Below are 72,089 nucleotides of genomic sequence, written 5' to 3'. Positions count from 1 at the left end.
TTTACATGATCCATCTTATTTACCAGCATTCTAATATTTTATTTCTCTAATCATTAAGGATTTCTCTTATGGCTAAACTCACTCTTTTTAAGGCAGACTTAGAGATCAATCAACCAAACACCAGGTTTAAGCAAGAAGAGAAAAAAGGAAGAAGAGACTTTATAAATCATCTATCTCGATAGGAAGTTAGGTAACTTGATCAATGCCCACACAGGTAATACATGAAAAAAGTGGGATATGAACTCCAGTTCTTTGACTCCAGATACATCAATTTGTCCATTGTATCATGCTGCCTTACACAATGGGATTGTATAAATGAAGAAGATGACCATTTCAAGCAAGGGGAATACTATGAGATAAAAAAGAAGGGACTGACTAGAATATATCTATGGAGAAATGAATCAATATTTCAATGAATCAATCAACTAGAAGTATAAACTAGGTGTGAACATATCTTTAATCAATTTAGAAGCAGTGTCTTACTTTGATCATGGGTATAGACAGATGATACCACAGAGTAGATGTATTGAGATTGGCCGAAAGAATCAGACAAAACTCTGGATAACACAGCAAGCTAGGATGGAATTGGGCATCCCAACAGTGGGCCAGTCAAGGGGTGTTAAAGTTTCAGCCAAGTGTCTGAAATCAGAGGCTCCTTTCAAGAGGGAAAGGTCAGAGAAAGGAGGACATTTCTCTCCTCTCCCTGTCCCTCTTCCCTCTTCCCTCTTCCCTCATCCCTCTTCCCCTCCCCTCTCCCTCTTCCCCTCCCCTCTCCTCCCCTCCCCTCCCCTCCCCAGGCAATCAGAAGTCCTAATGACAAGCAGGAATCAGTAACAGTTTCTATTGTAAAGAAATTCACTAGGTTAATCAAATCCTGGCTGGCTCGCCAAAAAACTGTGGGGACCAATTTTTAATTAGGGAGTGTTAGCTAAGCGGCTCACTGCAATATTGGGGCAAGAAAGGAGACCAGCAGCCTCCCTCAAAACAGAACAGGATTTATTTTAACAAGAATGAACCTTAAACACACACACACACACACACACACAAACAGGATTAGTAGGATCAAGGGAAAGGAAATAAAATAGGGAAAGGGAAATTATACAACCTGAAAAAAATACCACTGCCCAGGAATCATCTGAGAATACACCACAGCACTCCTGTTGCCTTCCAGCTTCCAGCTAGCATGGCGAATTCTCCCCGTTCCCAGAAACCCCACATAGCCCCCAACCAATGACTGCCCTCACTAGGCTTCTAGCCATTATAATTTTGCCAGGCCCATGTAGGCATCGGCGAGTGGTGATGATGTGAGATGCCAGTACCATGGCAACAGCTACAACCAGTGGGTGGTACACCTTGCGGTTTGCAGAGCCCCAGGCCAGTGCATGCCAAGTCATAAAAACCCCAAATAACAATTAATTCTTTACACTATCAGATCTAACAGTAGGGTCTCTGTAGCAACAGTGATTGGCAGCAGCATAAGGAAATAAAAGACACAGTGAGTAAAGGCAACTTAAGGGCCCTACAAACTTAAGAACCCTCAGAACCTAGCAGAGAGGTATACCTAAGGAGAATTTCATGAAGACTCCACAAAGGGAGAAAAGAACTTTCAGTAAGTAGGAACTGTGGAGTTTAGACTTTAGTCACATGAACATTCTATTCTAACATTGAGCCCAGGAACCTTGTGTGTATAATGGGAGAATATGCCCCCAGTTCAAGGTGGTGTGGCAGTGTTTTCCTAATAACTGTCCTTGTTAGTTATGATTAGTAAATACTATTTTTAAAAGCTACTTAACTGTGACTGATAATCAATGGGGAAACACACTGGATGGGGGCTCATGAGTGATACTATTAGAAACTTCCATCCCCTCTGAGTGTAAGACCAGTCAGATACAGTCACCCTTACCCAGCAATTCTAGAAGGAGTTAACGACATAGTTCTAGTTCAGGATGTTACATAGCAATCATAGAATCACAGAAATTTAGTTATACCATGCTTTAGCTGCCATGTTCATGAAAGGAATCTCTGATACAATGTCCCTGACAAAGAGTCATCCATCTACTGCTTGAAACTTTCACTGATGTTTTTAAAATTTCTGATTTTAAATGAATAAATTTTATCAAATTTTGGGTCAGGATTAGGTTTAAATTTAAACTAAAGTGAACCAACATATATTCTTTCTAAATAGAGTTGCAATCTAGGACACATACGCAGTTCTAATTGCATGATTTTTTTTTTCTTCTGTGTAAACCAAGAGTTAATTGACTATTTGGTGACTATCACACATTGCTCCCATTTCTGCTTCCTGAGGCCAAATAGAGCAAGTCTAAGCATCTTTTCACCTGAAAACCCTTCAAATACTTGAAGACAATTGTCACTCCTCCCCCCCCCAGCCCCCGCCAGTCTTCTCTTTTCTAGGCTAAACATCTCCAATTCCTTCAACCAATCTTTATCTGACAAAATGAATATTTATATTTTCTGTATGTTATATGAACCGACCAATCCACAAGTATTTATTAAGCACCTACTGTGTGATAAGCAAGGCCTCACATGAGAAGCAGTGTTGAGTAGTGGAAAAAGTGTAATGTAAAACCAAGAGGACCAGGGTCTCCATTTTGGCCCTGAAACTTACTAATTATGGCACCATGGGCAAATGACCTCGCCAGGGAAGTTAGCATTGTTAAGAAAAAAATAAACTGACTTTAGAACCAAAATATATGACTTCCAATGATAACTGCTATTTCTGTCACCTTGGGAAAGTCATTCAACCTCCATGGGCCTCAGTTTCTCAATCTGTGAAATGAGTGGGTTGGACTGGGTAGCCTCTAAGATAGCCTACTCCAAATCTAGGACTCTACAGTTCAAGGGACCTCTCTCTGTCTCAGTTTTCCAATTAAAAAAAAATGTAGATAACAATGCTCACCTCAGAAGGGCAATGGGAAGAAAGGGCTTCATAAAACATTAAGCTCTATAATAATGTGGGCTGTCATTAATCAGTCAATTAACACGTGCGTAGCAGGTGCTGCTCATTGTGCTTAATGATGGGGAATTCAAAGACAAAAGTGGAACTCTCCCCGCTTTCTAAGATCTTACATTCCATGGGGGAGATAATGCCTACCCATAGAAGTAGATACAATTTCCACTGGGAAAAGCCACTAACAATGCCACTCTCTACAGGAAACCTTTCCCAATCTCTCTCGGTCTCTCTGTCTCTGTCTTTCTTTTGTGGGGCAGTGAGGGTTAAGTGACTTGCCCAGGGTCACACAGCCAGTAAGTGTCAAGTTTCTGAGGTCGGATTTGAACTCAGGTCCTCCTGAACCCAGGGCCGGTGCTTTATGCACTGTGCCACCGAGCTGCACCATGCTCCACCCCCCCACCCCCCCCACCCCCGCCAATGTCTCTTAACTGTAAAGCCTTCCCTCTGTTGATCATTATTTTATTTATCTTGTATACAGCTTGCTTTGTATATATGTATTTGTATTTTGTTTCTCCTGTTAGATTGTGAATTCCTTGAGAGCAAGGACTGTCTTTTGCCTCGTTTTGGATCCCTAAGAATTTAGCATAGTGCCTGGCACATACAAGTACCCGGTGCTTCATAAATGTTTATCAATTGATTGATAATAACTGGAACAAATGAGCAACTCAGAGAAGAATCAGGAAGACAGTAGGGATTCATTTTTTAAAAAAGGGGTTTTCTGTAATTGATAAAAGCCTCTCTTGCACTTCTCTCCTGCAGTCCTATAGGGTATGATTCCATATTTTCCACTGGGTGCTTGGAGCAGGGCAGCCAGCACCGGCTAGCTAGGTTAGGTGCCTTGGGAGAGGAAGGTCAGGCAGAGGTGAGGGGCCTCCAGAAAAGACAGTGAGCTTTTGAGAGCACTTTACAATCCATTGTCAGACAGCAGTCAGCCCGATGAGTGTTGCCAGCCATTATCTTCCCATCAATAACCCTTATGTGGCCTTGGACAGTGGCTATTTCCTACAGAATCCAACTTTTCACTCTGACTTCCATTTGTTAGCTGCAATCAACTGCATGGCTTGAACTCATTATCTTGGCCCGCGTGCAGGATTCCAAGCGAGCTATAGTTCTCTCTATACCTTGACTGAAGCAAACACCCTCCCAGGAGGGAGCCAGCCCATTCTAATGCTCTATTTGAACCTTCTGCTATATGTATCTGACTCATCAAAAAGGATGGCTTCCCAAGTCCTATTTCTGGAGGGACAGAAGACCGGATATTATTGTTTTTCAAAGATCTATTTAAAAAACAATGTATTTGCTGATGGTGTAAGAAAACAATGAGAATAAACACAGATGAGGATAGTCACATTTCCTCTTCCGTTGGGCTCTTTATTTACGTCCACATCTGAAATTACAGTTCTCTGGGATATCCTATTACACAGACATGCATTCAAGAATAATAATATAAGTATGTTAGAGGCATAGCAGGATTTAGAAGAGAGAATGTCAGATCTGGAATGAGTCTTAGAACTGAAAATGTCAAATCTGGAATGTGTCTTAGAACAGAGAATGTCAGATCTGGAATGTGTCTTAGAGAATGTCAAGCTGGAAAGAGTCTTAGAACAGAGAATGTCAGAACTGGTCAGGAGCTTAGAAGACAGAATGTGAGAATTGACAGGAACTATAGAACATAGAACATCAAAGCAGTTAAAAGTATCTTAAAACAAAGAGTTGGGAGGAATCTTATAACAGAATGTTATGGAAAGGAATCTTAGAACACAGAAAGTCTAAGTGATAAGAGACCTTAGAACGCCCAGTATCAGAGCTGAGTGGGATCTTAGAACACGGAAAGAGTTGGAAGGGACAACAGAACATGAGATATTGTGCCCCACAGGGGCCTTGGTCCTACTCTCTTATTTTTTTTTCTTCAAATAATTTGTCTTTTATTGTTGAGTATTTTATAATTATAGTTATTTGTCTTTAGTGTTTCTTGGTAGATTGATTCCCAGATATTTTAGATATTTTGTAGTTATCTTAAATGGCATTTTTCTATTATTTCTTATGGGATTTTGGTGTTGCTGTTGTTGTTTGTCCTTCATTCTCAAAGAGGACCATGATAGGAAGTGATGTCATAACTTGCAGTGAATTGGGTAAGTGAGGGAGGGCGGTGCAAGGTCACTAACCTCACTTTGTTCCCCAGAGTCACCCCCTGGGTGCCATGGCAAAATATATATCAGGAAGACTGGAAATGGCCCTGACACTGTGTGTGTGTGTGTGTGTGTGTGTGTGTGTGCGCGCGCGCGCACATGTGCACACGTGTGTGTGTTTAAGGCAGTTGGGGTTAAATGACTTACTCAGGATCACACAGCTAGTAAGTATCTGAGGTGAGATTTGAACTCAGGACCTTCTGACTCCAGGGCCAGTGCTTTATCCACTGTACCACCTAGCTGCCCCATGGGATTTTTTGATTGCTACACAGAAATGCTGATAATTTTTCTGGATTTATGTAATAATTAGCTAGTTTGTTGAAGCTATTAGTCATCTCAATTAGTTTCTTTCCTAATTCTCTGAGGGTTTTGAAGCAGACAGTCATGTTATCTGCAAATAGGGATGGTTTTCTCTGCTTTGCCATTGCTTATGACTTTCATTTCTTTCTCTTAGCATTATTGCAGTAATTTCTAGAATTTTGTCAAATAGTAATGGGGAGAAGAAATACTTGCTTTACCCTTATATTTACTGGGAATGCTTCCTTGGCAAATGATGCTAGCTTTGGGTCCTACTGTCTCATTTTAAAGAGAAGTCCAGAAAAGAGAAGCAACTTTCCCAAGGTCATAGAGTTGATAAGCATCAGAGAGGAACCCGCTACGCACCTTTGAAAGGGTTGGTTAAATATCTTCATAGATTCCAAAAGTGTTGTTACTAGAAGGGTTGGGGAATCACAAGATTCAGAATGAGAATCTAATCCAAACCCTTCATTTTGTACATGAGGAAACTGAGAGTCAGAGAAATTTAAGGAATTTGCACAAGGCTACATAAGCCTTAAGAGTCAGAACAAATACTGGAATCTGTATTTTCTGACTCCAAATACAGATCATTTAGTCTAAGACCCTAAGTTTACAGATAAAGAAACTGAGGCACCGGGAGAGGGAAATGACTTCCCTAAAGTCACCTAGTTAAGTGACATAACTGAGTCTCCACTAGTAACTAGGCAAGGGTGCTTTTATATAGATATAGATATAATATATAAGCCACATATATATTATATATTTTATAGATATATAGATATATAAAAGCACCCTTGCCTAGTTACTAGTGGAGACTCAGTTATGTCACTTAACTAGGTGACTTTAGGGAAGTCATATATATATATATCATGTAGCCTTTCTTCCTTCCTTTATGTCCCTAAAATAAATGGAAATTTTGGCCAACTCCACCATGCTAACTACTAATTACTAAACAGTAATGGGAAATGTCTGAGTAATTATTGAACTCTCATTAGTGAGTTCAGGGCAGTTAGAAGGCATTATAGTGTATAGAGCACCATCTCCCTGAGTTCAAATCTGTCCTCAGATACTAGCTGTGTGACCCTGGGTAAGTCACTTAATCCTGTTTGCCTCAGTTTTCTCATCCATAAAATGAGCTAAAGTAAGAAATGGCAAACTACCCCAAAATCTTTGCAAAGAAAATCCCAAATGAGCTGAAGGAAATGGCAAAACATTCCAGTATCTCTGTCAAGAAAATCCCAAATGGGGTAACGAAAAGTTGGATATGATGAAAATGACAACATTAATGAATTCATCCCAGGCAACCAGGCTTCATTCTCCAAACTTCCACCATGACCATACTTGGATATCTCCCCATTCCTTTCTTGCTCCCTTCTACTTTGTCTTCCCTAATTAGAATGTAACCTCTTAGAGGGCAGAGCCCAACTCGCTTTTGGTTTGCATTTATATTTCTGGTGCAAAGTACAGTGCTTTGAAACACAGTAAGTGCTTAATAAATACTTGTTGACTTGTCAACTTGATATTTCAAGAGGTAGTAGTAGTAAGATCCTTTGAACTAGAGGTATTTGGGCCAAGGATAGAAGACTACTTGTTGGAGTTTTTATAGAGGGAATTCCTTTTCAGCTATAGATTAGACCAAATGATACCTAAGGTCCCTTGCAATTCTGGGAGTCTGATTACAGAGGATAATCAAACACCTCCTAATTGTAGTATGTTGCAATCAAAGGAGAAACTTCATAATAACAAGAGCCATCCAAAAGTGGGTTTTCCCTCACAGAAGATCTGCAAAGGTTGGGGGACCATTTATCAATGATGATAGAGATGTTATTGTTGGTCAGGTATGAAGGCTGGACTAGTCTGAACTTCCTTCTAACTCTGAGACTCTGGGGTTACAAAACAAATCTCATTCCCTTGGGGATTCCTCTTATCATCCTGGGCACTAGATGACAGCCTCCCAGCTCATAAGACTGATTAGGTGGGTGGGACATGGTGTCTCCACACACCCCAGAGATTCCTGGCTGAGATGAAGACAACTCTGATTCAATGTCTTCTTTGTTAAAAGTGTGTAAGGGAGGGCCTAGGAAAAGGGTGGAGTAAAGGATGGCAAAATGAGTCATTGACACTAGACAAGGAGATGAAGATCAATCAATGCATTAGTCATTGAAACAGATTGTGGATCCATAGTTTCCTCTGTGTGTGTGTGTGTGTGTGTGTGTGTGTGTGTGTGTGTGTGTGTTTGTGTAGGGGAAGGAGTAGGGGTTGTAGATACTATCAGTGTCACAAATAAATCAGTGGCCATATTTTGCATCTAAAGGATGACTTCAAAGACACACAACTTGTAAGGTTCTGAGACTGGATTCCAATTCAGTTCTTCCTAACTCCAGACCCAGTGTTCCATCCAGTGTGTGACCTAGTTGAGGCAGGGAGTTCTCCAAACCCATGCAACCAGAGATCTGTGTCCCACCCCCAATGTAGATAATTGATGTTATTCATTGGTGTATTTGTAACCCTCTAGTGAAATATCATCTCTTTTGAAGGCAAGGAAGACTTCGTTGTGTATACCTGGTGAGGTTCACTGTGTGACCCTATGAAAGACACTTAACCTCAGTCTGTCTCAGGATCTTTATCTGTAAAATGGGGATAATAATGACATTTTCCATAGTTGTTGTGAGGGTCAAGTGAGTTAATATTTGTAAAGAACTAAGCACAGTGCCTAGTATGTGGGAGGAGCTTAATAAATGCTTGTTTCTTCCCTTTCTCCCTTTGTTCCTCCTTCCCTCCCTCCTTTCTTTCCTTCTTTCCTTCCCTCCCTCCTTCCCTTCCTTTTCCTTTCCTTCCCTTTCTCTTTTCCTTCCTTCCTTCCTTCCTTCCTTCCTTCCTTCCTTCCTTCCTTCCTTCCTTCCTTCCTTCTTTCCTTCTTTCCTTCTCTCTCTTCCTTATTTCTTTATTTTCTTCCATTCCTCCCTTGCTTCCTTCTCAGATTGTTTTTCCTTCAAGCCTGTCAGCTCAGGCATCAGCTCCTCCATGAGGCACTCTCGGAATCCCCAGTTCTCAGTGTTCTCATCCTAGAACAATTAGCCTGATCTCTCCATTGTCCCTGTACCTTCTTCTAGCATTCTATTGATATGTAGACCTGTTCAGAAGTATCATGGTCTAGTGGAGTCTGGAGTCAAAAGAATCCTGCCTCTGTCACTTCCTCTCTTTGTGACATCAGGGAAGTGATTTCTGCTCTGGCCCCAGATTCTTCATTTATAAAACGAGGGGATTGTACTAGATGTCTTCTGATATCCCTTCTGACTCTAAACCTAGAAACCTATGAATGATCCCCAGAAGAGTGGAAGTTAAGTTAAAAACATTCATTTTTCATCTTTGAAGTCCTAGCAAACTACACATAGTTGTTTAATAAATCATAGTTTCACACAATAAACAAACAGGGAAACTGGGATTGGAGCCCACTTTTCCTGAGCTCACCCATTTCTTTGCATCATTCCTTAGAATCCCTTCCTTTCCTCCCCCTTATCCTTATGACAGCCAAAGGCATGGAGCAGAGTATCAGACATTCAATTAGTGATGCTGAATTCCTTTGAAACTGAATTGAATTTTGAAAAGTACATGCATTGGAAAAGAGCCAAGGAGAGAGAAGGGAAAGAAAGTCAAGCAAGAGAAAGAATAAATGAATGAATGAATTAAAAGGCACTTATTAGGCACATATTTTGGCCAAGTACTAGAAATAGAGATGCAAAAGTGGACATACACACTGTCTTCATGGAGCTAAATTTATTTTTTAAATTATTATTAATTTATTTTTAACATTCTTTTCTTTTTGAGCTCCAAATTCTCTCCCTCCCTCCCACTCCCTCCTCCACCCACTGAGAAGGCAAGCAATATATCAATTATACATGTGAAACCATGTAAAACATTTACATATTAGCCATATTTCCAAAAAAGCAAGAAAAATAAAGAAAGTAAGAAAGTTCATTTTACAGTCAGAGTTCATCATGAGTCCTTTGGAATTGTCTTGGATCATTGTATTGATCAAGAGTAGCCAATTCTTTCACAGTTGAAATTACATCCTGATGGGGAAAATAATACATATTGGGGAATGGTGGCCAGAAAGGTATATTTTGATTTGGAAAGCTATAGGGATTGGGAGAGTAGATGGAAGGGAAGTGAGATGGGAAATGAGAAAGAATACCACTGCCCTTGACAATGGTTAGGTCCCATTTGGAACATTAGGTTCAGTTTATGGGAACCACATGTAAGGACAAGCATGGATAATCTGGAGATCATTGAGGAGAGGACAACCAGGATGGGGAAGAGTCTCGAGACCATACCATATGAGGATTGGTCAAATGAATTGAGACTGTTTATATAACAAGAGTAATCAGGGAGGGAGCCCCACCCCAATCTGCTTAGTCTTTTTCTTTACTGTCTTCTTTTTTTTTTTTAAGTAAGGCAATTGGGGTTAAGTGACTTGCCCAGGGTCACACAGCTAGTAAGTGTTAAGTGTCTGAGGCCGGATTTGAACTCAGGTAGTCCTGAATCCAGGGCCAGTGCTCTATCCACTGCACCACCTAGCTGCCCCTCTTTACCGTCTTCTGAGTTGGAAACTCTTCTTGACTCAGAGATCAATTCCTGTTAACTCAACCCCTCTCTCTCTCTCTCTCTCTGCTGCCCTCAATGGGACCAAGATATAGCTGGGTCATCCCAAAGTCTTTCAGTGCCAGTTGTACATCTATATCTCTGGAAGCAGTCAGAGGCATTCAGGTCAATTTTACACAGGCTCCATGGGTTATATTCTAGCCAAAGAAGATGAGGGCCAGGTGAACACATCTGATTATCCTCATTACTCTTACCTCAGCAGAGAGAATATGAAGGATGACATTGGAGCTGACTTCAAGTATTACAAGGCTTTCATTTGGAAGAGGGATCAGGTTTGGTTTTATTGTTCCCAAGCCTTAAAATTGATGGCTGGTGGGGCAGCTAGGTGGCACAGTGGATAAAGCACTGGCCCTGGATTCAGGAGAACCTGAGTTCAGGTGTGACCTCAGACACTTAACAATTAATAGCTGTGTGACTCTGGGCAAGTCGCTTGGCCCCAGTTGCCTCACCAAAAAACAAAAACAAAACGAAACAAAAAACAAACAAACAAAAATTGATGGCTGGAAACAGCAAAGAGGCAAATTGGGGCTTGATGTAAGGAAAAGATTCCTAACAACTGGAGCTATCTGAAAGAAGACTAGATTTCCCTGTGAATTAGTGAGATCTTTGTCTTAAAAGCCTTCAAGCCAAGACTAGATGGTTACTTGTTAAGAATGTTCTAGAAAGACTTATTGTCCAGGAATTATTCATGTTTGATGGTCTCTGAGGTCCTCTCTAACCCTGATTCTATTAATTTAATCATCCAGTTAGCATTTATTAAGCACTTGGATTGGGCCAGTCTCTGTTCTATGCATTGGGGGGTACAAAGACAAATATAAAACAGTCTTTGCCTTTCAGGAGTTTACATTTTGAAGGGAAGACAACATGTCTGTAGATAAGTATATATATATATATATGCACACACACACTTATATATATATATATGTGTGTGTGTGTGTATATATATATATATGAGATATATACAAGATGATTAGATAATTTGGGAGGGGAGAAATACTATAGCTGGGGGGATCAGGAAAGGCTTTATGGAAAAGGTGGCTTTTGAACTCAGCTTTGAATGAAGCAAGGGATTCTTCAACTTGGAGAAAACATGGAGACAACATTCTGCAAATATTTGAGGAGGTATCTTGTGAAAGAAGGCTTAAACTTATCCATTTTGATCCCAGAAGGCAGAAAGGAAATCAATGGGTGGGAGTAGTAGGAGGTAGATTTCAACTCAACATGAGGAAATAGTGTCTGAAATAATGTGTACCACAGTGGAATGGCTATCTTGGGGAGTAGCAGGGTCTTAATCACTTGAAATCTTTAAGGAGAGGCTCAATGACCACTTGTCAGGGATATCTCAAATTGGATTTATGACTTAGGCATGGGCTGAATTCCCTGAACTCTGAGGTCTTTTCCAACTCTGAAATTCCGTGGCTCTAGCAAAAACCATTATTGAAATAACTTGGTTCCATAAACAAACAGACAGGCACATAAATGAATGAATGAATGAATGAACAAATGCTTCCCTGTTCAGGTTGCTGAGTCCAAGCCTATAAGATATGATCAGGGACCTCCTTAAAATCAATAGATTGCCAGTTTCTGGGTGACAGGGAATATGTCATAATTGGTTTTGGTAATCCCTATGCCTAGTCAATCACATGCCAGAGTATGTGCTTCATAAAAAAATTAAATTTAATTGAAGCCATGATAGACTTCTTGATGTTCCTCCTGAATAATACTCCATCTCCTACCTCCATGCCTTTGCATTGGCTGTACTTCAATTGTGGAATGCACTCCCTCTGTGTCTCTATCTCACAGAATTCCTACTCTTCTTAGATTGATTAAAACACATAGAAATTTGATTTATATGAATAAAGAAAGTTCATCAGCACATGACCCTACCAGGAGAGCTTTTCATGAGTATCTTTCAGGGAGATGATGCCAACGAGGACAGTAAGCCAGAGGCAAAATACATGGCCCCTAAATTTAACACAGTCTCTCAAGAAATTTTCCAAGCTCAGAGAACACAAGTCCCTCTGGTATTAGCTCTGGAGTAGTCTTGCTGGGATTCCAAGGATTCTTTCCCTTAGAAGCATCAGATATTGAAATATTTTTGAAAGATGGATCAGATATCAAAAAGAGAAAATAAAAGATTAAGCAGAAGAAAACAATATAAGAGGGATGCTAAGGGGAAAGCAGTCAAAAGATGATAGGAAGGAACTCACTGAGTACGTAATCCCTGCTAACGCAGAGACTAAAACTGGTGGATTGATTGATCTCAGGGGTTCTGAGTTTTGGTGAAATAGGCTGATTGGGCATCTGCACTAAGGCTGGCACCAAAATGGTGAACCATCCTGGAGTAGGGATCCACCAAGTTGCCTAGGCAAAGGGAAAACCAGCCCAGGTCAGAAATAGAACAGTTCAAACTTCCATAGAGATGAGAGATGGGGGTCAGACCCAGGAGTGGCTGCTGAACTTTCATCCTAGATGAGATGAGGATACTTATTCTCTGGGGAAAGAGAAAGAAAGAAAGGAAGGAAGGAAGGAAGGAAGGAAGGAAGGAAGGAAGGAAGGAAGGAAGGAAGGAAGAAAGAAAGAAAGAAAGAAAGAAAGAAAGAAAGAAAGAAAGAAAGAAAGAAAGAAAGAAAGAAAGAAAGAAAGAAAGAAAGAAAGAAAGAAAGAAAGAAAGAAAGAAAGAAAGAAAGAAAGGAGGGAAGGAGGGAGGGAGGGAGGAAGGAAGGAAGGAAGGAAGGAAGAAAGAAAGAAAGAAAGAAAGAAAGAAAGAAAGAAAGAAAGAAAGAAAGAAAGAAAGAAAGAAAGAAAGAAAGAAAGAAAGAAAGAAAGAAGGGAGGGAGGGAGGGAGGGAGGGAGGAAGGAAGGAAGGAAGGAAGGAAGGAAGGAAGGAAGGAAGAAAGAAAGAAAGAAAGAAAGAAAGAAAGAAAGAAAGAAAGAAAGAAAGAAAGAAAGAAAGAAAGAAAGAAAGAAAGAAAGAAAGAAAGAAAGAAAGAAAGAAAGAAGGGAGGAAGGAAGGAAGGAAGGAAGGAAGGAAGGAAGGAAGAAGAAAGAAAGAAAGAAAGAAAGAAAGAAAGAAAGAAAGAAAGAAAGAAAGAAAGAAAGAAAGAAAGAAAGAAAGAAAGAAAAAAGGGAAGGAAGGAAGGAAGGAAGGAAGAAAGAAAGAAAGAAAGAAAGAAAGAAAGAAAGAAAGAAAGAAAGAAAGAAAGAAAGAAAGAAAGAAAGAAAGAAAGAAAGAAAGAAAGAAAGAAAGAAAGAAAGAAGGGAAGGAGGGAGGGAGGGAGGAAGGAAGGAGGGAGGAAGGAAGGAAGGAAGGAAGGAAGGAAGGAAGGAAGGAAGGAAGGAAGGAAGGAAGGAAGAAAGAAAGAAAGAAAGAAAGAAAGAAAGAAAGAAAGAAAGAAAGAAAGAAAGAAAGAAAGAAAGAAAGAAAGAAGGGAAGGAGGGAGGGAGGAAGGAAGGAGGAAGGAGGGAGGGAGGGAGGGAGGGAGGAAGGAAGGAAGGAAGGAAGGAAGGAAGGAAGGAAGGAAGGAAGGAAGGAAGGAAGGAAGGAAGGAAGGAAGGAAGGAAGGAAGGAAGGAAGCATAGACTAGGATGATCGCTTATTTCTGGGCCACTATCATATTCTGACTATGTGATCCTTGACAAGCCACTTAGCTTCTGAGTATCCCTCCACATCCCTTGTCCCCCTGGGGTTTTTCTCTAACACTACAAGTTGCAGAGAAGATGCTGATCTTCTCTGCATTGGGGAAGTACAGAAATCTTTATGGAAGACTCCCTAATAGGAATCACTAAAGAATTCAGTACGACTAATTCTGAAAAAATTCTGGGTTTTAAATCATTTGTATCTAAGAGATCAAAATGTTACCAGAGCTTCTGATTTTTTTCCAAACAATTACTTAGAGGTATTTTCAATCTTTTACCAATGTTGATTTACCTGAGGTTCTAGCTTTGAAGCCATTATCCCACATGGCTTTGTTTTTTGTTTGTAGGGGGAAGCATAGTTCTGCCTCTGCCTTCCCCACCCCCCAAGATGGCCATTCTCTACTGCTATATCCTAGTATCAGTAAACAGGTGATTGCTCTTTAGGATAAGATATAAGCTTTTAATCTTAATAACTTCAGGAAGGTTGGGATGTACTTACGGTTTGTGGCAGATGGGTTTCCTAAATCATAATCTCTGTACTGTTTAAATAGAATAAAATAAATAAAAATATTGGACCAATAAAAAAAAATGATGTTAGACTAGAACTGGGGTTGCATCCTGGTAGGGGACTTACAATGAGGAAACTTCTTTTATCAATATATATTAACTTATTTTCTTTCATTCATCTATGGAATTCCCACTGCAGAAAGTTATTTCATCAGTCCAGGTTGGCACCTGGTCTGCAACTTCACAGGATAATTGGTTAAGAGCTAGAAGGAACCTTAGAGGTCATCTAATACAACAATTCCTGAAGAAACCAAGATGAGATAGTAAATTACTTGCCAAAGGTCACATGGGTATTAGGTGGCAAGGACAGGCTATGAGCCCATATTACTACTGTAAGATGTAAGCAGAAATACTATCCCCCTAACACTCAAAAGCCCCACCAGTAGGCTTAATGTTAACAATCAGCCAGTAGACACAAATAGCTCTTAACAAGGGCATTTAATAAGAAGAGATAATAAAAACAGTAGCCACGCAACATACCGGCTCCCCCTCCCCACCCCGCATCAATCTGGAATATGGCAGCCAAAGAGTCTTTGTGATCGTTGGTTGTATTTTTTAAAAAGGTTTAGTATTGGGAGCAGCTAGGTGGCACAGTGGATAGAGCACCGGCCCTGGAGTCAGGAGGACCTGAGTTCAAATCCGGCCTCAGACACTTAACACTTACTAGCTGTGTGACCCTGGGCAAGTCACTTAACCCCAATTGCCTCACACCCCAAAAACGAACAACAAAAAAAAAAGGCTTAGTATCTAGGAATAGTAAAATTATAATCCTTCAGGACTCTGAACGGGCCAGACCATAGCTGAAATATTGTATTTAGTTATGGGTATTGATATGCTAGTGTATTCAGAGGAAAGAAACCAGGATGATAAAGGGTCTTGGGTTCAAAATCATCCATCAACAAGCATTTCTGAAGTACCTATTCCATGCCCTACACTGTGCTAGGTACCAGGGATACAAAGGTAAAAACAATAGCAATTGCTGTTGTCAAGAATTTGCATTCTTAGTAGGCCACATGTACACACATAAATATACACAGTATAAGTATAAACAAATTAAATGCAAGGTTATTAAGATGGAGAGCACTATTATCTCAGGCGGTAAGGAAAGGGCTCTGAATGGGGATATATTGAAAGAACTAAGAATGTTTCACTTGGAGAAAAGAACGTTTAGGGGTGCAGGAGTATGAAAGATGTTTTCAGGTCAACAGAAGGAGGAGGAAGAGAGGAGGAGGAAGAAGAACAAATCACCTGACCTTTTGATTTCCTTATCCAAATGATGGTTCAGCTTTAATCATTTCTTATGTCCCTTTGGGACATCATCTTACCTCTCAGAACCTCACTTTCCTTCTCAGTAGAATAAAGGGGTTGGATGCAAATGATTTCCGAGGTCCCTCAAACTCTACATCCCTGACGTTTGATATGCTTATTACCTTACTTTGCTCAGCCTGATCTTAACAAGCAGAGTGAGGAGTAATAAGTGGAAAAAAGGCAAATTTAAGCATGACATTGGGAATCGTGGATAAAAATTAGAGATGCCCCAAATGGAATCAAGCTATCTCAGGAGGCAAAGCTGGATGACCCCTTGCCGGGAATGCTCTGGATTGGATTTTGTTCACATATAGGTTGGACTCAGTGCCCTCTGACTTTCCCCCCAATCCAAATTATGTGATCCCATGAAGTCCCCCAAGTGCCCTTGCTCTCTCTGCCCTCATTTTCTTTCTTATCTGAAGGTCCTATAACAGCTTAGTTTTATTGGGAAAATAAGAAGTGGACTCGTGAAAAGTTAGGGAGAACTATGAGAAGTCACTAGCAATAGAAGATAAATACTGTAATCAGGCAGTATATGATTTGTTAATTCCCAAATGAGTATTCTTGAAGATAGTTGTTCTGAGTTCAGAGGAAGGAGCCATCAGTAGGAGTTGCATAGACTTGGGAAGGATGGCTATTGGAAGTGGGATATGTGTTAGACTTTGAAAGATGGATAATATTGGGGTAGATAAAGAGGAGAGAGGGCATTCCTAGCAGGAGGTAAAGGTGTCTGTTTGTGTGCGCATGCACATGTGTGTGTGTTTGTGTGTGTGTGTGCACATATGATAGGAACAAAATTATTAATGTGGGAAAGAATTGTTCAGGGAACATCAAGTGCTGGGAGGGTGGTTTTGTTTTGTTGTTATTTATTAATTGATTAATCAATTAATTTATTTGTTTACTTATTTTTTGTGGGACAAAGAGGGTTAAATGACTTGCCCAAAGTCACACAAGTAGTATTTGAACTCAGGTCCTCCTGAATCCAGGGCTGGTGCTTTATCCACTGCCACCTAGCTGGCCCCTATTTATTTTCTTTTGTTCTTGTTTCTTTGTTTTGGTAGGGGAGAGAAGACAAATGAAGAAGTTGGTAGAGAACCTTCAATGCTTTACTGAATTTAGGTTCTATCCTATTATATTCCTTGCTTAATGGGGGATTTCCATGTCCCAGAGATTCTAAGAGTGCAGTCCCTAGTATACTTTCCTAAATACTCTATACATGATTGAGGAAGTATGGAAGAGCCTACACACACACATGTGCGAGTGCATGTGCATGTCTTCCTGGGCTAATGTAGCTTTATTTTGGAGTGTTCTGATGAAAGGGAGAAATGTGCAGAACTCTTAAGCCCTCTCCAAGAATGTGCTGGAGCCAGCTCAAACCAGCCTGTTAGAACCACTTGTTAAAATTTCTGTGTGAACATCTACCCCCTTTAATTTGGCAAAGCTACAACTCAGTGTCTCGTTTATTGTTCTGCCGATTGTCCAGATTTAAGAAAGCTATAGAAAAAAATGTTAATGATGGAGATTCAACTTATAAATGTGCCCTAGGAAAACTGGGGGTGGGGTGGAGGGCTAGAACCAGTTGTCAAACATGTACTACCAGCATAGAAGAAGGCCCTCCCTTTCACCCCTACCTCAGTTCTCAGGACCTGGAGGTGGCCATGATGGGGTAGTTGCTAGGGAAATAGGATTCTTTATGTCAACTTAGTTCCACTTAAGAAAATAAATAAATTAACCTGCATATCTGACCTTAGTGATCTACTGAACCTTTGTTTTCTGTGATGAAAGAATAGGTAAAAAGAAGAAGAGAATAAGGGAGCAAGGTTGGGAATATGGGGGAGCAGGCTGATACGGAGCCAAGGGATGGCAGGAATGAAATAGAGGGGGGAGTGAGAACGTCCACAATGAGGAATAGAATGTGATGTGGAAAAAGTCAGACAATTTGCAACAAGGTTTGAATCCTAGTCCTGCCACTACCATGTGACCTTGATCAAATCACCTGGACTCATAACTTCTCTAGTTTGTCATAGGGATCATAGGGGACCTGAAAAGAGTTCTACTCTAAATCAATGATCCCAATGGAGAGCCACTGTAGAAATGTTTTCTCCAGGGGTTTCCTCTGCAATGGGAAGTCCAATATCCACCTTCTGCCTCCAGTCTTCAGCCTCACTTTGCTTAGTTTCCTTAAGAAGACAGAAATCAAGAGCTGGGAGGGATGCTAGAGGTCACTTAATCCAAATCCCCATTTTACAGAGGAGAAAACTGAGACTCAGAGTGGCTAAACGATACCCCTGAGGCCACACAGCAATTTACAGGGCCTCCATTTTAGCCCAGGCTCTTTGCCTCTTACTCACCCGCCTTTGCATCCTAAGCTTGGGGGCTTGACAAGACCCCAGCTCCCAATGCTGATAATGTGCTTCTCTTTAACAAGCCAAGGAGTCTATTGTTTGCTTGTACAATCAGTCCAAAGTCTTCAGGGAGGAGAGGGCAAAGACCACAACCTGCATCACTCCTTCTGGCTAAAGATGAGGATTAAGGGCCTCTGGGCAGCACTGCTACCTGTGATTATCACTTCCAAAGAAGGTGGATCCTCGGAGATCCCGGAAGAGATAGCCCCAGATCATGGAGTCCCATCAGGCTGGCCATAAAGGTTTATGGTACCCAACCTGTCCCTCCCCAAACAAGCTGGGGGCCTGATCCCTATCAGGGCTGGCTCCAGAGCTGTCCAGCCAATGATTCTCAGATCAGGAGCACAGGGGCCACGGAGGCTTTCATTCCCACCCATGGTTTGTTGAGGGATTACCCTGGAACTTCAAAACATCCCTTGGGATCTTTAATGAGGCTGCAGGGAGAGAAGGTCAGTGACCTTTAAGGGAGCCTTCCTCTCAAGTTTAGATTTGCCCTGGACAGATACATTTGAGTGGTGCTAACTCTGAAGGACAATACCCCATATGGCGGCGGGGGGGGGGGGGGGGGGAACGACGACAATCTAGGAAGGCATGAAAGAGGTGGGGGAGGGGTGGGAGGGAAAGGAAAGGAGGGAGAGGGGGAAGGAGGGAGGAAGAAGGGGGAAGGAGAAAGAGAAAAGGGAAAACAAGGAAGGGGGAAGCAAAGGAGGAAGGGAAGGGAAGGGAAGGGAAGGGAAGGGAAGGGAAGGAGTGTGGTCAAGGTCGCAGAGGTTATAAATATTAGCACTGAGATTTGAATTCCGTCCTCTGTTTCCAAGTCCAATTCTCTTCCTACTGTACCCCACACTGCCCCACTCCCTTGCTCACCCACCTCCCAACTCCTCAGACCTTACATAGTTTAATATATGTGTGTGTGTGTGTATATATATATGTATGTGTACATATATATACATATGCATATGTGTATACATACACATATATCTAGCTATTTGTGTGTGTATGTATGTATACATACATACAAACATGCATACATGTTGAATCTGCCCAGAAAAGTGCCAGCTGCTCATGGTCAGAAAGCACTTCTTTTTTGTCTTTGTGTCTGGATTGTCCAGCAGAGGTTAGGGCACATGGGAGGTGTTTAATATAAACTTACCGAATTGAATTAGAATTGAGTTGAGCTGGGTCAGGTAGGTTTCCTCAGGCATACCAAAGAGGAAGACAAGACTGGAGGAGCCTTGAGCTTGTTTCTGACTCCACTCTACTTAGGATAGTAGAGCTGGTAGGGACCTTAGAAGTCAATAAGGCCAACCCCCGCCCCAACTGTCACTATTTTACAGATGAAACAACTGAGGTAGATAAAGGCTAAAGTATTTGTCCAGGGTCACATTACTAGTAAATGTCTGGGGTGGAATTTAAACTAAAGTCTTCTTGACTCCCAATCCACTATTCTGTCCTCTATATCACACTGTCTAGCATAGCAAAGACAGGATAAACCAACTCAGGCTATAAGGGAGCTCTTACTTGGAATGACTCATCACTCATGCTGGCTTCTCCATGAGAAATCAATTCATTCAGCAAACCAGTAATACCAGCCTTAGCCACTGGCTCATGTAGGTCAGGGTTTAGCCTGGCTCACTGAAAGTAATTTGTGGATTGATTGTTCTCACTAAAGGAAATAGAAAAAAAAAATGGATATAACAAACGAACGTCTTCATACACACATACATACATATACATATAGAGATGGATGGATGGATGGATGGATGGATGAAAGGATGGATGAAAGGATGGACAGATGGATAGATGATAGATAGATAGATCAATAGATAGATAGATAGATAGATAGATAGATAGATAGATAGATAGATAGATAGATAGATAGATAGATAGATAGATAGATAGATAGATAGATGATCGACAGACAGATGAGACAAGGTGCTCTAGGGGCCAGAGATCTGGTCTCAGAATCAGGAAGACAGACTCCATTATGAGTCCCACCTCTGACACATGCTAACTGTGGTACTGTGGATCAGCCCCAACCTTCCAGTGCACCCCCCTCTAAAGCCAGACATTTCATAGCAGGTGGTGATGCTGCTTTGGGAGGAGTTTCTTCACTTGGAGTTCCCTATGGCAAAGAAATCACAGGTCTATGACAAAAAAAAAAATCACAGAACAATAAAAAAAAGAGAAACATTCTTGTAACCTGACTTTGCCCTGCTGTGATAGAAAAGATCCCAGTTATAGCACTGATTAAATTTGCTCTTTGGGAGACCTGTTCTCAGCCTCCAATCCATTTTCTTTTTTTTTTCCTTTTTTTTTTTTTTTTTTAGTGAGGCAATTGGGGTTAAGTGACTTGCCCAGGGTCACACAGCCAGTAAGTGTTAAGTGTCTGAGACCGGATTTGAACCCAGGTCCTCCTGACTCCAGGGCCGGTGCTCTATCCACTGCGCCACCTAGCTGCCCCTCCAATCCATTTTCTTAAGGGCCCACCATCTGTGTTACCAACAAGTTCTTTCTTTTGGCCTAGTCCAAATTCAGTGTTAAAATCCACAAAATCAGAGGAATTCCTTAGAGTTTAAAGAGACATCAAAAGTCATCTAGTCAATCAACAAGTATTTTTTTTTATTATGTGCTTATTATGTTCCATATAATGTGTAAACTCCAGAAATAGAAGAAGAAGGAAGATGAGGAGGATGAGGAAGAAGAAGAGGAGGAGGTGGGGGGGGGAGACTATGATGACTCTGATGATGAAGACAAAATTAGTTCTTGACCTTAGAGACCTTCTTTGTTTTTCCTTCCTTCTTTTTTTCTTCCTTTTTTCTTTTTTCTTCCTCCTTTTTTCTTTCTTCTCTCCTTTCTTCTTCCATCTGTCCTTTCTCTTTCTTCCTTTTTTCTTCTTTCATTCTTTCTTTTTCCCTTTCTTTCTTCACTTCTTTCTCTTCTTTCCTTCCTTTCTCTTTTCTTCCTTTTTCTTCCTCCATTTCATTTCCTTCCTTCCTTCCTCTCTCTTCCTTTATTTTGTCCTCTCTTTTTTTCTTAATATACGGTTTCTTTTATTTTTGTAAAGATTATTTTGAATTTCTATTTATATGCCTTCTGTTGATTAATTTCTAAATATGTTATACCTTCTGTGTTTATCCTGAGTAAGATTTCTCTTAAAATTTTATCTTCCTTCTTCAGGAGTTAAGATTGCATAAAAATGCTGGTGACTTTTTGGTTTATTGCAATCTTATTTATTTATTTTTTTTTAGTGAGGCAATTGGGGTTAAGTGACTTGCCCAGGGTCACACAGCTAGTAAATGTTAATTGTCTGAGGCCAGATTTAAACTCAGGTCCTCCTGACTCCAGGGCCGGTGCTCTATCCACTGCGCCACCCAGCTGCCCGATTATTGCAATCTTATTGGAGTCATCAATGATCTTATCATTGATTTTCTACATTATCAGGTCATGTGTAAATAGGAATCATTTTCTCAAATAGGTTTCTTTCTAATGGAGACAACATGTACAATATAGAAATAGAATCCACCCAAAGACGAGGGAATTAGCAACTGTGACCTTATAAAAAAAAATACAGGGGCAGCTAGGTGGCGCAGTGGATAGAGCACCGGCCCTGGAGTCAGGAGGACCTGAGTTCAAATCCGGCCTCAGACACTTAACACTTACTAGCTGTGTGACCCTGGACAAGTCACTTAACCCCAATTGCCTCACTAAAAAAACAAAAAACAAAACAAAAAATACATCTACAGAGAGATGAGATGAATGGATATGTAGCTCACAGGAAAATACCAAAGAAATAACTAATAAGTCCTTATACCATACAAAGAAATTCATTTTTGTGTTTAAACAGGTGTAAATATGATTAATTGATTTTATTTTCCTTTAAGCTAAATGTGTATTTTTTAAAATAAGTCATAGGAAAATTTAATAGAGACCAGCTTCACTCACTGACTTCAGTCAACTTCATTTGTCAAACGTTCCATTTATCTTCTACTGTCTTCATAGCTTTGTATAGAAATCACCTCTAAAACTTCCTTGCCCCACCCCAAAGTCTATGAGCAGGCTCCTCTACTTGGATACCTCCTGTGACCAAGGAACTTGTTAGCCATTAAGGCAGCCCATTTCAACCTTTGGATAACTCTAATTGTTAGGAAGTTTTCTCTGACATCAAGTATCAAACTGCTTCTGCGCAAATTTGACCTCCTGGTTCTGTCCTCAGGGGTCTTATCTTCTGTACTAGGACCCTTCAAATACTTGAATACAGCTATCATATGTTTTCGTGTTCAACCCCCTCCTCTCTAACCTCCCACTCCACCCCCACACCTGTGTTTTTCCTTTTCTAAATTAAACCTTCCTGATTCTCCCCACTGATCCTCCTCTTCCTTGTTTTCCTCCTCCTCCTCTTCTTCCTTCTTCTATTTCTGGAGCTTATACATTATATAGAACATAATAACCACATAATAAATAAATGCCTTAGTATGATCTTTACCATCTTTGCCATTATTGTTCCTCCTGAAATTCGAGATGATTCCCCATATATGGTCTGACAAGGGCAATGTACAGCAAGACCATCCCCCAATTCCCCAAAGAGCTAATCCACACTGTCCCTCTACCTCAAAGGTGAACCAAGGTGTGTTGCTACCTCAGAGTCAATCAGAGGGCTGGTTCAATTACACTAATTACCCCCCCAGGCTATAAGTTTTCTACTAATCCAGTCCCAAGTGATTCATGTGGTAAATTACACACTTGAGATTTCACCAAGATTTACCTTCTATTCCTAATCTAGGATTAGCTCTTGGTCTCCCTGACACCCACGCCTGCAAAGCTCTTTTGTACTCTGTAGACAGGTAGGCCTCTAGACCTCACACAATGCCTCCATCCCTGACTTTCTCCACCCAGCTTTTCTCTGAGCCATCTGTCCTCAGATCCTTTCTTACCCTCCCTTCCCCAAAGCAGTCCCAGCCCTTCTCAGAGGAAAGCAAGAGGTCTCTTCCACATTCCCGGCTCATGAGGAGCTGGTATGGAAAGGGAGTTGGGCTAAAGAATTAGAAGAACCGCTTTGTCAGGATTTGCCCTGACATTGTTAAAGCTTCTTATTTGCTTGGTGTCTTTTATTATAATCTTGCCTTCATACCGCTGCTGAATTGACTATCATGAAACACAGATTTTATCATGGGACTCAGTTTCCTTCCCTGTAAAAGGAGGCAAGTGGGCTTTCTGACCTCTAAAGGTCCCTCCTAGCTCTAAATCTAAAATCCAATATCATTTCCCCCACTCAAAAATCTTGCAAAGCTCTTATTATTGTTCAGTTGTATCTGACTCTTCATGACCCCATTTGGGGTTTTCTTGGCAGAGACACTAGAGCGGTCTGCCATTTCCTTCTCCAGCTTATTTGACTGATGGGGAAACTGAGGCAAACAGGGCAAAGTGACTTGCCCAGGGTAATGCAGCTAGTAAGTGTCTGAGGCTAGGTTTGAACTCGGGAAAATGAATCTTCCTGACTCTAGACCTGGCACTTTATGTACTGAACCAAGCAGCTGTCCATGCGTTGCTACCCACAGAGAATGAGAGGAAACATGTTGTAAGTTTGGAGTCCGAGAACCTAAGTTTGCCTCTTGATTCTGTTCATGACTGACTACCTTTGCTCCAGCGAGTGATTCTCTTAGCTTTTCTGAGGTCCTGCTAACTTCATTTTAAAAGGGAGGGAGTTAAATAACACAACTCTAAAAGCTACAGCCAAGAAATAAAGTATATATCTAGAAGGCATTTAATAGTCCATGCAGAGCAACCATTTTATTTACAGATGAGGAAATAGGCCAGGAGAGGTTAAATGACTTGTCCTAGGTGACATGGGGCAGCTAGGTAGCAGAGTGGCTAGAACATCAGGCCTGAAGTCAGGAATACCTGGCCTCAGACACTTACTAGCTGTGTGACTGTGGGCAAGTCACTTTAACACTGTCTGCCTCAGTTTCCTCCTCTGAAAAAGGGAAATAATAATAGCACCTACCTCCTATGAAGATCAGATGAGATAATAATTATAAAACACACTATATGAAGGTTGGTTGGGGCAGCTAGGTGGCACAGTGGATAGAGCACTGGGTGTGGAATTAGGACTTATCTTCCTGAGTTCAAATCCAGCCTCAGACGCTTAACAGCTATGTGACCCTGGGCAAGTCACTTCACCCTGTTCGCCTTAGTTCTTCATCTGTAAAAATGAGCTGGAGAAGGAAATGGCCAAACCACTCCATTATCTTTGCCAAGAAAACCCCAAAGGGTGTTACAAAAAGGCAGACATGACTGAACCAGCTGAACAAGAACAACAAGTATTAGTTATTATTATCATTCTTATTAAGGATTAGAAGTAAGATTTGAACCCACACCTTCTGACCCCACAGCCAGTACTTTTTTCCCTATGCAATGATGCCTATTTCTGCATCCTGGATAGGGAGATAATTCTAACCACTTCTTTCCAGAATTCCACTCAGAATCTTAGAATTGAAAGGGGTCTCAGAGGCCATATAGCCCCAACACCCCAAAAAGAATCCCCCACAATGTGCTGAATTTCAGGTCTGAAGGCCCTCCAACGAAAGGAAGTCCCCAACCTCTCAAGGTAGTTCAATTCCTCTTTGGACAGCTCTGAATCTTAGGGCATTTTTCTAGACATCAAAACTTACTACAATTCTTCTCCAGAGAAGCGAAGCTCTTTGAGCTCTTGAGTAGGATTGGCAAAACTCATCCCGAATCTACAGATGATGTCACAGGTTACAAACCAGCTTGAATAAAAAGTTTCCTCCTAGTGTGACTTTTTTTTTTTTTTCGTTTCTTGGCTTTATCTTCAAGGCCAAACATTTTCTATCCATTCTTTTTCCCATCCCATACTGGTAGTTAATGAAACTCAAATCTAGGTGAGCTTCCTTATGAAATAGATTACTTAGGCATTAGGCCAGGTTGTGGTAGAAACCTGTTTGGTTTGGGATCATGCAGAATATATTGTTGAGGCTTAATAAATCAATCCTATTTTCTATCCTGTATTATTTCTGTACATTATGACTCCCTTATTTGAATGTAAACTTCCTGAGGGCAGGGACTGTTTAATTTGTCTGTGTATTCCTAGTGCCTATCATACAATAAGGCATTTAATAAATGCTTGGTGAATCAACAAGGGAGACCAGACAAATCAGCAAGGTTAATAATAGCTCACATCTATAGGACCTTAATAATCTGAAAGTGGTAACAGATAATACATTATCATGGGATCACATATTTAGAACCGACTGAAAGTCATCCAGTCCAATGCCTTCTTTTTATAAAGGAGGAAATTAAGGCCCCCAGAAGTAACAGGATTGTAGATATAGAGCAAGAAAGGACCTCAGTATCCAACTCCTTCATTTTTTTGCTTTAAATATTTTATTTTTTCCCCAATTACATGGAAAGAAAAATTTTAACATTCATTTTTGTTTGTTTGTTTGTTGTTTTTTTGGTGGGGCAATGAGGGCAAAGTAACTTACCCAGGGTCACACAGCTAGTATGTGTCAAGTGTCTGAGACTGGATTTGAACTCAGGTCCTCCTGAATTCAGGACCAGTGCTTTATCCACTGTACCACCTAGCTGCCCCCAACATTCATTTTTTTAAAAACTTTGAGTTCCAAATTTTCTCCCTCCCTCCCCACCCCAGACAGTAAGCAATCTGATATGGGTTATACACATGCGATCATGCAAAACATATTTCCACTTTAATCACATGGAAGAAAACACAGACCAAAAAAGAATTAAAACATTTAAAAAAAACAAAGTGAAAAATAGTATGCTTCGATGAGCATTCAGACTCCATCAGTTCTGTCTCTGAAGCTAGACAGCACTTTTCATCATGAGTCCTTTGGAATCGTCTTGGATCATTGTGTTGCCCAGAAGAGCTAAGTCTATCATGGTTGATCAACAACATTGCTGTTACTGTGTACAGTGTTCTGGTTCTTCTCTCTTAACTCTGCATCAGTTCATGTAAGTCTTCCCAGGTTTTTTCTAAAATGAATCTGTTCATCATTTCTTATAGCACAATAATGCTACTCCTGCTACTATTATAACTACTACCACCACCACTACCATTACTACTACTACCACTACTATTACTATTATCACCACCACCATTATTACCACTATTACAACTAGCGCTGTTACTATTACTACTTCTACTATGACCACCACCCCACCCGCCATCAGCATACTATTGCTTTTGTTGCTGCTGTTGCTTCTTCAAGGAATGATGGACAGGGATCTTAGCTTAGAGTCAGGACAACCTGACATTAACTGACTTTGTGACCCTAGTCAAATCACTTAACCTGTTTGAGTTTCAGCCCCCACCTCTTTTAAATGAGGGGATTAGCTCATAATGGCTTCTAGGGTCTCTTCCAGTTAAGAATCTATCCTCCTCACTCTCCTACTAGTTATTTGACCTTTCTGTGGCCCAGTAATGTTTCTGTGACTTGATTTCCTCATATACTTTGTCAGAAAACAGAGTTCTGTCAGGGAAAGAGCCCAAGTCTGTGGTCAGAGGTCCTGGTCATAAGTCCTGACTCTGCCTCTTGAGAGAATCTGAGGACATCACTCACTTCACTCCCCTGAGTGGGCCTCAGTTTCCTCTTCTGTAAAATGAAGAGGGTGGATGAGATGCCCTCTGAGCCCCCTTTTGGTTCTAGATCAAGGCTCCTGCACTCTAGTCCTCATAAAATTATGATGCACAATGCAATACAGAAAGTGAAGCTGTTATCATTCCAGCTAATTTGCCTGCTCTCCTCTGTGACTAGAGGCACGCATTCTAAGATGAGCACATGGAATGAGGGTCATAGTATGTGATCATGGAACATAGGAATGCTAATAAAATCATTATACAGGACTCATTATCATCATGGGGTTCTAATGAACTTTACCATAAACTGCTGACTTATTTACAGCTGCTGTTAACACTTTATTATTACAATTCCCTCAGATCCCAATTGGGATGGACCTTGGATTTCCTGATTCATCATGAAATGATAGAATAAACTCTCCTCCCCTTCTAGTTGATGGGTATATGACGTGTAGCCTAGCCCTCCATCAAACACTGGTCCCCTGAAAGTTATCATAAACTCAAGGCATCATTTGGAGCACTACCCATTCAAACTCATGGCTCACAAGCCCCCACCTATGTTTCTCTCACCAGACCAAACTAAGGATACATGAATTCAAACAAACAGAAAAAAAAACCATTTAATTAAGTCATACACTGTCTCATCCATTAATTTGTAACTCCTTGAAAGCAGAAACTATCTTTTGCCTCTTTTTGTATCCCTAGTGCTTAGCATAGTGACTGTCACATAATAGATACTTAATAAATGTTTATTGATTGATTGATTGATTATTGGAAGCAGAAGGAATATGAATAACCAAGGAATATTTATGGAAGAGGGGCTATATCTAGGGAGATATACTCCTGTAGGTATAACAACTTGGAACACTTCTATGTCACTTGTTAGCTCTCCCACAGAGTCATTGCTGTCTTCTGTTAATAATAAAAGCTATCATTTACATAACACGTTAAGGTTTATAAAGTGCTTTACAAATATCCCATTTTAACCTCACAGCAATGCTAAAAGGTAGGTATTATTAGTATTCTCATTTTACTGATGAGAAAACTGAAACAGACATAAATTAAGTGACTTGCCCAGGATCACACATCTAGTGAGTATCTGAGGCAGGATTTGAACCCAGGCCCTCCTAACTCCAAGGCCAATCTACTGCACCACCTATGTGTCAAATCACAAACTGCTGGGCTACTATATTAGGCTGTTCCGTTGCACTGCTGGGCCATTATCTCCACTGAACTGCTATCTCCTGATGCTCTACAGTTGATGGGGTGCTTCCTGATATCCTCTTATGCTACTACTGTCACCTGCTGGACTTCTACTGAACTACACTGGTTACATGTTTTCTTCTAGGGCCATAATGGTTTCATGTTGTTTTTGTTGGTTGGTTTTTTAGCACATAACTTCAGGGACTCTCTCAATCTTTTGGGATTTTAACCTCAAAGTGACAGTCAGCCTGCTATCTAGGAAACACTTTGGTGAAATCTACCATTTGAACTCTTTTAATTCTCCCTAAGATTCTTCTCCCCAACCCAATCTCCTATTTGATAGAGGATTGGAGAATTCTCATCCAATGCTGCCAATAGTGGCCCAGATAAAACACTCTGTGAATAGACCAGAAGGGGATAAGTAGATCTAGTAACCTATGTCCTACTCACCTTCCAAGAACCAAGTTGCTGTCCCCTTTCAAGAGATCAAAGCTCTTAATACTTTCCCTGATTCAATCTTGACAACAAGCTTTGTGAGGCATTGGTTTTCATTTGGGTCACAGATACCTTTCACAGTAAAGTCAAAATTCTAGTGAAGTTGGAAGTCATGTAACAGACTCCTTTGGTGATAAAGTCTGATGAAGCCTGGGACTCCTTCCCAAAATAAATATTTTTAAATAATTGAAAGAAATTATACTTTTCGATTGTTGTTATTCAGTTGTGTTCAGCTCTTCATGACCCCATCTGGAGTTCTCTTGGCAAAGATACTGGAGTAGTTTGTGGGAATCAAAGCCTCTCCTCCCAATACAATGATGACATTTCCTTCTCCAGCTCATTTGACACATAAGGAAACTGAAGCAAATGGGGTTAAGTGACTTACCCAGGGTCATTCAGATAGCAAGTATCTGAAGCCAGATTTGAACTCAGAAAAATTATTCTTCCTGACTCCAGCCCTGGTACTCTATTACATCCACCTACTTGCCCAAATTTCAATTAGAGGTTAGTGAAAATGAAGATGTGTTTTCCCTTCAAGTTCATGGGCCCTCTGACAACTACCCACAGATCTTTGGGGGTCCATTACCCCAGGCTAAGAAACTCTGTTGTAAAGTATATATTACTATATTACATATATACATGTTATATATTATACATGTTATATACATATTATGGTACGTTTTACTTTATGTGAATATATTACATATATTGTTAAACATATTACACTATCAAATATTACATGCTTATTATATCTTAATGTGTTAGTATATTATTACACATAGTACAAGATTATATATTGTATACATAGTATTATTACATATATTACTTTCTATTAACATATTGCATATATTGTTATGCATATTATATTACAGTATTACATATGTCATATGTGTGGTGTTATTACATATGTTAGTATATTATATGTTTATTAAATCACAATAGTATATATTACATAAATATCATTGCATATATTACTTTATATTAATATATTACATATATTATTCTCCTTGTTTTATTTGTTTTTTTGGTTTGTTTGTTTGTTTTGTTTTGTTTTTTTTAGTGAGGCAATTGGGGTTAAGTGACTTGCCCAGGGTCACACAGCTAGTAAGTGTTAAGTGTCTGAGGCCGGATTTGAACTCAGGTACTCCTGAATCCAGGGCCAGTGTTCTATCCACTGCGCCACCTAGCTGCCCCCTCTCCCTGTTTTATGACTGAAGAAACTGAGGCGCAAGAGTGAATAACACTTCCAGGATTGTACTATTAATACATATCCAAAAATGGAATTCTGCCTTCTGATCGTGCGTCACTTTGCATGCTAGAGTTTTGGACTTGAACCCAGGAAGACCCAGATTTCAGATAATTTCTCTGATACTTCGTTGTTGGATGGCCTTGGCTAAGTTAGACCTAGACCTCAGTTTCCTTGGTTGTAAAATGAAGGGATTTGACCAAATGGCTTTAGAGACTTCTTCTATCTCTATGATATTGATAACGAGGATGATAAGACTTTGCTTGATAATCACCAAGATCATATTAAAAAGTCACTGTTCCTGGGAGCCAGATGCCCATCAGGGCTTAAGGGCAGACCACATTCACCCAAGCACACTAATGTGCCATTCTCAGGACCATCCTGTTCCCTTGCCTGGGTAAGCTCATCACCACAGAGCAATTAACTAATGGACCATTCCAAGTAACCCAAGATTGTCAGGGCTCAGCAGCCACCGAACCTCCTCAGGAAGTCTGAAAGGAAAAGATTACCTGCTTTGGACGTGCCTCAGGAGCAGAACAGTAAAATTAAAAGTATGATCACGGAAAACAAACTCCCTACTCCAAATTACCAACTGATCAATGCTTTGTTACAGCATTTGGGGCATCTCACAGTAAAACCTGCATTCAGTCCCTGATTTTTTTTTTAAATTGCCTTTCAAAGACAGGCCATTATTTTAATGAAATATCTAGTTCATAAGGTCCTTGGTTAGGGGTATGAGGTTTTCTTTCTGACTGGTGTGGTCACCGTTGCTTTCTTTATGTGGGGGAAATTCCTCTTTCATTTCCCAACTAGACTTCAACTGGTCTCTTTATATTTTCCCTGATTCGCCTCTTTGCAATGTTTCGGTCAGTGATCCCCATCTTAATTATGATGAAAAATGGAAAAGATAGAAGAGCCCCAAGAAAGGATTAAGGAAGAGAAAAAATGAGCTCTTATTCTACAATTGGAGGAATAGGAGGATAAATGAGGGTCAGCCAAGCCTGCAGTTCTCCACGGTCAGACAAGGCAGGGCCCCAGAGGTGAGCGCTTGAAGGGCTGGCAGGAATCTGGAACCTAATGCTGCCTCCCCACACCCCACTTCCTGGGTGGTCGTGGGCAATTCTATCAACCTCTGCCTTTTTTCATCTGTAAAATGTAGTGAACACTCTGGCTATCTCCCTGCTTTGTCTTTAAGAATTAAAGACTTCAAGAGACAAGTGAAGGTGCAACATGAAGAATTTTTAAATACAGGCAGACCTGATTCAGTCTCCTGGAATCTGGGGGCATTGAGGAATTAGGAGGGAGTGGGAAAGGGTGGACGTGACTCAGAAGGGAAATGGGAAAGGGTGGAAATGACTTCTAAGTGACTTAGTGCTGGAAGAAGGCCATGGGCACTTCAGTCACATTCAATATAAATGTTCTCTTCCTCCTCAAATTTTCCTAAAATATTTTGACTTTTTCAATGGAATTCCAAGCATTTATTAGGCACCTACTATATGCCAGGCAAAGAGATTGGTGCGGGCATTCAACAATCACAACAAGCAGTTCCTAGCCTCAAGAAGCTTACTTTGTATCGAAGGACTGACATTGGCAGGCACTAGAGAGCAGGGTGCTGGTTTTGAAATGAAAGAAGCTATATTCATGCCCATCTATGTCATTTGGGGGCCTTTGAACACCTCCCCAGCCTTCAATTTATTTATCTGTAAAATGAGGGTGTTGGATCAAGTGTCCCCTTTGAGACTCAGCTTTAAATTTAAGTGCCTATGATTCTCCATTATTCCCTACTGCATACTGGTTTCCTATGTGCCATAATCCCCAGGGAAATATAAGCTCTTTGAGGGGGGTTTTTCCCAGTGATAGCCAAGGACATTGCCTCCTCTCACATAGGAGGCAGCCTGCTGACTTGAAATGAAGGTAGGAAGCTCCTTTTCTGACTGGATCACTCCATATTAGCAAGCGACATCTTGGAATGTCAACTCTACAGAACAGAATGTGTTTGGAAAGTCAGTAATGGGAACAGGTTCAAAGAGACCTTTGAGGGAGCAGGTACTTGCAGGGTAGGGTTGGTAGGTCTGGGGAAACATAGCATGTTACTTGTACTGTCCTACTCCAGAAGGGCCACTTTTTATTTTTTAACTCTTATTACTATTGCTACTGATGCTGCTGCAATCCGAGTTCATCATTCCTCCTATTTGTGTAGCATCTTACACTTTCTTTACAATAACCATGATTAAGGTATAGGACAGGACAAGCATTATTATCCCATTTGCAGATAAGGAAACAGGCTCAGAGAAGACATACCCAAAGTCACAGAACTAATAAACACTAACTAAAATTCAGAATTCCTTACTCAAAACCTGGTTCCTATTCTGCTACAAGCTACCCCCATTGTATCTTGCTTCAAATCCCCATATAATTTAGGATGATACTAAAATTGTAACAGTTATAGCTACCATATATACTTTAAGGTTTGCACAGTGCTTTATGCATATAATCTCATTTGGTCCTCCCAACAACCTTGTATGTTAGGCCCTATCACCACCCCCATTTTATAGATGAAGTTGAAACTTCAAAGAATGATTTGCCAAGAGTCACACAGGCTACATCTGAAATTGTGTTTTTCTAACCATCACTCTATATGCTTGGGACACCTAGCTGGGAGGGCTGGATGACTTGTCACCTGGATTGGGACCAGTCAGATTAAAGGCAAGATTCAAATCTTGCCTTTGTCACTTCTTCTTGGGAAACCTAGGACAAGGTTTGAGTCCTGGCTCTGCCCCTTAAAACCTTGGTGACACCGGGCAAATCCCCTTCTCAACTCTGGACCTCCATTTCCTCAACCTTAAAACGGTGGAGTTAGACCACATGGTCTTTACGGTCCCTTCTATTCTAAGTCTATGATATTACAGATGGGAAATGAGGCTAAAGCCAAGGAAGTAACTTGTCCCCATAAAGAATTAATAAGTAGTCAAGCTGGAGTCCCAAGATCACACATTTCCTGGTTCATGGGAGATCATGGGATCATAGAGCTGGAAGGGACGATTTCAATCCAATGCCATCACTTTATGGATGAGATAAAAGAGGTCTGGAGACATTATGATAGATATGCCCAAGGTCACCTAAATAGTGACAGAGATATGATTTGAATCCAACTTTCTTACTCCAATCCGTTGAGTGTTATTCCCCCATTCTATTAAACAAAGGGCTTAGATGTAGAAGGGCACTTTGGAATCTTAGGATCTATAATACATCTATTAGAATCTATAGTAATATAATATAGTAATAATGTAATATAATGTGATATGATTTGATATGATATATACTATCCTGTAATATAATATACTTCAGTATAATATATTATATACTATAATATGCTATGTCATACCATAATATAATATAATACAATACAATGCAATGCTATATAATATAATATAACATAATATATCTGAAGGGTCCCTCACAGGTCCTCTAGTCTTTTCTTTTACAAATGGGAAAACAAAAGTCCAGAGAGCCCCAGGTCACACAGCTAGGAGGTAGCTGAGATAGGATTTGAACTCAGTTTCTCTATGGTAATCCAGTTATCTTTTCTTTATACCAAACAGATGATTTTTGATTTGAACACTCCTTAGAAATCACAGGATTGTAGACAAATCCAGAAGGTACTCTAGAGCAGGACTCCTTCAACTTTTTCCACTCATCATCCTTTTTCATCCAAGAAATTTTTATGGGACCCCAGGTATATAGACATATAAAATAGGTAGACACCACCTTTTACTGTTGATTTTTGAAGACCTCTACATTCAGTTACTTGATCCCATATGGGGTCGTGACCCAGTTTTTGTGTGTGTGTGTGTGTGTGTTTTTGGTGAGGCAATTGGGGTTAAGTGACTTGCCCAGGGTCACACAGCTAGTAAGTGTCAAGTGTCTGAGGCCGGATTTGAACTCAGATACTCCTGAATCCAGGGCCAGCGCTTTAACCACTGTGCCATCTAGCTGTCCCCGTGACCCACAGTTTTAAGAAGCTAGGGGCTAGAGGCCAGCTAATCCAACTCCTTCATTTTGTAGCTAGGGAAACTGAGGTCAGTAGAGGTTACATAACTGGCCCACAATCATGCAGGTTCCAAGTGGCACAGGGAAGATCTGAACCAGGACCTCTGAGTCTAAATCTGGTGCTCCCTTGGTATTATGTTGATCACCCAGGGTGGCATCTTGCCCCTTCTAGACCACTCTTGCATCCAGAGGGAAGGGGTACGAAAGGTTATAAACATTGGGTATTTGGAGAAAGTCAGAGAGAGGGTCTGGTGCAGATTCCAACAAGGTGCATCCTATTCATATTCTCCTCTTGTTAAAGTTTCCAGCTAAGACAACCCAGGGCCCAGTAGAGGCCAATCCCTGATGCACCTTGATGAATCCCCGACCCTACCGCACTCCATCACCCATCATGGCTCCCAATTTCCATGGGCTCATCCCAGTTTGTGGTTGGAGAGTCCCTAAAAAGCATTGAGGAAGTTCATCCAAGCTCCCACCATAAAAGGGAGGGGACACTGGAGGGGGCCTGGAGTTGGAGGCCTGGGGTCCTAGGAATCAATGTGTGCACTGGGGCCTGTTTATCCTGTCCTGTACTTTCTGCACATGAGGGCCAGGACCACTGGAGCACTCGGGGGTGCTTGCACACACACACACACACACACACACACACACACACACACACACACACACACACACACACACACCAGCAGCAGCAGCAACAGCAGCAGCAGCCACCTCCCCCCTGCCTGTTGGCCCCTGCTCCCCGGCTGCCAATGAAACAAACCGCCTGCCTTGCTGCAGACTACCTGGCGCCAGCTAACCTGTAATAACTTGCTGGTGCCTCCTGCACCGGGCCAAGGCCCCGGCCTAGCCCCTATCTGCCTTCACACTCCTTATTGCTCACCTGATAACCAGAGGTAGCATTTAATTGCTGGGCTGAGCCCCTCGCCGCCTGCGAAAGGCCAGGGGATGGAGGGAGGGAGCGAGGCAGGGATGGCCAGCCAGCTCCGCTCCTCTCCCCCTCCCCCCTCCCCTCTGCTCCTCCCTGGGCCCTCCCAGGTGTCAGGAGGAGGGAGGAGGTCATCCCGGGAAGGGATCAGGATAAGAGAGAAAAGAACTGAAGCTCTCCTGTCCTCGCAGGCCAAGGCAGCCAGCCACAGAGGGTGGCACCCACAGGTCGGGGATTAGGAGGCCAGCCCAGAGCAGGTGTTCTGGGAGCAATCAGGCCTGGGCGCCTTTCATCAGAGGATCTCCAAGCGCTTAACAAACATTCATTAAAACCCCACCTGGGATGCCAGGCAAAGAATATTGGCAGCTCCTGTTATTTGATTTACTTTCGTTATTAATGTTTCCCCAACCGTTTGGTTGGATTACTTTAGGGCTGGGGGTGGGGGTGGGGGCTGGGTGAGGAATCCAGACTGACAGACGCCCAGGGGAGATTACGCCCTTTGGGTTACTTGGGTAGCGGGTGTCCACCTGGTCTCTCATTTGTTCCGCACCCCTACACCCCATCCAAGGGGCCTCAACTCTATCCTTAGCATTGGCCAAGACTAGTCTTGAGTTTATGGGAAGAGGGCCATGTGATTACCTGCCAAAATACCCCATATTTTCCCAGGCTTCCTACCAGTCTTCTGTAGGAAAAGGTCATGTATGTCCCTAAGGGGAGATTACTCTTTTTTTAAAATTATTTTGCCATCATCCAAATATAGAAAAAAGAAAGACATTCGGAGGTCATTTGGTCCAACCTCCTCATTTTTCAAAAGAGGAAACTGAGACATGGACAGCTGTAGATCCTAGACCCGTGGTTGCGAGAGACCTCAGAGGCCTCATTTCACAGATGAAGAAACTGAGGTCCAAAGAAATTATTTGACTAGCCCAAGGTCAATCTGGAGTAAGTGGAAGGGTCAAGGTTCACACTCATGTATTATTCCACCAAGTTAAGTACTGTTTCTACTGTTTCGGCCATCTTGCCTACATGAACAGCCCAATCAGGATTCACTGAGCACGGTCCATTAAAATTAGTTTGTCCACAAACGTTAGTTAGCCTGGTAGTGTTCACAAAGATAGTAAGTACAGGAGGAAGCTCAGACTCAGAAGGAAGGAGACAGCAGTGTTTATGGTGAATGACACCTGTAGCAAAGTCACTGGATAGTAATGCTAGCCCGACATTTCTAGAATACTTACTGGCATACGAAGCATTTTCCTCACAAAATCCTATTTGTGGGGTGGTAGATTATCCCCAATTTACAGCTGAGGAAACTGAGGCTCAGAGTAGGTGAATGACTCCCTCATGGCCATGTGTCCTTTAATGTGTGTGATATGGTATAAAGCTTCATCTCTGGAGCCAGAAGACCTGAGTTCAAATCCTACCTCTGATGTTTATTGCCCGTGTGACCTCAGGTAAACTCTTAACCTCATTTCCCTCATCTGTAAAAACAAGAGTGTTGGGCCAAGTGTTCTCTGAGAGCCCTTTCAGCTCTAAACCCATGATTCTATGAAAGTGTCAGAGCCCCAGTCTTGTGGCTCCCGACAGAATTTTCCCCCTCATTGCCACACTTTTGTTGTTGTTATTCATTTTGGCTGACTCTCCCTGACCCCATTTGGGGTTTTCTTGGCCATGATACTGGAGTGGTTTGCCATTTCCTTCTCCAGCTCCTTTTCACAGATGAGGAAACTGAGACAAACATGGTTAAGTGGCTCATTCAGGGTAAGTGTCTGAGGTCAGATTTGAACTCAGGAATTCCTGACTCCAGGCCAGGCAAGGGCACCTCAGTCACTGACCTCAATGCCACACTTCCTCTTGGGAAGGGATATACTAGACCCTAATGAAACTAGGTAGAGATACCCTTTTCAGAGTGTTTTCATGTTCACTTCTGGCCCAGCTATTACCCATTTTATTCATAAGCCTCCTGTTTATAGTAGAAAATAGAGACTCTCAGCCACTTTAGGGACTGATCTGGCACCAGAGAGAGCTGTGGCATCAAGATCTAGTGGTATTTATTTAGACCCTATTGTGCCCTCCTTGGGAAGCTACAGAAGAGAAGGTACATTGCGTTGTTTGAGATCATCATGTCTCTGATAAGGATGGAAGATTGGAGTAATTGGGCATCACTATTTCTTGCACATGACTGGGCATCAGGAGGTAAGGGCCAGTCATTGACTGGCTCCTATGTGGACTTGGGCAAACCCCTTCCCCTCTCTGAGAGTCTTCTTCCTCCCCAGTGAAATGAGAGGGGGAGAATAGATGAACACAGGCTGAAAAAAAAATGTATACTCTACCCTCTAATTAACAGTCTATCTTTTAAGTCCTTCCTGTTCCAAAATTCCACATTCTAACACCCTCCCAGTTCCAATGTTCCATGTTCTTCTAAATTCTGACAGAGGCAGCTAGGTGGTGCCGTGAATGGAACTCGACCTGGCATCTGGAAGACCTGAATGTGAATCCAGCCTTAGACACTTACTAGCTGTGTGACTCTAGCTTAGTCACTTTACCCTCTTTGCCTCAGTTTCCTCAGCTGTGAAATGGTAACAATAATAGCACCCAACTCTCACTGTTGTTGTGAAGATCAAATGAGATAATACGTGTAAAGCACTTAGAGCAGTAATTGCCAAATAAATGCTCTTCCTTTCTTCCATCCTTTTCCCAGCTCTGATATAATCTGATGATTATATGCCCTAATGCACCTCCCACCTTTAGATTCTATATTCTAAGATCCCTCCTGGTTCTAACATTCTATGTTCTAAGCCCTTCTAAATTCTCACATCCTGTGTTCTAAAGTTCCTTCTAATTCTGACATTAAAATCACTCTCTGACCTTCTGGATTCTAAGTTCCTTTTAAGTTCTAGGTAGTGTTCAATTCACCCATGCCTCCCCATGTGGGAACATTATTCATCAATACTTCCTTACTCTGGGGGAAGTAGTCCCTTGCCTGCTAAAGCCCAGACTTTCCTCCTAATGAGCCACACTCAATCACCTTGAAGTGTCATTACCATGTTTCCCTTTTAGACTACTTGACCATCAACATCCGTATTTCTCCCAACTCCCCCCTCCTCAAAATATCCTGGATCTTGTTTGGATCTTGCTTTGATACCTACCACTCTAGTCCACTTTTGAAAAGGGGAGTTGCAAGTGTTTATTATCACAGCTTAATGAGTAGCTGAAAACTCTATGTTAATTAAGAGGAAATTAAGGCCTTAAAATGGAAATTCATTTATATTTGATAGTAATAGAAAAGAAAATCAGGGTTCTGTTCCACAAAATTAAAATAGAAATCAACTAGCCCCCTGTTTTCATTTTTTAAAGAATAGATCTTTATCATTTGTGCTTTCTTCCCGGTGTCATAGAATTGGGAGTAGTCAATAATTACAGTACATTAGGAATATGAGCCTCTAAATATTCTCTTCTCCAGGTTGGTTTAGGTGAGAAAAATATATGACCCATTGCTTAAATTTGTTCTAGAAATAACCTGCTCCTTCACCATGTAGGGGCCTGCCTGAATTCCAAAGCAGCCCGGACTATGTGGTCTATCAAGGGAAGGAGGGACCTGAAAATTGATTCATTCTTCAGCCAAGCTGTTGACTCAGAGTGTGACCTTGGGGCAGTCACTTCACCACTACGTGTTCTCTGGCTTCCCTCTGAAAAATAGGACTGATAATGCCGTCTCCTTCCTATCTAGCCGGGGTGTTGGAAGTATGAAGTTAATAACAGTCCCGAAAGCCCTTTGAGCTTCTTGGAAATCACACATGAGATATGATTAGGAGTCTTACGTCATTCAATAAAGAATATGAAGCCATCGTCCCTGATTCCTCATTTTACCATTCAAGTTCAATTATCAACTGTCCCTTACCCTCTTGGAACCTCTGACCTTGAAGTCATTTTTATTTCATCTCTCATCACTCACTACATAAGAATATTTCAAGTGGCTGCTTACCACTTTGAGGATCAAATTTTTTAAAAATCTCATAAAGACTTGTAAAACACTTCATAATCTGCCTCCTCTTTCTAATTTCCTTCTACCTTTGCCTCTCTCCCATTCAGCTCCCACCCTCCCATGTACTGTTTGATTCAGTGATACTAGCCTCTTTGGCCTCCATCTCCCACCTCCAAACATTTGCACTGTCTGTTCCCCATGATTTCTTTCTTCATTTCTGCATCCTGCCTTTCCTGCCTTCATTCAAGTCCCAGCTAACACCCTACCTTCCCCAATCCCCCTTAACTCTACTGCCTTCCCCTATTGATAATTTCCTGTTTATCTGTCTATAACTTGTTTGTGCATACTTATTGAAATGTTGTCTCCCCCATCCAACTGTGACTGACCTCAGAAATCATCTGGTCCCAATTCTGCATTTTGTTGAGGAAGAAGTGGTTCACTGGAAAATTCAATGGCTTTGAAGCCATAAGCCATGGGTCCAAATACCTCTGATATTTTTGAAAAGTAAGACCTTTGAAAATCCCTTTCCCTTTTGAAGCTTCAGTTTCCTTATCTGTAAAATGAAGAGATTGAACCAGGTGATATGTAAGGATCCTTCCAACTTTAAATATATTGTCCAGTAAACATGAGAGACATAATAGGTGAAAATCTGTCTTCTGAATCCCCGCCCACTGACCTTCCTGATGTCCTTGGTTCTTAAAATGATAGACTAATTACTACTGGTTCTCATTAACCTCATCAATGTATTCTACCTCCTAGGGGTGTTTGTACCTTTAAAAATCATAAAGTAGTGGGAGCAATGTCTAACCTAAAATAATGACTCTCTAATGGTGGGATCTGAGTCATCACAGCAAGAAGTTAGAAGAAGACATTTTGGGGCAAAAAGGAAACAAACATTTATATAGTACCTACTATGTGACAGACACTGTGCTAAGTGCTTTATAAATATTATCTCCTTTGATCCTGATCACAACTCTTCAAGATAGGTCTTATTATCACCCCTATTTTATGGCTGAGAAAACTGTGGCAGACAAAGGTGAAGTGACTTGCTCAGGGTCATACAGCTAGTAAGTATCTGAGGCCAAATTTGCACTCAGGTCTTCCTGACTCCACCCCACTGCCTCATGGGAAAGAGAATACCGTCACATTACACTATGGAATTAATGACTACTTATACCTCATTCGTTGCCAAGAACTGGGCCCAGAGAGATTCAGAGAATGTTGCTGTGTTTGTGAAACCTGTTTTTGAATATGTATGTAGTAATTTATTTGCCTTATCTCACAGTCTTTTCTCAGTCTTCATCCCCCTTGACTCCTCCACTGTGTTTGGCACTGTTGAGGAGTATCTGTCTCTCTTCCTGGTTAGTCTTTGAGTTTTCATGACACCTCTCTTTCCTGTTTCTCTTTCTTCTCCATCTCCTTTGTTTACTCATCATCCATTTCTGACCCCCTTACCTGTGGATGTTCCCCAAGGCGCCATTCTCTTCTCTCTCTAAGCACTTTCTCCTGTTGACCTCATCACTTCTCATGGGTTTAAGCATAATGTCTACACAGATGATTCACAGATCTCTATGTATCCATCCCTAGGGTTTCCCCATCAACTTCAGTCCTACATTTACTGCCTTATTGAAAACTTCAAACTGGTGTCCTGAAGACATCTTAAACTCAACACTTCCCAAACAAAACTCATTTTCTTTCCTCCCAAACCCACCCTTTTTCCAACTACTCTATTTATGTTGAAAAACACCACCATCCTCCTAGTCTCTTCTTAGTTTATAACCTGAGAGGCATCTTCACTCTCCTTCACCTCACATATCCAATTAATTGACAAATCTCACCTTTTCTACCTCCACTACTTCTTTCTTATCCAACCCCTTTTCTCTATTCACACAGCCATAACCTTTGTGCAGGTCCTCATCACCCCTCACTTAGATTGCAACAGTCTCCAAATTGTTCCCCCTTACCTTAAGTATCTCCTTCCCACTCTGGGCCATTCTACCCATTGAAACTCAAGTGATTTTCCTTAAGCTGAGATTTGGCCATGCCATTTCCCTACTCGATTAATTCCAGTGGCTTTTTATTGGTTCTAATTATTGGGAAGATTCTCCTTATATCAAGCTTGAAATCTGCCTTCTGGGAACAGAGAGAACAAGTCTCTTTTCTTCAGAGGAGCCCTTTAAATACTCTAGCCTATCTTGTGCCAAATGGCATCTCTTGTGGATCAACCATATTTCAAATCCTTTAACTGAGCCTCAAGTAGTCAGTTCCCTCCCCATTCTGGTTGCTTTATAGTTTACCAACATCCTCCCTAAAATGTGCCCAGATTTTGACCCAGTGGTACCACTGTTAGATCTGTATTCCAAAGAGACCATAGAACAGGGTAAAGGACCCACATGTACAAAAATATTTATAGCAGCTCTCTTTATGGTGGCAAAGAATTGGAAATCAAGGGAATGCCCATAAATAGGGGAATGGCTAAACAAGTTGTGGTATATGAATGTAATGGAATACTATTATGCTGTAAGAAACAATGAGCAGGAGGAATTCAGAGAAACCTGGAAGGACTTACATGAACTGATGCTGACTGAGAGGAGCAGAAGCAGGAGAAAGAACATCGTACACAGTAACAACAACATTGAATGCAGATTGAACCATACTGTTTCTACTTTAGGACTGTTTTTTTTTTTCCCTTCTTTCTTTATTTTTTTTTTGGGGGGGGTGAGGCGATTGGGTTTAAGTGACTTGCCTAGGGTCACACAGCTAGTAAGTGTTAAATGTCTGAGGCCGGATTTGAACTCAGGTCCTCCTGACTTCAGGGCCGGTGCTCTATCCACTGTGCCATCTAGCTGCCCTTTTCCCTTCTGTGCCCAGAACATGGGACCATGGTCTAGATGTGATTTGAATAGGGCAGAGTCCAAGTTGGACTATTAGCTGCCCCACTTTCCAGATGACACTATAGCTCTGATTACATACATACCCTGGTGAATTCTTCTTTATAACAAATGAGAGGGAAAGAGAGAGAGAGAGAGAGACAGATAGACAGACAAACGGACAGACAGAGACAAAGAGAGAAAGAGAGAGATGGAGAGATGAAGGGAGGGAGGGAGGGGGAAAGAGAATAAGTAAAATAACAAATTACACAATATACAAACAACAAATTACATATTTATATAATATATAAATAACAAATTACATATATATGTTTATATACTTTAATCCAATAAACACAAGTACCTACTATGTGCCAGGCATCATGCTAAGGGCTGAAGATACAATTAAAAAGAAAGACAATTTCGGCCCTCAAGGGGTTTAAAAGCTAATAGGGAGAGACCACACACAAAAGGAGATAGGAAAGGGAGTTGCAATAGGAGGCAGTGAGTCATCTTTTTCTGTGGATTTGAAATTTTATTTGATATTTATTTCAATTTTATGGGTACAAATATACACAATATGCATATGCTTGTTTAAGTGTACATATGCATACACATATGTGTATACTATCTGTTATATGTATTATAAGTGATACATGTGTATATCTAGTTATAATTATTTATACTCATAGTTATAGTTAGTCATAGTTATAATTAGTTATAGCTATAAGGAAGGACCCTCCAGGATGAGAGAGGAGGAGGATATAATGAGAGATAAAGGGGATTTCAAAAGCAAAGGCACCACTATTCTTTTTTCTTAAATATAAGCTGACATATAGCCCTTGATTGTTAAGGGAAATACTTCACTTACATCATCTCCTTTGATACTAACCACAATCCTATGAGTCAGGTAGGACAGGGATCCTTATCCTCACTTAAGAGATGAGGAATCTGGGATTAATGGGGATTCAGTGACTTGCCCAAGGTCATCAAGCCAGTAAATTTCAGATGGGGAATGAGTTCTCTCCTGACAAAGGGTCCTTTGCCCTGCTTCCTCTCTCTGAATGTATTCATTTCTCTTTGGAGCCTTACTGCCATAGTTGATTGAATTATAATACAAATTCAGGAAAGCAAAAGAAAAACCCTCCTCCCCAAGACCCATGAGCTACATAGGCAGCATGGTATAGTGTCTACTGTGCTAGAATGTGAATCAGGAGAACGTGGGTTCAAATCCCACCAATGATACTTACAGGTTATGTGACATTTGGCATGTTGATTGCTCTCTCTGAACCTGTGTTTTCTAGCCTGTAATAGGAAGTTAATACCTGCTCCCTCTACCTTGTGAGGTTATTCTATGGCTTAGGTGACATGATGGCTATAAAGTACTTAGTAACCTTTAATGCAACTTTCCATGTAAATGTCAGTTATTGTTATTTAGTGTTATTATGATTCCCCTGAATTCTCTGTTGCAAGCCCTAGTAACAGAACAAATGGGAGCAGACAGGTCTAGAGATATAATAATACTAACAGTTATTAGAAAGGAATAATAGATTTAGAGATGGAAGAGCCTTTAGAACTCACCTAGTCCAAACCCTTTATTTCACAGTTATGAGGCTGAGGCCCAAAGAGGTTAAGTAGTTTGCCTAGTGTCACAGAGCTAGTAAGTTTGTTCAGAGGGATTTGAACTCGAGTCTTCTTGAACCTTTCTCTACCATGCTGCCTTTTATTAGCTTCTCTCTCCTTCACTTTCCATTTTCTTACTTATAAAATGGTGATGATGCTCCTACTTTTCCTATCTTAGGGTTATTTTTGTTCCCTCTCATCATCATCATCGTCGTCATCGTCGTCATCAATCTTTCTATTTATTTATTCAATCATTTAGCTATTCATTCATCTTTTTTCTTTTTCTATTCATTCATTCATTTATTTTTTTTCTTGTTATATATTTATTGAATCATTTATCTATCCATTCATTTATCTATGTATTTTTTTGTTTTTCTATTTATTTTTTCATATTCATCTGTCCATTCATTTACATACATATTTATTTATTTATTCATTTATCTAGCTATGTTTTTCCTATTTATTTTTATTCAATCATTTATCTATCCATTCATTCATTCATTCATTCATCTTTTTGTTTGTTTTTCTATTTATCTATTCATTTATTTATTCAGTCATTTATCTATTTATTCATCTGTCTGTATATCTATTTATTTGGCAGGACCTGTGATTTCACTGACATGAGTAGCTGGTGACTCTGGAGTCAGGATGACTGGAATTAAAATCCAGCCTCAGATACTTAATATGTGACCCTAGGCAAGTCACTTAACCTTGTAAGAAACCTCACTTTCCTCAACTCCAAAATGAAAATAACAATAACACCTACCTTTCAGGGTTGTTGTGAGGATGAAATGAAATAATATTTGTCAAGTGCTTAGCACAGTGCTGGACACCTTGTAGGTGATCCACAAACAATTCTTTTCTTCCCCTCCTGATCCAAAAACTCTCTCTACCAATGGAGAACAGCTCTAGACCCACAATCCATCACCTGAGAGAGAACTGCCTGGGGGCACCAAGAGGTGGTGACTTGGCCATAATTGTAGTGTCCAAGGCGACATTTGAACTCTGTTCTTCTCAATTCCAGGGCTGGCTCTCTCTCTATTCTCCCATAAAGCCTCACGGTTATTACAAGGGATATAATGACACAGTATGGGAGAGCACACTTTGTCCTCAGTCATCTCCCCCTAAATGATGGACATCTGGCTCCTTGAGGGTGGCTACCATGCTCTTAACTTCTTGGCACCTCCCACAATGGCGAAAACAGTGCCATGTACAAAACAGGCACGCAATGCCTGTACATTGATTGATTGGTCGGTTCCACCAGCCAGGCAGGTATATACACACTGGACCAGCCATCCAGAGAATTCAGGGACAAAAACATCATTAGCAACAAGTCAGTGCATGGTACACTTGCCAAGGGGAAGTCAGGGATGGATTGAGCACAATTCATTCTCCTTTGTTTGGAGAGTCACTCACATATGGTGCTTTCTGTAGCTGGGATGATGGATGGGCAGACCTTCCCCCTTGTGGGAAAGGGGCTCCAGGCTTCAGGATGCCTCAGAAACTTGGCAAAGGATAAGGGAGCAGTTGGCATTGTGAACTTGCTGATACCCCAAGGGGCTCCTGGGAGTGATTTTTAGCATCCTTAAAGATTTAGGAACACAGGACTCTCTCTTCCTGAATACTCTGTGTATTAATCAAATTTGAGAGGAAAAACTAAAAGATGATTTGATCACGATGTCTCCAGAAGGCCCTGAGCAGAATTTGGTGCTAATTTCATGCTAACTGTAGTTCCTTTGGTGCCCTAGTAATGATACTGCTAAAATTTCAACTAATAGTAAGTCAAGTCAACTCAATAAATATTTATCAAGCAGATATTGTGTGATGCAGATAGGTGGTTCAGTGCATGGAGTGCAGAGCCAAGAGTCAAGAAGACCTGAGTTTAAATCCAGCCTCAAACAGTTACTAGCTGTTTGACTCTGAAAAAGTCACTTAATCTCTGCTGCCTCAGTTTCCTTAATTGTAAAATTCTTAGCACAGTGCCTGACAAATAGTGGGCACTTAATAAATGCATATTCTCTCCCTCCCTCTTCCTTCATTCCTTATTTATTTCCTTCTTTCATTCCTCCCTTCCTTCCATGTGTTCTTGGGGCACAGAAATGAATAAAAACAAAATCAGGTGCAAGAAGCTTCCATTCTCTTGGAGTAACATAAAATACATTAACAATCAAACAAGAGGTATTTGTTAAGCCCTTGCTGTGTGCCAGGCAATGTGCTAAACGCTGAGGACATGTACACAAAAGTGACAACAGGATGTAAAAAGATAGAAGAAAGCATTCTAGGCATGGAGGGTCACCAGATATAGACAAAGCAAATAGCAGAATCTGAGAGTTGGAAGGGACCTTAATAGTTACCTAGCCTATTCACCATAGCAATTGCCACTCTAATATACAGAGAAGAGGATGAGGGGAAAGGAGAAAAGAGGGCAGGGGAGAAGAGGCTACACTGCTTTTGGATTTCATCATCATTCTCTCCACCCCACGCCTCACCCCACAGGGATTTTCTTCCCTCCCTTACCCTTTTCTGCTTCCTTTTGTATGTTGTCTTCTGCTATTCGATTGTAAGCTCCTTGAGGACAGGGGCTATCTATTTTTGTTTGTATTTGTACCCCCCCCCCTTACTTATCTCAGGACCTGGCACTGAATGAAGGCTTATTAAATCATTCCTACCCCCTCATACAGCCTCTGAGGTGACTATTAGCAAATGGACAGGCTCAGCCTGGTAGAAACTTAATGTTAGATCTGGGAGGCATGGTAGGGTCCATCTTACCCATTTCCGAGCTTGAAGGAGTGCAGCCTGATGGAAAGATCCAGGCTTTTTCATCAGAGGACTAGGAAAAGAGTGAGAAAGGACATGGTGGGCAATGAAAGTGACATAAAAAAAAACCCTACAGAATTTGGTGGCCTGGTCAGGGCTTATTACCCAGCTCTCCTTGGAGGTGTTTTGTATCATGTGTTCTATAATTACCATAAAAGCACTCTGAACATGAGAATTATTCTAAAAAATCTTGTAGAAAGAGAGGCCAAGAAGCTTTCCCAACAGGAGTAATACTGTACTCTTTAGCCTAATGGTTCTTAGATTAAACACATTTCCATGTCTCTCTGATGAACCTAGTTTTCATTTGGAATAACCCCAGCCATGGTACATGGGAAGTGGTGGCTGGACCAAAGGTGAAACTCCATCCACGTGGGATGGAATGCCTACAGAGGTGATAGGCAAAGAAAGGGTAAGGAGAGAGCTACAGCAGGTACTTTTCAAAGGGATCGAGACATCTGCTGGGGATGATGGGAGTGTGCAGGATTAGAAGGGAGGGAGGAAAGAAGAGGAGAGGATCATAGTATTGCACATTAGATTGGCCACTTTGATCAGGGGTGGGGGAGGGACTTGGAGGGAAGCAACAGGTAAGTCCCTCTGAGGAAGCCCTCAGTACAAAGGACTTTCTCAAAATCCTGCCCCCCTTCTCACCTTAACGCAGGCATGAGAATACCACCATCAAAACTCCAGTTAAGTTGGACCCAGCCTATAGCAATGGGACATAAATCTCTTGTTAACAGGGGCAGAAAGCCCCAGTTGGAAAGGTTCTAGAGATGACTCTGAAATTCTGAGTCTAGGGAGGTGCAAAGGAAAGCTGGTCTTGACTAAACAATAGTATTCACAAGCAGCCACCTCCAGGGGATGCCCACCAGACTATACAATCATGGTGGGTGGGTGCGTGGGGAGGGGAAGAAAGGCTGGGGAGGCTTTTTTCTGACTAAGCAAATATTGCCAAGAACCCAGTGAGAAGTATAAAACTAAAAGTTCTTGCCAAGTATCCACCTCCTTCAGTCTGCACTCACTGTCCTTGGGTTGGTCTCTAGAATTCAGGGACCAGGGGCTTAAAAGGCCCCAAGAGATCACCTGTGGACAGGCCCTGGAGTAGAGAGGGAGCTTGGAGATCATTTTATTCAACCCAACAATTTTAACAGAAGAGGCTGGAGTGACTTGTCCAAGCTCACACAGGACCCAGGTAGCAGGGCCAGGATCTGAAGCAGGGGGTTGTCCTCTATGACAGCACACACACAACCTCCTCTTTGTCTTCCTGTAGGTGTGGTGCCATCTCTGCAGACTTTGGGAAGACCATCCACTCCCCTAGTTCTTCTGTCCTTCCTGATCATCTCCACATCAGGCTGCCTGCCTGCCCCACCCAGCCAGCATCCTCATCCCCCACCCATTAACCTTGAACTTCTTCACTGGGATGCTGGACTCTGCTGGGGGAGCTCATACCCCATCCTGCCCAGAGCCAGGGCTCTGTGATGCTCCCCAACCATTTACACACTGTGTTACTTCTTCCCTGTTTCTAGCTCTCTGCTCTCCATTATAATGTAAGCTTGCTGAGGCCAGGGCCTTACTTGTTTGCTTCTATTTATACCCCCAGCTTAAGTCATCATTGTCATCATCTTTCCATTTCTCTCTCCTCTGTCTTTCCTGTATCTCTGTGTCTCTGTCTCTCCTCTCTCTCCTTCTGTCTTTCTCTGTATTTCTGTTTCTCTGTCTTTCTCTATTTCTTTGTCTGTCTCTCTCATCTCTCCTTTTGTCTCTGTCACACACACATGCAATTATCTATCTCCCCACCTGCCTTTCTGTCTGTCTTCCTCCCCATCTCTCTGTCTCTCTCTGTATATCTGTGTGTCTGTCTGTCTCTCTCTCTCTCTTGTCTCTCTTTCTCCTCTCTCTCACACACATTCACACACACAATCTGTCTCTATCCATCTATCTATCTATCTGTCTCTTTCTCATACACACATACATCTGTTTGTCTGCCTTCCTTCTCATCTCCCCACCCTCACTTTGAGGGAGAGGAGGAAGGAAGTGGATCTTGGCCCATTTGCATTAATTTTAAAAGAATTCTCATTCCCTGACCCTAAACAACTCGTGGTGTGTGTCTTATCAAAATCCTACAAAAGTAATTAGCAAACACCAGGTTATGGCATTTATAGAGAAAGGTCCTAGGATTTGGGGAGGGTGGAATCAAAACCCTCTGTCTGGTGTTATAAAGGCTTCCCTTAACTAGAGGCTTTTAAGGCAAGATTAAATTAAAATCCTCATTAGCTTCTCCTGAGCATTTGAGCTGATGAGGTCCCTGGGGAATCTGGCTTTACAGCAGAGTGGAGGGCCTGTGAGACATGACGATGTAAGAATTCTGGGCAAATGACAGGACCAGTGGCCAGGGATCAGGTTTCCATACATGAGCCAGGCCACATCACCTTAGGACTAAAGCCATAGGCACCAGGGTCCAGCCACCCAGGGTTAGTATTAAAAGTAGGCAAGAACAGAAACCTCATGAAATTGTGGCTCTTTGCACAGAGAGAGATGAGAGATTAGCCCCTGGCCCACATGCTCTCCAAGGGGATGTGGACCCCCTTATTAGCAAGAAGTGCATTCGATGACATTATGGGAGGTTCTTTACCAGGCCAAGAAGATCTGGGTTCAAATCCTAACTCTGTCACTTACCTCCTATGTGACCTTGGGCCATTCACTTGACCCTTTCTAGTCCCGCCCCCCACACACACACACTTCCTTATCTGTAAAATGAGGACTCTCTAAGGTTCCCTTCAGATCTAAATCTGGGATGCTACAAGCCCAGATCTTCCCTGATCACAGGGTGACCTCAGATCACCCCTATAGGTATTGTGTCCCAAAAGTCTTATTTCAGTCTTAAGCTTTAGAAACGTAGCTCTGCCCTACCTATTGAAGCACCCTGTCTACCTGTATGTGTACGCGTCGTCTCCTCCAAAAGCTCCTTTGTTTTTGCCTTAGACACTGCCTGCCACGCAGTAGGTGTGGATGCATTGAGAGTCATAATCCTTGAGCTGAACTGGAACAGACCTTAGAGATGATTTGGACTAACCCCCTCATTTTACAGATGAGGAAACTGAGGCCCAGGAAGGTGATAAGACTTGCCCAAGGTCACACAGATGAGCATCAGTGACTTGCCCTGATATAGAAAAGACCTGAATAGATAACATCACAAAGCTACAGAAGTATGTGGAACATCCTATGTGCAGGAATCAGCCCCATAGAAATGGGCTTATGTACTTCCATCAGCTAGTCAATTAATATTTATTAGGCACCTACTATATGCCAGGCGTGCTGAGCCAGTTGGCCAATAAGCATTTATTAAGTACCTACTATGTACTGGGCATTGTTCTAGGTCAATCAATAAGCATTTATTATGCGCCTACTATGTGTCAGCCACTAATGCTGGGCCAGTTCCGTAAACATTTATTAAGAACCCAGTGGGGCAGCTAGGTGGTGCAGTGGATAGAGCACTGGCCCTGGATTCAAGAGGACCTGAGTTCAAATTTGACCTCAGACACTTGACACTTACTAACTGTGTGACCCTGGGCAAGTCACTTAATCCCATTTGCCTCATCAAAAAAAAAAAAAAAAAGAACCTACTATACAAAGAAAAGCCAAAGTATTTTTGCCCTGGAGGAGCTCACAGTTGAATGGGGGAAGAGAATGCTGGATACAGTCTTGCCAAATGAACCAGCCTATGCTGGTTTCAGAAATTTTTAAAAAATGAAGGGGGGGGGGTGCTATTTAAAAAAAAAAAACCTTTTCCTAAATCCCAAGTCAAGGTACTCAAAAAACAATTTTTAAAAACTTCTCTTGAGTTAGAGAATATTTTTTCCTTTGTTTTATAGGGAGCTGTAGGCAAAGACTTCCTCTCCAAAAGGCTGGCCAGCTTCTGAGGGCTGAGCCTTTGGGGCTTTAGCTATGCAGATGCTCTGAAAACAAACTCCACCTGCAGGTAGATTTGCCCTCAAAGCATAGGCCAATAACAGATCCCACTCTCCTGGCATCACCTCTAAGAACCCAGGCTCATCTTCACATTTCTATGTGGCATCAGAGCAGGACTTTGGGGAGGAGTTATATAGTCTCTTCTTTAGCCAATGATATGAATAACTTCCTGGCCATTTGGGGGGGGGGTGGGGCAATGAGGGTTAAATGACTTGTCCAAGGTCACACAGCTACTCAAGCATCTGAGGGCAGATTTGAATTCAGGTCCTCCTGAATTCAGGGCCGGTGCTTTATCCACTTTGCCACCTAGCTGCCCTTGGCCATTTTTTTTAAAGTTTTAATTATTATTAGATTTAACATTTTGAGTTAGAAGGAACATTACAAATCATGTAATCCAACCTCTTCCTTTTTAATGCTGTCACTGTTTAAAGAGATCAGAGTGGACTTTAACAAAAATATTATTTTTGCTGTTTTATCGGGCCTGAATCTGGTTAGCATTTCTCTGAGACTAAGCAGGTTGGGCCAGGTAACCTCTAGGGTTCCTTTCAGTTCTAAAAAAATCTAAGATCTTATCATTCATTCCTCTACCCATCTCTAGATTGCTTAGTCATGTAAGTATGTGTGTGTATAAAGACCACCCCAGGTGCCTACTCTCTGTCTCTCTGTCTCTCTCTGTCTCTGTCTCTCTCTATATGTATGTATTTATATATATATATATATATATATATATATATATATATATATATATATATATATGCACACACACATATATACACATATATATGTAGAAATTGACTGATGTCAATTGCCTACTGTACAGATGGATACATTCTTTTGCATGCGTATACCTATAAGTAGAAATGAGTGGATTTCCAAATGGGCTAGAAAATAATTTTTGCATATAGAAATATAGAATATATGTTTATATGTAATACAGAGAGATATGCATAAACTTCCAATAAATGAGCATAATTAAATATATAATTAAATACATAATTATATATATATATATATATATATACATTTCCAATAAATGAACATAATAATAGCAATAGCAGATATACTTGATATACAGAGAGGGAAAATATCCACTCACCAAGAGCCTCTGGTTCCATCCCACTTTTCCTTGCAGGCTGATTTCTCATTCCTCTTCCCCCCGCCCCCACATACCTTAGACACCCTCACTTCCAGATCAACTGTTTAACATATTATTCTCTGAGCACAGAATTCCATTTCCTACTCCTATCTGTGGCTTTGCTCAGGCTGCTGTCCAATGATTGTTATACTTTCTCTCCTTCCTTTCCCTTTGTAGAATCCTTTTTTGTTGTCATTTTTTTCAGTTGTGTCCAACTCTCTGTGACCTCATTTGGAGTTTTCTTGACAGAGATACTGGAGTGGTTTGCCATTTTCTTTTCCAGTTCATTTTACAGTTGAGGAAACTGAGATGAGTTACTTGGCCAGGGTCACACATCTAGTAAGTGTCAGAGGCTGGATTTGAACTCAGGAAGATGAGTTTTCCCTGATTCCTAGCCCAGTGCCTTATTCACTGCCCTACCTAGCTGCCCCCAAAATCCTTAGCTCCATTTAAGACTCAGCTCAAAATGCTATATAAGAGGTCTTCCCTGATCCCCACAGTTCTTAGTACCTTCCCAGTCTATTACCTTCCATCGGGAATGTACTGGTAAATATTTAACAACCTTGGAGGTTTGGATGTATGCAGGACATATTTTTAAATTAAATCTTCATTATTAACATTTTCCCTATCACTTTCTTCAGCCTAGACAATGAACGAAAGTCCAAATTTACAGTTTTCCTATTTCCAAGGTGTAAATGTTCACACAGAAAATTCAACAATCAGCTTTGTTTTAGCTAGCACCAACATACCCCTTTATCATACTGAAGTTACTTTGTATTTCTTTTGTTTCTCTTCTGTACATATGTGCATATCTTGTATTCTCCAAAATGGAATTAAAATAGCATGAGGACTGGGATATATTTTGTAACCACTGTGCCTAACACTATACTTGGTACATAGTAGGTGTTTAATACATGCTTGTTAAATTGATTACAAATCCCAGTGATGAGAGGAAGGACCCTGGGGCTCTCTTCCTGGTTCCATCACTAATCTCTGGCCCAAGTCACTACAAGTCCTTTCGCCTGGCTTCCATGAGGCTACCTGAGATAAAAAATGACTTAAGCAATTTTTAAATGATCCAAGACTCACCTTTTAATTACCCACAGCTCTGAGGTTTGCACTCAGAGGTTCTGAGTGCAAAGAATAGGTGTGACATCTTAGTCACTCAAGGCAAACTGGGGATGTGGAAGAGTCCATGGGGTCATGGACTCTAAGAAAAGGTCACTGGCTCTGATCCCTTATCTGAAGTGTTCATTCCTTTAGCAACATCCTTGGTGGTGGTGACCTGGCCTACTAATGGAGATCTCCAGGGTTGGAGGGTGGACTACCTCCTGAAAAAAAAAAAACTATCCTGTGGTGGGAAGGCTCTATTTTTAGGAAGATCCATGAGAATAAATAGGAGAAAGAGCATTGGACTGGGTGTCAAAAAGAACCTGAATTCCATTCTTACTTCTGACACTAGTTAAGTTATCATGGGTGAGTCACCTAATCTCTCTTACCCGAGTCTTCTCATCTGTAAAATGGGAATCATAATACTTTTAGAATATTTACCTCATAGGGCTATTACACTGATCAAGTGAGACAGTGGTTACAAAGTTCTTTGTGTGTCTTAAAGTATTGGATAAATACCACTACCACCACCATCATCACCATTGGTGTCACTGATGGGGTGGAACAGCAAGCAGGATCTTGGTTCTTGTTACTATTCAATTTAATCAATCGATGAATAAACATAATTTATTAAGCACCTACTATGTGCCAGGCACTGTATTAAGCACCAAGAAGACAAAAAGAGGCAAAAAACAATTCAACTCAGTTAGCATTTATTAAGTTCCCATTAAATTCTAAGCCTTGTGCTAAGCACTAGAGATTCAAAGAAAAAAATGAACAAGTCCCTGCCTTCAAGTAGCTTACACTCTTGATCATTTGAAAGTTCTCTCTTGTGGTCATGGCCTTTGGACCATCACTGGACCCTCAGGGATAGCCCAGCAGCCAGTTAATCCTGAGAACAACAGACAGTCCTCTGAAGTTATCAACCATTTGTCTAATTCTATGCCTTCCTCCCCCTGCTCCTTCCCCTTCCACTATGAGCACTATATAAGGGCATGTACTATATAGAATCTAAATTTTGTATCTTGTAGAGCACTGAGTCATTCAACAGGGTATTTTAAGCTCTTAATAAATGAAGATGGAAGGAAGGAAGGAAGGAAGGAAGGAAGGAAGGAAGGAAGGAAGGAAGGAAGGAAGGAAGGAAGGAAGGAAGGAATATTCAGGTAATCAATTATAGGAATATTTTGTAGATATAGTGTCTAGTTAATGGAATAGTTCTTAGAAATTGAGTTAAGCTTTAGAATAGTGTTGGGTTTTTTCTGAGTCTCCTTAGTAATAATGCCTCTATCTAGGAACTAAGTCACATTGTAGGAAGGATGTTAGAAGGTTAGAGTGTCCAGAGGAAAGTAATCAGGAGGGTAAGGAAATTGAAGACCAGAACATAGGAGGATTGGTTGAAAGAAATAAGGATGTTTGGTCTGGAGAAGAGAAGACTCAGGGGAGACATGATAGGTGTCTTCAAGTGGTCAAAGGGCCGCCATGTGGAAAAGAAATTAGGCTTCTCTGTTTGGCCCCTGAGGACAGAACTAGAGTCAAAGGGTAGAGAAATTACAAAGAAAGAAATGTGGGCCTGATGTCAGTGAAAACTACCTGACCATTCAAGGCAGCTTTGAGAAGTAGCAGCTCTTCCTCCTCTAAAGTCTTCACACCAAGGCTAGATGACCATTCCTGGCAAGGGTTATGGGCTGGAGGCAGGGAGGGGAGGCTGGCCTCTGAGGTACCTTGCAACTCTCAGGATTTTGTGATTTGTAATCCATTCTAATCTGATTTCCAGGCCATTTTTGTATTTGTGCATGTATAAGGGATTTGTTCTGACCTGTCATTCCCAATCTGGCCTCTTCCTATGACTCAACACTTCTCCATCTCCCAGGATTTCCTCCTGGAATGGATAATAGGCTGTTCAGCCTCCCACCTGGGAAATGTGTACCCAAGGGGATCAAATAGATAAATGTTAATAAGACACAGTCTAATATAGGACATTGTGCATATTAAGAAATCCATGAATATTTTTTGAATGAATGAATTAACAAACAAATGAACAAATGAAGAATGATGGTGCCTATGCTGGACTGTGTATCTGGATCCTGGCTCTGTTTTAGTTTTTATTTCTTTTTGTTTTTTTGGGTTTTGTTTTTAAGTACTTGGGTAACCTTAGCTAAAGTGACTACACATCTCGGTGCCTTAGTTTACTTCTCTGAAAAATTAAGGGAATAGAATTAATGATGTTGAAGGTTTCTTCTATCCTTAATGCTCTGATCCTCTGTAAAAAGAAATTTTAAAGTGACTTTTTCATTTGGCTCTTTGTCTCTTGCTTTTTTTCTCTCTCTCCTTTTCAATCCCTTCTAATTCTTTCTCTGTCTCTCTTTCCCTTACTCTTTCTCTGTCTCTCTGTCTCTCTTTCTCTCTTTCTCTCTGTCCACATATATGTAAACACACACACACACACACACATATACACAGAAGTCTGACTCCACTAAATAATTCCCAGTTTAAGGTGGAGGGAGGCAGGAAAGGATGACACATCTTCATAGCCCTACCTTCTGAAGCTCTTTGCACCCCAATGTTTGTTTTCCAAGTCAAAGATGTGGCCACTACTCACATACTAGCCTCCACTTTCTTTGCCATCAGGTAATAGAGTGCCTGTGATGAACTTGTCCTAAAGCCCCATCCACTACCATGCCTTTAGCCCCTCAGGGCTTGCCAAAATCTTTACTTAAAGCTTCCCCAAAGGGTACGGAGTTCAGGGATTTATTGTTCCCTTTTTACAGATGAGAAAACCAAGGCTCAGAGAATAGAGGTGATTGTCCCAGGGTCTTCAAGCTAGTGCGTTTCAGAACCGGGATTCCAACCCTAGCTCCTAACTCCAGCCCAAAGTTCTTTGCTCTCTATCAGGAAGCCTCTTTTGACTTGCAATAAGTTGCTGAATGAGCTTGGGTACATTGCTTTTCCTGCTATCACAAGATGTTCAAGTTGGAAGAGACTTCAAAGACAGACAGACACACACACACACACACAAGCATCACTTTACAGAGAAGAAAATGTTGTACCTCCTGGAAAAATGGTCACCTTGCCCTTGCTCGAAAACCTCTAGTGAGGACAAGCCTCCTTTTGGATAGCTCCAGTTGTGAGAAGTCCTTTCTTCTCTCTGTGCCTCAGTTTTCTAATCTGTACAATGGGTCCTATCAACTAAGGACTTAGAACACAATCACTTCTGGGTATATGCCCAGGGGCCACTCCATTTCTCCCACCTATCATGAGCAACTTCATGCAATGCCAAAAATAATTTGCAGTCCCTAATCTAGAGAACAGATAAGTAATGTGGAGAAAGGAAGTGTGATCCAGTAAGAACTGAATATAAAAATACCCTAACACAATAGACCCTCTTGCGTTTTGTTTTTATTTAGGCTCTTCTTCGTACCCCCATTGCGTAGTATGGTGCTTGTCACACAGAAGGTGTTTAATAAATGCTTGTGGACTTAACTCTCCCCAGTTTAGGGAACTGGGACGACGAGAAGGCGCCGGCACCTGTGATATCTGGTGACAATTTGCATAAGGGTGATGGGGACTCTGCATTTGCCAGGGTTCAATCCCATCCCACCCCACCCATGGCCTCCTCTTTGCCATCACTGGAGATAAGTCACTTCCCTACTTCCTGTCCCAAACAGCCGCTGTCATGCTGCTGGCGCCGACATGGTGGCGGCTGTTGGCCACCCCCAGAGCAGGAGTCTTATCATCAGTGGGTTAAATGAAGTGATCCCTGAAAACACACACACACACGGAAGGATTCTATAAAGCACTCTGAGGCTTGTAAAAGGTGCTATATAAATCAATTATTAATACTAATCATGGCATAACAGCCCAGAAAGCAGGAGACAGCAGTAGAGGAGGCAGACACCACACCCTCTTTGACACATCCATAGGAGCCAAGAATCTTGAGTATTATGAAGAGATGGACTGATAACAGTCGGGGCAGAAAGTGCTAACTTCCTACAAGTCGACTGCCTTCTGGCCTTCTCATCTCTCCCACTGAAACCAAATGGGACCTGAGAAGTGGGCCCTGGAGGCTTGGTCTACAGGATCTGCACACACAAGAGTAGAATTAAGGTTGGATGTGTCATCCCTTTGAGTGCTATGGGCATGGATGTGGTTAGCACCGTGGATGGCCCTATAAAGGCATGCCAACTATTCATTCACCTTTCAGTCCTGCAAGAATTATGGTCCCAGTGTCTTGTGACATATATACATATATACATATATACATATATACATATATACATATATACATATACTTATGTGCATCTATGTCTACATGGATGTGTATATATTGTATTATGGGTATATATGGGTATATATACCCACATATATTAAGGAGGAGGTCCTAGTGTGTGCCTTACTTAATGTTTCATCTTCATTCATTTTGGATATACATATATATATGTATATATATATACATACATATACATGCACACACACACATACCCATATATATATATATATTTTATCCCCTAGTAGAATGTAAGTTCCCTGAGGGTGGGGATTATTTCATTTTTTTAGCCTTTATATCCCTAGTGACTACAGTAATGCCTTCAGCATAGATGTCTGGTTAACCCATTAACATGCCTTTTCAAGCACCTACTATGTGTCAGGCACTAGGTTAAGTACTGGGGAACAAATGCAGAGTTTTAAATGCTTTTCCACTCAAGAGAGTAGTTCTCTCTCTGAGAAATTTCATTTGGGACTTTTGACCCAAGTGACTTCCCTTCCCACATCCCCAGGGCCACAATCACCACCTCCATGATGCCCAAGAATGAAAGGACATACTTAATAATCGTCTAGATCCATGCTTGCCTTTGTAATCACCAAAGTCAAGCCCTGCTCCCTGATATCTCTAAGGACAGTGTCAAAAACTTTTGAAAATAAACTAAACAAAAATATACAACAAAATTTCCCCAAACAAATAAAATTAATTTTCTTTCACTGAAGATTAAGAAACATCTTTTTTGGGGCGGCTAGGTGGCGCAGTGGATAGATAGAGCACCGGCCCTGGAGTCAGGAGGACCTGAGTTCAAATCCGGCCTCAGACACTTAACACTTACTAGCTGTGTGACCCTGGGCAAGTCACTTAACCCCAATTGCCTCACAAAAAAAAAAGGAAAGAAACATTTTTTTTTCTATTATGTAACACTTTAAGGAGGAGGAAAAAATCAGGAAGTGATAGGGTATCACAACTCCCACAACAGTGGCAAGCTGTAGAGAACAGATATAGGAATGTGAAAGAGGAATTCCCAAGTCCACAAGTCACTCATTACATGCCAGGCATTGTGCTAAGCACTGAGGATAAAAATACAAGGAGGGAAGACAGTCTCTGCCTTCAAGAAGTTCACACTCTAGTTGGAGCAGGGTAGAAAACATAAAATTAAATTACAGGACAGATGGAAAGGATTCAGAGTTCTAAGGGTGTCATAGTAGCAAGACCTATCCAGGGGTCTTAGGTTATATAAACAGGTTGGATGATAGAACCAGTGACAGCAGGGAATAGAGAGTTAGGAGGCAGTAGCAGGGCAGGCGGTAAGGCCTTTGTGGTCCTACATCTCACCCCGGAAGGAATGGAGTTGTTGACTCCCATCTCATCCAAGCACTGTGAGTGGTCAGGCAATGTAGGCAAAAGAGAAATGCAAACATTGTGGGATGGAGGAAGGAGAGAGGCTGAGATGTATATGGTGTTCATCAGGAAGAGGTGACATTTTTAAATGGTGAATATGCTAATAACTGTTTGGTTATTTTATTTGTGTGGCAGAGGAACTGATTAAAGAGAGAGTTCATAAAAGGGGAGGCTCATCTGCATAAAATTATAAGGGGTTGTAGATGTCATTGAATACAACCAATTCATTTTACACATGAGACCCAGAGAGGTTCAGTGATGTGCCCCAGATATCACAAGGTAATAAGGGGGCAGGACTGACATCTGAACCTGGTCCTCTTGACTCCAAAAGCCTCTCTCCCCTTTCACTTTTCTCTTGGTCTAAGATTACTAATACTTTGAAAAAAAATTCAAGGTGTATGATAGCATTGTTCCCATTTATAGGGAGAGATTATTATTTTTTTTAATCTTGCCAATGAAAAGGTCATTTGGACAAAACAAACACTAACCAAGTAAGGCCCAGGAAAGGCATTTCTTTCTCCAAGGGCAAAATGAATCTGTCAAAGCTTGATGTTATAGGACAAGGACCTCAGGGTCTGTGGTGAGTGCAGAAACAAAGGTCATAAAGAACCCTGAGCTCTAAATAATATGGGATGTTCATCTTTCCCTTGGTCCTGAGTTGACTTCCAGGCCTTGTGACATTCTCTAGGCATTCCCTACCTGCCACCTGGCTGTCACCTGTTGACAGGATACAATCACACTGGGCTTTGGGAAACTGACCTGCCAACAGGGCCCTGGTTCCTTGTGACAGGTAGAAGTTGTACCCTTTTCAGGGGGCCCTTATCTTTATGAACTGTGAATTTATCTTCCTGCTGAGATAGCTCCGTGGGAGGTGGAGGAGAGATAGGTGAAGGGTGGAGGCCTCCTCCAGAGGCAAACCAGATCCTCTGAATGCCAGCCATGGGCTGAGTGGCTGCCCTGCACCCTGTTGACTGCCCCCCTCCTCCTGCAAATACAAACATTAAACACAACCCCATGACCAAAGGTAAGAAGGAGCGAGGGCATGATAAGATGACATTTCAGAACACCATAAATTAATTCCCAGGGCTAATTTGCCTGAGAGCAGCAGAGATAATAAATCTCAACCTCTAAGTTAAGGGTGACTGAAGAATCTACCTCTGAGGCCTACCCATGAACCTGAGAGGCTTCACCAAGGAGAAAAAGTCGAGAGAGGGGCACGAGAGAGCCTGCTCTGACCCATACCTGGCAAGGCTGGCTACACCTTCTGGGAGCCAATTGTTGTTGTGTTGTTTTTTTTTTTAATAGCCACATTAAAAAAAAAAATTATAGGTTGGGTTTTCTTGGCTTTGACACCTTGACTCCACACCCTCCTTTTTTCTCAGAGAAAGAGGTCACCTTCATCTCTAGAAAGGGTACATCTATTGTTCTAGTCACCCATCTTCTTTTGACTCTCCATATTGCAATTCCTTTCTCTCAGATTAGGTATTGTCTCTGACATCAGAATGGAATTTCCTTGAGGCCAGCTACTATGTCACTTTCATATTTGTATCCTCTCTGGGGCAGCTAGTGGATTAAGCATCGGTCCTGCAGTGGATTAAGCATCGGTCCTGGATTCAGGAGGACCTGAGTTCAAATTTGGCCTCAGGCACTTGACACTTACTAGTTGTGCAACCCTGGGCAAGTCACTTAACTCTCACTGCCCCACTAAAAAACAAAAACAAAAACAAAACATGTTTGCATCCTCTCCACAGTTTAACACATGAGAAGTATTTAATAAATACATTACATTCATCCATTTCCCAGTTGGAAAATGTTCTCTCCAGGGACCGGGATCTAAGAATGGTAATGCCATTTTGATCCAAGTGATTTTAAGCTCACTTCATAGCCATTCTGATGAAGACTATCATGATGGTGTATAAAAGATTATTGATGGGGGGAAGCTAGATGGCACAGTGGATAGAGCACTGGCCCTGGAGTCAGAAGAGAACCTGAGTTCAAATCCAGCCTCAGACACTTGACACTTACTAGCTGTGTGACCCTGGGCAAGTCACTTAACCCCAGTTGCCTCACCCCCCCCCTAAAAAAAAGATCATTGATGTAGGGTGAGAAGGGACTTTAGAGGCCATTTGGTCCAATCTGCTCATTTTACAAATGGGAAACTAAGATTCTTTTTGGGGGAGGGGAAGCACCTTGCCCCTCTCCTCTCTTCTCCTCTCTTCTCCTTCCTCTTCCTCTCTTCTCCTTTTCTTATTCTTCTCCTCCCCTTCCCTCCCCTCTCCTCCCTTCTCCCTCTTCTCCTTTCTCTTCCTTTTCCTTTTTCTCCCCTACCTTTCCCTCCTCTTCTCTCCTCTCCATGAAGATGATTCTTAGAGTCATGTAACCTGCACCAATCTTTCCCCTGAATTTCAGTCTCACATTCCCAATTGTCTATTGGACATTGCTACTTGGACGTTCCAGAGACATCCCAAACTCAACATGTCAAAAACTGAAGTCATTCTCTCTCCCCCAAAGCCCATCCCTTCTCTAACTTTGGCCATTATTATCAAAGACAACAGCCTCCTCCCAGTCAATGAGACAACTTAGTGTTATCCTGGAATCTTCCCTGTCCTTCACCCCTCCCCATCCAATCAGATGCCAAATCTTCCATTTCTACCTTTACAAAGCAGCTCAAATATGAGCTCTTGGCTCTACCTACACAGTCATCACCTTCACTTAGTCCTTCACCACCTCTTGAAGTCAGGCACTATCTTCCTTTCCTCGTGTGTTAAGAGAGATGGTCTAGACGGTGGCTAGGTCTATCTCCATGATGTGAGGGTGAAGCCCCAACAGCCTTGGAAATGAGGAATGGCTTCTTGTTAAAGGACCCCAGAAATGGACCTGTCCAGGATCTCAGACTGTCCCAGAAGGGCCTGTGAGGTTTGCAAAGTGCTTCCTCCCCACAAGCCCCTGAAATTGGGACTTAAGTAACCTTATTCCTTATTTACCGGTTGATGATGACAGAAGCACCCCCAGACTTATAAGGCAGCTCACCGTATTTTTCCCAAGAAATGGGGTGTTTGTGGTCCATTATAAGTCATCCCGAACCTGTCTAGGGAGCGGGGCAGTCAGGCCAGACTGTTCCAAGTGATCAGAACTCAGATGAAGTCAGGGGTCCTGCAGGTAAAAAAAAAAAAAAACTTCAGCCTGCAGTTGTCCAGAGTAAAATATCTGAGCCTGGACTGATGCGCTATAACTGTTGAATAGGTTTCATTAATACGCTCCTGCAGAAGAGAAATCAACATTCCTACAAATCATGATGGACTAACCTTTCATGGCCAGAGAAGCAATTGAGGTTGAGTAGAGTTGGAACAGGAGTTAATACCAGTTGGTGTCCCCAGTGAGTTTCCCCCTGTCAGCTCACGGGTGAAAAAAAAGTCCATTCCCACTCCAGGGGTCCTGCCACTCAGAATTCCAACAGGAAACAGGATTGGATGAACAAAGAGAGCCAAGTTCTTGTTGGCAAAACTGAAAAGTCACTACTTTAAGCTTGGTAATAGGGTGCTCAATTAAGCATGAGATAACAGGCTTAAGAACTGGAAGGAACCTTGGAATTCATTTAGCCCAGGGGAACTCAATTTTGTGTGTGTGTGTGTGTGTGTGTGTGTGTGTGTGTGTGTGTGTGTGTGTGTGTGTGTTGTGGATTCCACTGGCTACTAGGTGAAGCCTATAGATCCCTTCTCAGGAGAATATTTTTAAATGAACAAAATAAAATGCATACAACTACAAAAGAAACCAATTACATTGAAATATAGTTATCCGGGGGCGGCTAGGTGGCACAGTGGATAGAGCACCGGCCCTGGATTCAGGAGTACCTGAGTTCAGATCCGGCCTCAGACACTTGACACTTACTAGCTGTGTGACCCTGGGCAAGTCACTTAACCCCCATTGCCCCGCAAAAAAAAGAAATATAGTTATCCAAATTTTTATTAAAATATTCACAAACTCCATGAAATCTATCCCACAGACCTTTTGGGGGCTATGGACTCCCAGGTTAAGAATCTCCGAACTAGCCCAAACCTTCTTACTTCACAAAGGAGGAAAAAGAGGTACAAAGGGCAGTGGATAAAGCACTGACCCTGGATTCAGGAGGACCTGAGTTCAAATCTGGCCTCAGACACTTGACATTTACTAGCTATGTGACCCTGGGCAAGTCACTTAACCCTCATTGCCCCACAAAAGAAGAAGAAGAAAGAAGAAGAAGAAGAAGAAGAAGAAGAAGAAGAAGAAGAAGAAGAAGAAGAAGAAGAAGAAGAAGAAGAGAAAAGAAAAGAAAAGAAGAGAAAAGAAAAGAGGTACAAAGAAAGCTAGGGGATTTAGAAGAGACCTTACCCATCAAAGGATCATTCAAACAAGCAATCAACAAGCATTTATTAGATGCCTTCTGTCACTCACTATACTACTTATTGCAGATACAACAATAAAGGTGAATCAAAGGATTTAGTCTTGGAAGGGAACGTGGAGGCCATCCCCTCCAACGCCTGCATTTATAGATGAGGAACCAAGGCTTAATGGTGATAGAGATCGTAAGCAGAAGAGATGAGATTTGAACCTAGGTCCTGGAACTTCTGACATACTGCCTATCTTCCATTAAATGACTTGTTCAAAGTCACACAGGGATTAAGTTATGGGCTCATAAAATGGGAAGAGGACCCTTTAATTCACTGCTCTTATTTTATACATCAGGAAAATGAAGAAGTTGAGCGGTTTTGTTCCAGGTTACCTGAGTAGTGACAAGCAGAGCTGAGAAACAGTCTCAGGGTGACTGACTCCCAAAGAGGGAGGATGTATTCTCTAAGCCTAGAGAATGTATTACCAATTATATGATTTTCAGGGCTCAGCAGAGGAAGGGAGTACGTAAGGATCTTCTAGAACTCCTTCAGACCACACCAGATGCCAGTATAGAAAATTAATATATTTATAACTAGAAGGGATCTCAAAGGTCAACCAGGCCAACTCCTTCATTGTATAGAGGAAGAAATGTGACTTGCCTACCCAGGCAGTCATTCCCAGACATGGGACCCATTGAAATGTATTTCTTAGAGAGGAAGGGGAATCACCCCCATAGTTTCTTCTGAGCAATGAGACACTTGGGGAATAAAGCTGATGAGTTATTCTAAGAGTGGAGGTCCAATGGGGAGAGAATTACTTGCTCTGTAGCCCTAAAAGGGGAATTTAGGGATTGGATAAATCTAAACATAACAGGGACATCTTGAATCACTGAATATTAGGGTTGGAAAGGATCTCCTCTGCCAACTAGTCCAACTCATGCCTAAAAATATTTCCCACTAAAACAGACACGATGAGTGGTCATCTAAAAATCTTCTATTACAGGGGGAGCCATTGTCTCCCTGGGCAGCCCATTACATGTATGGACAACACTAATTGTTGAGAAGTATTTCCTGATATCAAACCTAAATCTTCTTTGTAAGCAGAGACCATGTAGAGTCCATTGAAAAGCAATGTCATCCACCAGAATGTCAGAAGGTCATCTCAATGACAACCCCAAATTCAGTTCCCTCATTAGGGTAGCTGATGGGCTACTTGAGTATTTGATTTTTTTTCCTGGCCTCCTGTGAGTCCTTTGTAGCCTCTGAATTTTTCTTTGGGGTAAAACAAAAGCTGTCCTACCCCTATGCATTGCTACCTTTAATGCTTGTATCGGACCAAAGACACTTACCCACATTTGAGGGGGGGGCGATAAAAAACCTACACATTAGCTAAGTGTAAGCTATATTTAGAAATATTTTTTAATAGCTCCAGGTGAGTGCAATGAGCCAAAGAAAGAAAATGCCTCTTTTGGGGGTCAGTCTATGTAAGCCCAGAGTCTTGGGGTACCTGGGGATACAAGTTAACATGTACCATTATTTCATTTGAACCTCCAAACCATCTAGTAAGATAGAGACTACATAAACCATTCTCTCATCTTAGCAGATGAGAAAATTGAAAGGTCAGAGGACTTCACTGACTTGCCTATGCTCACAGAGGTAGAAGTAGAATTTGAACTCAGATCTTCCTGACTCCAAGTCCAGCCCTCTATCCACTATGCTATGACAATTTTTTTTTTTTTGGTGGGGCAATGAGGGTTAAGTGACTTGCCCAGGGTCACACAGCTAGTATTAAGTGTCCAAGGCTGGATTTGAACTCGGGTCCTCCTGAACCCAGGGCCAATGCTTTATCCACCACACCACCTAGCTGTCCCTGCTATAACTATTTTCACCTCTTGAGTTGAAGACTAACTAGGGGCAGCTAGATGGCTCAGTGGATAAAGTGTTGGGCCTGAAGTAAGGAATACCTGAGTTCAAATATTGCCTCAGACGCTTGCTGGCTGTGTGACGTTGGACAAGTCACTTAACCCTGTTTGCCTCAGTTTTCTCATCTGGAAATGACAAAGCACTCTGCCAAGAAAACCCCAAATGGTGTCATGAAGACTGAATTGAAAAGGAGCAGCAACATCAGTAAAGCTAACTGTTCTACAGTAAGAACTTTTTTTTTTTGCTCAGCTACCCAATGAAGCCTCTGGCACACAGTAGGCAGTTAATCAATGCTGTTGAACAGAATTGAATGGAACTCATTCATAAATACAAAATGGGTGCTGGCAAACTTCTAGATGGGCCTTTTAAAACAACTGATGAAATCAACCCCTTGATTAACTCAATTAGCACCATTAGGAAAAGAGTTGTTAACCTGAAGCAATTACACACAACCATCTATCATGCTAAGTATTTCTATTTGCTTTAAATATATTGTGTCATTCTTTCTTTCAGTGGTGATAAGCCCGCCCTACATTAAAAATAAATGATTGGTATTGATTTTCTATTGATAGAGCTATTAATGTCTTTGTGTGTCTGTGTGTATTCTGTATGTGTGTTTTAGAAAACGGACCTCCTCCCGCATAGACCACAAAGAGTGCATAGAAAACGGACAAATGAGCAATAGGAAATTGGTATTGACTCCTGCCCCTCCATCCAGGAGGTAAATATTGACCTGAGCAAAGCGACTAACTGCCAACTACCATCTTCTAATGAACGAAAAATCTGTATCACCTCATTAAAAATACACACGTGTACTCTCTGTTTCCTGAAATGCAGAAGTTTGGCCCCATGGATGTCATTCTCTGTCTGTGCGATGGATTCGGCCTGGGTTGTCAAACTCATTTCTGCTTAAGGCCGCAGTATTGTTTGCTGGAGTAAGGCCAGCCTGCTTAATACTGCTACCAAGGAAAGGTCACTGGGCCTTGGGATCCCTCTGCCTCTCCTTGCTCTCTCCTACCCCCTAATCCGCTTCTGTCTTTGCTTCTCCAGGATTCACAGCTTTTAGAAAGCTGATATTATGATCACTCTAAAGGCAGGTTTAGAGGAGTGTGGGGGAAGAGGGGAACAGGTGACAAACGGCAGCTGAGGGGAGAGGGCTGGGAAGCAAACCAGCTTACTCTAGAGCACTGAGGTAGCTCAGTGGATAGACCACTGGGCCCAGAGTCAGGAAGACCTGAGTTCAGATTTGGCCACAAACACCTCCTAGCTGTGTGATCCTGGGCAAGTCACTGGTCTCTGTTTGCCTCAGTCCCCTCATCTGTAAAATGGGGACTATATCATAACAACACCTCCCTCCAAGGGTTGTTGTGAAGATCAAATGAGATGATATTTGTCAAGTGCCTGGCACATGGTAATTTCTATCTGAATGTTACCTATTATTATTATTATTATTATTATTATTAGGTCAGGGCCAGGAAAATCAGATGTCTTGCCCAAGGTTTTATTGTGTCAGAGATAAAAATTCTTTTTTTGTTTTTTGTTTGTTTGGTTTTGTGGGGCAATGAGGATTAAGTGACTTGCCCAGGGTCACACAGTTCCTCAAGCATCTTAGGTCTGATATGAACTCAGGTCCTCCTGAGTCCAGGCCCGGTGCTCTATCCACTGTGCCACCTAGCTGCCTTTTCAGCATATTGCTCAGTTCTAAAATTTGCTCGGCCAGTCTGTCCCCACCTATACCTACTCCTTGCACCTTTGCCCTCAGTGTAGGCACTAACCACTGGAGGGATGGGTAATAGAAATAGAAATAAGATCTATTCATTACCATAATTAGCTAGAATGTCGATTAAAGCACACTTGAATACTGTGCTAAGATTTAAAACTCTGGAATTTCTATAGACCAATTTTCACTATGGAATAGGAAAGACAGAGTAGGGTGGAGGGAAGATCACCCCTCCCCAGTGTGGAGTGTGGAAACCTGACATTTACTAGCTGTGTGCTCATAGGCAACTCAGAAATTAATTCTATGGTTCTCAGTTTCCTCTTCTGTGAAATGGCCATGGAGAGTGGTTACAAGGAAAATGCTTCACAAACTTTCGCGCGTTCTCTAGATATTGAGGTGGTTTATGGTCTTGGCCCTTTTTCCCAGATGGAAGGGGAGACATGTCAACAGAAATAATCAGAATAACAAATGAATCCAATGGTGTAACCACCAAGTCCCAAAGGGGCCATACCCATCTATGTATGAATCCTTGTTTGGCTTTCTCATGATTGGCGTATTCCCAGTTGTATGATGATCTGCTTACCCCAGATTCTAGCATCTATAAAGGGTACCAGCTCCCCCTGGTTATTCCTGCTTATAAAACAGGGAAAATGCAGTATCCAAGAGGAAAACAGATCTGTAGGGTTGACAGAAACAGCTTCTTCTTGCTTGGACCTCTCCTTTGCCATTCTGTGTCCTGGAATTGGGACAAAAGGGGTCTGGAGTTGTTAGGTCACAGGCTGGCATATGTGACCTTATTACATCTCTTATACCTATACCTATGCCTATGTCCATGCCCATGCCCATACCCATACTCATACCCGTACCTATACCTATATCTCAATGTTTCTTCTTATGAGGTAGCATAGTGGAACCAGAAAGACCTGTGTTCAGATCCTGCTTCAGATACTTACTAGCTATGTGACCTTGGGGGCAACTAGGTAACACAGTGGATAAAGCCTAGAGTCAGGAGGACCTGAGTTCAAATCCTGTCTTAGACCCTTGACACTTACTAGCTGTGTGACCCTGGGCAAGTCACTTAACCCCAATTGCCTCACCAAATAAATAAAACAAACAAACAAACCAACAAAAAGCTGGGGGGTGGAGTGGAGCTCAGGGCCACAAGGACTGGTCTTTAGCCACTATGAATCATTTCATGAAAAGGCTTGTGGTCTAGAGCTAGCGAGGAAAATTGGTGACCCTGGGCAAGTCACCTAATCAATCAGTAGCCCCAGACAAGTTCTGATTATGTGTTATAGAGGTGTCTTCTTGGTTGGTAGAGGAAATTATTTTCTCACCTAGAAATTCCCAATGTGAATGAAATTATAAGTCCAGTCCCTTTCTCTAGGGAATTCATCCTGCTTGTGTGACCTTGGGTAATTTACCTAATCCCTACTTGCTCTTGGTAATTACCTAAGATTATAAATTGTAGAGCTGGTACAGATCTGCAATGGTAGAGGAGAGTTCTTCACCTGGGAGTCCCCTACACCTACGAAATCGCCCTACAAAGCTCTCCCGTCACTGAATGGTTTTTTCCCCTATTTACTTCTTTCTTAACCTCTTCTTCAGGCCCATCACAACTCTTGGGATGAGAGTTGGCATGCAAGGTCAAGGCCCCCAGTGCCGGGGCGGATCTTCAGGATACATGCATGGATGACCTTCACCCACTGAAGAACCTGGATAGAGGCCCTTCTTCTAGCATCAGTTGCCCCGAGAGGGATCAGTCAGCCACGGAATGGGAAAACCCCGCCTCTGTAAGAGGCACATGATGGCCGGAAGCAAGCTCCTGGTCCCACAATTGGAGGTGGCGTCTTTAATTCAAGGCAAGGGTTCTAAGCCACTCCCTGACTTCCCTAACTCAGGGGGGCTGAGGTCAGGCCAGGGGCAGCTGCTCTGGGCAGTTTAATCACTTTTCCAGCAAGGAAAGAGCAGGAAGAACATTGCCCTGTCATTAAGTTTGTTTATGCAAACACTTTCTGAGGGACCAATATCCGGTGGAAAGGACACACTGACTGGACCAGGATCCAGACTTAGAATCATAAAATCAGGGAATCAAGTTGTGGGGAGTGGGGGTGGGGCTGGAAGGGGGAGCCTTGGCACACAAATATAGTCACTAGAGAACATGAGGATCTTATGGTACCACAGGATCCTGGCTCCTGTTTCCCACCTATGTGACCTTGGGCAGTTCACTTAACCTCTGTGTCCTTCAGCTTCTTCAGCTAGAACAAAGTATCATGGATTTAGAGATGCAAGCAACATTAGGCATTAGAGATCACTGAATTTACATGCCCAGGGTCAGTATTTGAAGCTGGATTTGAACTCAGGTTTTCCTGATTCAAGGGAAGCTAGGTGATACAGTGGGTGGAGTTCTGGACCTGGAGTCAGGAAGACTCTTCCTGAGTTCAAATCTGGCCTCAGACAATTACTAGCTGGGTGACCTTGGGGTAAGTCACTTAACCCAATTTGCCTCAGTTTCCTCATCTGTAAAATAAGCTGGAGATGGAGATGGCAAACCACTTCAGCATCGTTGCCAAGAAAACCCCAAATGGGTCAGATACAACTGAACAATAACAAGTCCCTGACTCAAAGTTTAGCATTCTATGCACAGGGCCACTTTCTCCAGACAATATGACCTCTAAGGTCTCTCCAGCTACATGAAATATGTGATTCTACAATCCTGTCACTGAGCTCTAAGGGCTAACATAATTAATAACATTTACTAAGTTCCAACTGTGAGGTTTAGAGAGAACCTAATCCTGGACTTCCTAGGTCTTCCACGATTGTAGAAGGATTCTTAATCTGGGGTCAGTAGACACACACACACCACCCCCACCCCCCACCCCGGGATATATGGATAGATTTCAGGGGATATGATGTGAACTTGGATGGGGAAAAAAAAAACATTTTTATTTTCACGACCTAAGGTTTCCTTTGTAATGTTAAATATTTTGTTTTATACATTTAAAAACATTTTTCTGAGAAGGGATTAATGGGCTTTAGCAGACTACCCAAGGAATCCAGGACATAAAAAAGTAAGGACTTCCCCCTCCCCATGATAAACCACTAACACAGATAACATACACAATAGCAATGAAGTATAGAGATCTCATTGGCATAGGGAGTTCCCAGGCAAGGGAATATCTTCTACCCAAGAAGGTCGCCATCTCCTTTGCAATTTTTGTCTTAGAGCATCCCAGGGTGCCTAGAGTGGTCTAGGGTTACACAGTCAGTATCTGCCTTACTTTGGACTTGAATCAGTCTTCCTCCAAGTTTTGCTCTCTGTCTACACAGAAACCCTGACTTTCTACGCAATGTCACATGATGCCCAATAGCAAATGACAAATATATGAAAGAGCTACAGAACACTGCAATGTGAATTATCAAGTAAGAGGCTTATGTCATGTGAACATGCCAGAATTATATTCTATTAAACTCTAGGTTCTATGTTGGAGATTCCCTGAGATATCACAGAATTCTAGCATGTAAAGGATCCTCAGAGGACATCTGGCCCCACTTCTACCTTCTTGACAAGTAGTGATCATCCAGTCTTTCCTTAAAGACAGTCATTGAGAAAATGTTGACATTAGTGATACTTTCTACATTAGTCAAAGAAGTATTAAGTGGTTAAAGCTAATATTTGAACCCAGGTCACCTCATTCCAAAACTCAATGCTTTTGGACTCCATGTTGACACAACTGGCTTCCAAGGTGGGCAATAGAACTTGGCCCACGGCTAACTATCGTATGCATTCTCCCATTAGAATATGAGCTCTCAAGGGCAAAGATTTGGTTTTTGCCTTTCTTTGTATCCCAGATACTTAATTAACATGGTGTCTAGCACACTGTAAGCACTTAATAAATGTTTGTTGTTGATAAAAGTGGTTGGTATGGGCAACCTTGGAGAAGATCCCATATAAAACAGAAAAATCTATTTCTAGCAAACAGAGAAGGGAAACTAAGGGATGAGGTGGAAAATTGAAGTGACCTCCAATGAGAGTAAGCCAATTCAGCCTTTTTCTGCCTCCAAGCCATTGGGATTCCTTCAGTTTCCTTTCTGGATAGCCAGACTCTCTTGGAGGGTGAGATCTTCCTGGTTACTTTACAACAAGAAATCACAGGCACCAGTCTGACGGACTCCAAGATGGCTAAGGAAAAGCCGAGGGGAATCCCCCATGCTCTGGGAAAATGTCATCCCAGGGTCAGTGGCTCCAGGCAAAGTGAGTGGAGAAACTGAATTAGGAGGAGAAGCCAGGAGGGAATGGAAGATAAATGGAAGGAGATGTCAAAATCCAAGGGAAGAGAAAGATGGAGGAGTTATTCTGAATGAATCAGACCTGCTAAAGGAATTAAGTTCTTTGGGTCCCTCAACAAAACCCTCAAGGCCATACAGTAGAGTTCTTTCAGCTCAGAGCCTGGTAAAGGAATTAACTTCAAATAACTTCACAAAAAGTAATATGAAAGAGAACCAATCTGTTAAAAGCATCTACGTGGGCACTGCCTTACCCAGATCATTTCAATTCCAGCATTCTCTGGTGAAATTCGGCCTTCTCCTAGAGAAGGAATAGCCTACACCTGTTATGGGGAACATACTTTTCAAAGTGAAAAAAGGTTAGGATGTGGCAAAATTCTACCATATGTCTTCTTTACAAGCCGGAGAAGGCAGCATGATTTCTTCTTCATCCTCTGTGGTTCATCTATTAAAATCATTTATTGGCATATTTTGAATGTTAAGTCAGAGTTTTATTTTGAATGTTAAATCAGAGTTAGGACAAGAGTCCAGGATCCACCTGGTAAAGTCATCAGCCAAAGCTTATAAATGGGATAATTGACGAATAAGAGTGCATTGATATCCATAAAACCTCTACTCCTTCCTTCTCAAATCATAATGCCATCTGTGGTACTTGGTACATAGTAAGAATTTCATGAATGCTTTGTCTAGATGTCTACTCCAGGTAGGGCTACTGCTAAAACATGAGTTAAGGAGGGGAGGGTGTCAGAGATCTGGAAATAACTATGTTCCTAGAATCCCAGAATCTCAAAGCTGGAGGGGACTGTAGGGAGCAGGTAGTCTGACACCTTCATTTTTACAGAGAGGGAAACTGAGGATCAGGGAGGGGAAATAACTCATGTAAGATCAAATTAATAGAAGAACTAAAACTTGAACCTCTAAAACAGGGAACCTGTGACTTTTCTGTCTTCTTTCACTGGTTTGATCTACTTAGAAAGTAGGTAGAACTGAGAAAATCTTGAAGGGCAGGAAAAATAATCAGGTTTGGACTTTGAAGGGAGTAGTTCATTTTATAGATGAGGAAACTCAGGGTCAGACAGGTTAATATATTTTTTTTCATTAAAGTATAGGTTTAGACCTAAAAGGGACTTTAGAGTCCATCTAGTTAAAACCCCTCATTTCACAGGTGAGGAAACTGAGTCTCAGATAAGTGAAGTTAGAATTAAGATTTATTAAAACTTAAAACTGAATAAGACTTCTGGAACATTCTATATTTATTTAGAAGAGGGAGAAAGTAGGGATAATTAAATTATCACAGTCCATCCTTAACCCTGTGTTCTACTTTCTCACCAATAAATGAAATGTCTATGGGAATGGACAGTCACTTATAAAATCCTAACAGGGAAGCACATAAGTGGGGATACATGTGCCTGGGGGCAACTTACAACTCTGAACGTTTTTTCCCTTAAGGTTCTTGGTCCTTTCAGGAAAACATCTGCATTCCTTCTCTACTACCTGCTCTCTTTCTGATCCTTACTGCCCTCAGATTGAACAAAGCTATTCCTTTTCCGCTCTCAGGACAATGAAATAGTGAAAAGAAATTTTAGCTCATAACCACTGTTACTAGGGAACTGAAAAAGTGTTAAGCTTTTTTATAAAAAAAAAAAAAACCCAACATTGAACATGTTCAGTGATAAGAAGTTAGAGAATTGCAGATTCTATATCTTAATTCTTCACGTAATAGAATTCTTTTTTCATTCAACTTCTAGGAAAGTAATGTCTCTTCTACAATGATCACAGATCACATCCAAACAGATACAAAGTCTCTTCTCTTTGTTTCTCCTTTTCACTCTATAGAGGGTATTAAGGGTCAACCAGGCTGTAGAAAACGTGGAGAGCTCAGACAACTCAGTAGAGAGCAGCAAGAGTCAGCACCCATCCAATCAGCACAGCAGCTGAAAAGCTCTTTCAGTACACCCAGACTTTCTTCAATCAACCAACAAAGTGATTAATCTCTTACAATCATCAGGCTCCCTGAAAGGTAGCCTTAACTGTCTTACCTGGA

The sequence above is a fragment of the Dromiciops gliroides genome, chromosome 1 (genome assembly GCF_019393635.1).
Source record: "Dromiciops gliroides isolate mDroGli1 chromosome 1, mDroGli1.pri, whole genome shotgun sequence".
Classification (NCBI taxonomy): Eukaryota; Metazoa; Chordata; class Mammalia; order Microbiotheria; family Microbiotheriidae; genus Dromiciops; species Dromiciops gliroides.
This window is presented reverse-complemented; position numbering follows the sequence as displayed.